Raw genomic sequence first — 53,982 nt, 5'->3', positions numbered from 1 at the left:
CGTGAATTGGACCATATTGCTGTCCTGCCTGAGCATATTTGAAATGTAACTAGTACTTTTGGGTGTCAGGGAAAATGTATGGAGTAAAAAGAACATATTTTCTTTAGGAATGTAGTGGAGTTAAAATAAAAGTCATCAGAAATATAAATAATGAAGTACAGATACCCCCAAAAAACTACTTAAGTAGTACTTTAAAGATGTATTTTTACTTAAGTACTTTCCACTGATGGAGACTACATGTTACCAGCACGTCATTTGAAGCCATAATATCCACAGCTAATATTCTGTGCGGAATATAGGCCAAACATCTTGGACTGACTAGAACCCTTATTGACTCTCCTGGCAGCTACATCAGAGCCTTCTACCACACATAGATTGATAGTTCAAAATAGGTTTACATGAACCTTTTAAAGTTCAAATATGTGGAAGAATAGCAGAACCTTGTGAGTGCATGATGTCAATACACTTTGGTGAAGTAGAACGGTAGCATTTATTCAACATCTATAACATCTATAAGAAGGACACAAGTATACAAAAATGCTATCAAAATACACAGATCTTCACACAGCTCTGATTATGTGCGGAGATGAATATGAATGGAAACACAACAAAAATGATGTATATTACCTACACTAAAAAAATCTGAAAACACAAATTGTTGGCATAAAACCAAAAATACGTCTTGTAAAAATATCTATATTTCAAAACCGTACCCTTTAAGTCATTTAGGAAATGTTCAATTACTGACTAACATACAATACATCCATAATTGTGTACCCAGGCAGACACCTTTGGTTCTTCAGCAATTTCATTCATCCCTTACCATTACACTCTATGACCTGTTGAATCATCTCAACTTCAGTCAGTGTTCAGAGAACCTGCTCCGAAACAGAAAAGATACAAAAGCAAACACGTAACAAATGACTGTAGTTTCTACACTTTATAAAACCAAAAGTGCCATTGAATAGAATTTCACGTGTTAATGTTTCGCAAATTAGTGTAAAAATCTATTGTTATTTAACTACCCTCATGAAAGTGCATGGCATTGTAAACCTAGACCTTTATGAAGCCCCCAGGGTAGTGCTGTGGTTCCTTCAAACATACATTCAGCTGTATATGATACTGACAACTTGCAATGCATCTTTTTAAACTCAAGTCTTTTTGTTATCTTGTTATCAATGTCTCCTTTATACCCCTTCATACCTGAACATGGGCTGTGTGTATAGGCTCAATGGTGTGTCCATTGTGTGTCCAAGGAAAAGAATGGAGTAACATGAAGGGGAAGGCTTGAGAGTGAACTCTTCCATGCTCCATTCATTCCATCCTCTTCAATCATCCTCCATCCCTTTGCCAGGCTGCCAGTACTTCCCCACGTCCAATAGAGGCTCGTCCTGTCCTTGTTGTGATCAGACACCAGAGGCCCCTCAAGACACCGTGTCTGGGTAAGCTGGCAGATCTGGTTGGCCAGGAATTCCGGGAGGCCCGTGTGGACCAACAGGCCCGGGCTTTCCTCTTGGGCCAGGCAGCCCGTGGAGCCCTGGGAGCCCTGCTTGGCCCTGTATTCCCAGTGGCCCTTTGGGACCTGGTATTCCATCCTTACCAATAGTACCCATGTCTCCCTTCTCGCCTCTCTCGCCACGTGGACCTGGTTGACCCAGAGAACCCTTCACCCCTTTGACACCCACTCCACCTCTGGCCCCTGTTGGTCCTGGCTCCCCCTGAGCTCCTTTAGGCCCGAAAGGGCCCTTCTCTCCCAGAGGACCACGGTTCCCTGCTGGGCCCTTGTCTCCTTTGTTTCCTGTCAGGCCAACTGGACCTTTGCCTCCTCCTTCCCCTCTGTTCCCCTTTGGACCAGGTGGGCCCGGTGCGCCTGTAAAGAGAAGAGTAGTGTTAGTGAGCACAGGTGACAGCAGTTAGGATAGAAAATGCATACAAAAAAGATAACATCTGAAATGTACTTAGAATTTCCATAACCTATCTGCAATGCCATACAAATTTCAAACATATTGGAAAGATACAGTATTTTTGACAACCGAAAACCATGAAAGCAGGTCTCACATACAAAACATCAATAGATACAGTACATACTCAAGAACCTTTCAGTTAAAGATGTTCTATACAATTCTGTCAACAAAGAGTATTGGGTATTGATTATAACTCTAAATGCAGACTCTGTCATGAAGAGGAAGACATAATGCACTTGTATTGGTACTGTCTGACAGTGAGCTTATTTTAGCTACAGTGTCAAGGCTGGCTTTCCCATCACTCCATCAAACTATATATTAACCCTTAGCTTATCATCTTTGGTGACCTCAATGTCTATAATCCTCCAATTAACAACACAATACTTCTACTAGACAAAATATTAATGTTCAAAACGTAAAGTTCTACATCTCTAACAACCAAACCTTTAAAAAAAATGTTGACACCAATTTATTCTTGAACGTACAATTGCTTGTCTAGTTAAAAATAAAATTAAAAATAAAATTAAAAAATGAACATTGTCCTCAGTTGTTATGGTTGTCTTGTCATTAATTGTATTTTTTTGTAAAAATAAATATAATCCCCTTCAATCAGTGTAGATGAAGGGGAGGAGACAGGTTTAATTGTCTCAAGGCTTAAAAATACTTCTTTAGACATGGATTGTGTGTGTGCCATTCAGATGGTAAATGGACAAGACAAAAATATGTAAGTGCCTTTGAACGGGGTATGATAGTAGGTGCCAGGAGCACCGGTTTGTGTCAAGAACTGCAATGCTGCAGCTTTTTCACAGTAAACTGTCCACCACCCAAAGGACATCCAGCCAACTTGACACAACTGTGGGAAGCATTGGAGTCAACATGGGCCAGCATCTCTGTGGAACACTTTTGACATGTTTTAAATAAAGATCTTTTAACAAAAGTGCATTTGGCAATGACATCAAAAACATCTCGGCTGTACCTTTGAGAATGGTGAAGTTCTGGATGAGCTGGGTGTGGTGCGTGTCCACTAGCTTCATCTCCTCCATGACCATGGACAGGTTCCTGGCGTCCACATCTAGACGGACGCTCAGCAGCATGTACTGCTGCCTCAGGGTGACAGCCAGGTGCATCAGTAGCAGCACCGTGTTGTTCAGGTTCTGCAGGTCCTCCGTGTGGCTACCCATCCGCGTCTGGCATGACGTGCTCTCGATGTTGATGTACTTGTACATGCTCTGCACGTGGCTCACCGTGGCGTTGATGCTGGATGAGATGGTGTCGATCTCCATCTCGATGGAGTCCATGCGAGCATCCAGGGTGATGAACCTCTCGCCCGTCCGGTTCTGGTAGTACTTGGAGTGGTATTGGAGGTCGTGCATGTTCTCCTCATGCTCGTCCATGAAGGAGGTTACATTGTCCAGCTGCATCTGCAGGTTCATAACCTGCAGGGTGAGGTCGTGCACCATCTCCGAGCTCATGCTGATCCTCTGGTGCGTGGCCGAGATCCCACTCTGGATGCTCCTCACCGTCTGAGTGGTGGTGCTTGAGTTGGACTTCAGACCGCTCAATACCCGGCTGTAGTTCTGCCAGTCCACCGTCATCTTCTGCAGGACCAATGTCTCCTCATTGGTCTTCCTCTGCAGGGCGTCCATCCACAAGGAGTTGAGGGCCACCGTGGTATTGACCTGATTCATGGTGGCCTTGAGATCGTACTGATCCTGAGACAGAGTCTTCATGCTCTCGTCCGTCTCGGTGATGACCGCCTTCCAACCGTCCACCTGGTCTAAGTAACGCTCCAGGGACTGGTTGATGAGCCTGATGGACAGGGAGTAGTTCTGCATGTCTCGGGTCATCCTGCTTCTGGCTGCCTTCAGGGTCTGCTGGGTCTGGGAGGCCTGATCCAGGACCTGCTCCTGTCCCAAGATCATTTTCTGGAGATCCTCAAACTCCCTCTTCAGCCTACTGATCTCCTCGCTGAAGTGGGCCATGTCGAAGCAGTCAGAGCAGTTTCTGGTAGTGCTGAGATCTGGGTAAGAAGCGATAACAATGTTATGATGATCAGTTCATTGATAATTTAGCCAAGATCAGAGTTAGCTATGTGCAGTGCTTTCATAAATGATGGGCCAATGGAGGCAGCTGTAGTAGGTCATTGTTGAAGTCATATCCTGAGCTCTGTCTCTTCAGGGAGTTGACACAGCACAGGAGGCAGGCCATTAAGCTTGAAGAGCAGATCCTTATTTGCTCAGACTTCATACTCAATCACCCATACAGTTACACTCAATGGGTGACATATTTTAAACAGAGACAACTCTTTTGGCAAAATACATATTTTGGAAATCTGCAGAAATGTCCAGTATGCTCTATTAGTCATTGTTTACTTCTTGACTTTTCTGTCAGCAGCCACATTGGGAGGCGCTGCTTGCACAGCACATGTTGTCACATGATTAATAACGCTCTCTCACCTTGTATACTTTCCTGGACCTTAGTAATCTTCTTATGATAAAAGGATTCCTCTTCTGATAAGTTGTCGACCTTCCTAAATACTGATAAGACAAAGATCGTTATGTAAATTAGACTTTCAAAATAATGAGAATGGAGGTTCCTATCTATGTAGGTATTGATACAGACTTAATACATGTGTTAAGACTAAGACCCAAATGAAGTTAGATTGACAACACCACTCCATTGATAAAGAACCTTGCCCCCGAAACATGCCAGCACTCAGCAATACACATCATTGAATGGAATTAAGATGCCGTCCTGAACCTTGTTTTACAATAACAACAACACAGTTTGTTTCCATTACAAAGTACAGCACAAATAATGGAAATGGTTTGTACAGCAGGTTACTTCCCAGTCAACTATAATTCCCAGAAGAACAACAACCGTGCTTAAAGCACACTTTTAAGGACTCCTTGTTGCATATCATTTCCTAATCCTTGACTCTGGGGATTAATAACAGTTGTGTCATCGTCTGTTTTTTGCTCACAAGCGATTCCATATGTCCTCTACATACCACCTGTTATAGTGCATTAGGTCTCAGGGACGTTGATTTTACACAGCCTCTTACCAGTAATTGGCATTCTCCTGGTGTACTGGTGGACTTGAACTTATTATAATCATGTCTGCTAGTTAGAGAGAGGTTGGTTAGGTTCTACTGTGAGTTTTTTGTTGTTATATAACACAAATTCTTGGGGACTCTGAACAATGCAAAACAGATGTGCTGCACGATAAGGACATTTCTACATTTATAGGTCCATGTTTTTGTTCTCGCTCAATGTTTGGGGAGTTTTAACCAAACACAATTTTGGACATTTCACAATTAATGTTTACAGTGCTTTCTTCTTGTTTTGTTTTGCCTCAGTATTGCTGTGCTCTGCGTTGACATGAACTCAAGCAGACCCTGCTCCAGCCAATAAAATACGGTGCCACGGTGGTGTTGGAATCCCAGCCCTCTGTATCAGTGCTCTTGGAATTACACAAGAGCCCTAAGGGAGCTCTGGGCTGCTGTGAAAAGGAGATGTAGCGTTTTGAATCTCAATAATATTTTTGCCTAAATGCAAGTAACATCTGTAAGCACTTAAAACATTGTCAGACAGGTAAGAAATGGCAAATCAGATTGAAGTTGTATGTTCATTCGATCCTTGTTGGAAATTAAATGGCCCTTATATTTTAAAGAAAAAACCCTCAAGGCTTGAACCAAATCTCCCTCTCAGCTGTTAGTGTACAACATGGAGCACAAGTCAAGCATGACTAAAGAGAACAGATTCTTATTGTGTAGGAATGCCGGATGATGTGGAGCTTGAAGTGATGCACACATAATACCTGCAGGAACTCCACGTCCCGGCCTTAAATGGCTAATTCAACCATCTGGATTTAATACAGCTTTCTTAGCTTAGTTATTATACTGAACAAAAATGTAAATACAACATATAAAGTGTTGGTCCCATGTTTCATGGGCTGAAATAAAAGATCCCAAAAATATGCACAGAAAGCTTATTTCTCTCAAATTTCGTGCACAAATTTGTTTAAATCCCTGTTAGTGAGCATTTCTCCTTTGCCAAGATAATCCATCCTCCTGGCATGTGTGGCATATCAAGAAGCTGATTAAACGGCATGATCATTACACAAGTGCACTTTGTGCTGGAGACAATAAAAGGCCACTCTAAAATGTTGTCACACAACACAATGCCACAGATGTCACAGAAGTTTTGAGGCATGCTGACTGCAGGAATATCCACCAGAGATGTGGCTGGAGAATTTAATGTTAATTTCTCTACCATAAGCCACCTCCAATGTTGTTTTAGAGTATTTGGCATCACGTCCAACCGGCTTCACAACCGCAGACCACGTGTAACCATGCCAGCCCAGTACCTCCATATCCAGCTTCTTCACCTCCGGTATCGTCTATGACCAGCCACCCGGACAGCTGATGAAACTGTTGGTTTGCACAACCAAAGTATTTCTGCAGAAACTATCAGAAACCGTCTTAGGGAAGCTCATCTGCGTGCTCGTCATCCTCACTAGGGTCTTGACCTGACTGCAGTTTGGCATCATAACTTACTTCATTTGGCAAATGCTCACCTTCAATGGCATGCTGGAGAAGTGTGCCCTTCACGGATGAATTCCAGTTTCAACTGTACTGGTGGGTGAGTGGTTTGCTGATGCCAATGTTGTGAACAGAGTTCCCCATGGTGGTGGTGGGGTTATGGTATGGGCGGGCGGGCAGGCAGGCATAAGCTACAGATAACGAACACAATTTCATTTTATCGATGGCAATTTGAATGCACAGAGATACCGTAACGAGATCCTGAGGCTCATTGTCGGGCCATTCATCTGCCGCTATCACCTCATGTTTCAGCCCGATAATGCATGGCACCATGTCGCAAGGATCTTTACACAATTCCTGGAAGCTGAAAATGGCCCAGTTCTTCCATGGCCTGACATGTCACCCATTGAGCATGTTTGAGATACTCTGGATCGACAGTGTGTTCCAGTTCCCGCCAATATTCAGCAACTTCACACAGCCATTGAAGAGGACAGGGACAGCATTCCACAGGCCACAATCAACAGCCTGATCAACTCTATGTGAAGGTGATGTGTCGCGCTGCATGAGTCAAATGGTGACCAGATACTGACTGGTTTTCTGATCCACACCCCTATGTTTTCTTTTTTTCAACAGATGCATATCTGTATTCCCAGTCATGTGAAATCCATAGATTAGGGCCTAATGCATTTATTTAAATTGATTGATTTCCTTATATGAATTCAGAAAAATCTTTGAAATTGTTGCATGTTGCATTTATATTTTTGTTCAGTATATATAGCAAACCCAACCAAAGTCGGTGGTGTAAAAGTGGGCCCAACGGGGCAGGAATCAAGGAAGCTTTTCCAAGTTCTCTCAGTGTGATTCAACTACTATTACGGACATATTATTCCAGGGATTAAAAACATGAATACACATTTTCCTGTATCCTAGTGGCCTTGCAATCATAATCCTATAAAAAGCACAACGTGGGAAACAATAACTATTCATATTTGTACAATTACAAGCTATTAACAGACTCATAAATGTCCCTGGCATGGAGGATAACCAAGAGCACTGTACTGGAACGGTGGTGTGATATCATAGTTACTCACCTAGTGATGCCAGCACTGCCACTGCTATGATCAGGAAGACAAAGAACCCGTAGAGCACTTTGACGGCCAGCTGCAGAGAATATGTCTTCTGGCATTTCACACAGCCACCTCTGGTTCTTCCTGCAATCAGAAGCATGGGGCTCTAGTCTCTCTTACATAACATCAGCTGGTTAGAGGGCAGAGAGGAAGGGAAATACCTGTCTTAACCCTGACACTGTGTGGATTGTGCATGACTAATTACTGAACTAGCGTCTGGTTTTGGTCAGCAGAGCTGCTGAAGTTGTGTGGAGAAGGACTAAGGAGGGATATCTGAAACAGATGTACAATGCACGCATATAAACAAAGCAGTGATCACAAGTGTACTGTATGAAGACACACGCAGATCTTTACACAGATCTTTACACAAACAAGGTACACACATAGCCCAATGTGCACACAATACGCCCTAGATGGATATTCTGCCGTTATTGTTCAAAGTGTTGCTGTTGTTAGGGGACTTTGTCGTAGATTTATGACTAACATCAAAACAATACTCAAAACCACCCCATAAAAAGAGAGTGCCATTTCGATTGCCCCAAATAAGTCTTGCTTGCCTAGCCACATAACAAGGCACATAAACAAAAATGCATAGCAATAAAATGTCCGTGTGTGGTAGAATTTGGGCCATGTTTCTCACCTCGAAAGGAAGGCATCTCTTCCTCCTCCCCAGTAAGATCATCCTCTGACAAGCAGAGAAGAAAAATGAGTCACTGTTATGGAAATGCCTGATACCATCACACACCTCAGCTCATGCCAGCATTCATTCACTTTTTACTTAAACACAGCTTCCTACTGGGCTCCTTAACCCTCTCCTTAATCCAACTACTTCCACCATACAGGCATGCAATAGTACAGTAGGCCTACTAGATTTTCCAAAGCCAGGATATCAACAAACAGATTTGTCACACCATTCTGGCCCAGGACTAGAGGATAGTTCAGGAAACTGACATGCATGTTTATCCTCACCTTTAAAGAGCTGGTTCTCGTATCCAGAATAGCTTTCTGGAAAACAGATGGAGAGACTTGAAATGCATGTTCACAGATTAAGGTTAATAGTCTATAACTTGAAGCTTTCTTGGGGGAACAACTCACACATTTTATTACAGTGCTCAAAAATGGCTAAATACGAGGCGAAATTGAATACGCCCCCGCAGCCACCTCTACCATCCAAGACACAAAACATTCAACTCGGGGCTCAATATGAGCGTGAGATCATACTTGGCTGCCATCTTATAAAAACATAATTATGCGAATTGAAAGGTAAGTATGTAGGAGCTGTCAGATAAAGGGCCCCATAGCAGCACAATATGATACACCAGAGTGAGGCTTGTGTGTGTTGCTAGCTGGGCTGGATGTAGTGGCGTCACCCATTTCCACTTCAATGTGGTAGAGGGGCCAGTGGGACACATCAGACTGATGCCAAAGAGAAGTGTCAAGCCAAGACCTGAATTTGGATTTAATTTGTGTTTAAATGGCTTCTTGCTGGGCACAAATGAACTGGTAATGCTGACATAATAGAGCTATAACGTTACTGTATCTCATTTGCTGTACCACAGTGCATACCTGTAAACTGGACCTTCAATTGATTAATGATAATCTGAAGGATTACTGAGGTTTGTAGCCTAAAACTGCTCATACCATTAGAGTCCACAGCTCTCTTACTGAGGTACAAGAGCCCCAAAAGTAAAGAACATCACTCAGTTGAGTCTCTGTTCAGTGTTTTTCGTCACTGTCTTTTTCCCTTAATATTAAATTCAGCTGATGATGCTGTATTTTTCCAGCTCTGGAGATTTCATCTCTGCTGTGCTGTGCTGTGCTGTGCTTTGTGTGCAGTGTGAGAGGAATGCAGTGAACTCTGAGGTGAGGGTGTTTATGTGTGCTGCCTGCTAGAGCAGCTGAAGTCAGGCCAGATGAAGAGGCTGAGTCTGAAATGCAGAGATGTGTGGACCAGTGAAAGAGAGCGAGAATGGGTCTGGAATGGGCCCAGCTGCCTGCTGCAGGCCTCAGACTTCACATTTCCCTGTCAGCCATACAGATGGCTCTAAGCTAAACCTGGGCCTCCACTGCTCTCCCGGCTCTGCCAACGGAGGAAAGGATTCGGCCGTCCTGCCCTCCCTGTCTAAAGCCCCGCATTACCGTCGTTGGAAAACATGACCCTCAAGTCAATCAGGAACTCTAGCTCTCCAACCTACACAGAGGAGAGCAGACCACTGCCTGCCTGCGAGGCCACGGAAGCACTTCACCAGCATAATCACCAGACGTGTTTTTAAGATAGAACCAGGCACGCAGTTGAGGGCACTATTGGTCAGTGGTCATTAGAATGGAAAGCGTTGAAAGTTATTTAAATGTGGTTGGTTTTACGTGTATGTAGAGCCAGCGTTCCATTGCAAATATGAGCACAGGTGCATTTGGAGGAAAAATCATCATGAATGGAGTGTCCTCTCCAAAAACTTTGTAATACAATAACATATATGCTGGGGGAGGGACATTTCTGAATAGTGTCTCCAGCAGGTATGTCCATCAGATCTTCTTACTAAGGTCGGTCATTCTTGCAATGCTAAGCTAAGAACCCAAATAGCCACATTGAATGTGCATAAACATCAAACTTACTCCACTGAAAATAGAATCATCCCTACCTATCATTAGTTTTTCAAAATAGATCATTTGGAATGTGTATTTGATTATATGTTCTCTGTTTTAACAGTGTATACTGTATATAAAGCAGTGACCATGTAACCAACCCTCTGTCTACTGTAGTACTTGCCAAATATACCTCTCAGGTTCTGTGCTATAGTTCTTGAACTGTGGTAATGCGTTAAAACCTCTAATGAACTGAAAGTAATGAAAATAATCTTTATTAGGTTTAAATAACCATCCCAATACTTCAGGCATGCCTCAGCTACAACTATGGAGACAATTGAATTTCAACAGCCGACAAACTTGTAAGCGGTGAGAAATTGACACAGCGATGTATGGAGAGGATTAGAGATGAAAAACATTCAGAATGTTTCAGTTCTAAGGCAATCGTTTTGACTCGAAGAAGGAGGAAGCAATAAGGTTCATTTGTCTCACGGCCAGATGTCTTACAGTACGTAGCCACCCACATGTTGAGCTCTGTCAAAACACCTCGGCAAGAACATTAGAGGCAGTGACTGCGTTACATACTGTAGTCCTTATCGGTGCTTCTCAAAATATAGTTGATTATTTGTAACCACATGCACATGAATACCCACGTAGTAGGTGTAAGGGTAAGTTTGACAAGCTGGCTAATAATCGAGTTGTCACATGTTAGGCTAAATAGTCAAATTATTTAACACTGTAACCTAAGAAAGAAAGGGTCTGGAAGAGAGGTCCATACAAAACTGCTGATAAGGCAAGGCCAATGTTCACTGCCTAATGATGGTCAAATGATGACACCCTAGGGAGAGGAACTGGAGTCAGTAAAGTGGGTTCTGTTTCCACAATAGGACAGCCACTTAGTTGGCTGACCCATATCTAATGATGCTATGACTGTATAATAGTCTATAGTCTAACCTGACACCTCCATCAGCATGACATGGCCCAATGTTTCTATTCCCAGTGCATTTGTTCTGCATATTAAATCCTCACCAATGTGCATGTGAAATACACAGTGAACAAAGAGAAGGTTATTGGTCTTTCAGTCTGTCCTCCCACGCACATTGTTGTTGTGAACTTTAGGCCACACTGAGCAAGAACATGACACCAGTCAATTCCCTGCAAGTCTACAAACCTCAGGATTTGTCAATCCTTGTGGTTACCTTACTGTGTTCCTTCTTAGGTTTACATTCGGCAGTGGATTTCTGAACTCTACACTTACAGCAATCTCTTCATATCAACCTAGAATATGTAACCCTGAGCTTGGATTCCACACACATTTAGATGTGGCGCAGGGAATATCCAGATTTGTTTGACTACTGAGTACAAGCTTTGGCTCAAAAGGTTATGTTGTCCTGTCTTTTAACAGAGGCAACGGGCAATCCATCCTCCGCATGAACAAATGCCAAGACTGAAAACAAATTCTATAGTGTACTGGTTGAAATGTCCCCTTGAATGGAGTTCACTTAAAGCTTTTAACATGAATACCTAAAACCCTAAACCCAAGAGACACGAGATGGGGTTGCTCCAGAACCAAAGGGGCCTCAACTAATAAAGACAAGTGCCTTCACAAGCCACTGTTGACAGCCAACTGTTTTAGATGAACATACAAGGGAATGCGTGGTTCCTTTCAAAGCAATGAAATGCCTGGAATGTGTTGATCCAAATGGTCTTGCTCCAAGTTATGGAGAAATGATCACAAACACCCCCCTTTACTGTGGTTCATCTGTACTGGAGTGAGAGAGTTGACTAGAAATCAAATTATACTATAAACATGCCCTCGTTTTCTCCAGGAAAACGCTTTGGACATCTCATGATAGAAACAGACTAGTAATACTAACAACGGTCTTGTTCTGTAGTCTAATGAACTTCTCTCTTGCAATCGCAGTAGTTTTCTATAATAACAACCTTTCATTGTCATGTGCCAAATAATTCTGACTGAATGTTTATGTCGAAGGAATACATTTGTCTTTCCAGATTAGAGGTGCTGTGTTAAATAGTCCTATTCATATACTTGTATGGCAGTCTGTGTCTCCAGTCAGAGTTCTTTCTACTTTACTGTACTATATGAGCCAACCACACACCTGCTGCTTCCACTACAGAGGTGCCTCCATCCTGGTTTACATTAGGAATGTTAGACTGCATGTTTTGAGCTCTAATTGAGCACGCTCCTAACAAGACAAGAGGAGACCTCCTACCTGTGTGTTCCCCTGTAAATACCTCAACACTTAATAAGACCTTCAAAGCTAAAGCCATGTCGCTACTCTCCAATTCTCCAAGAGGACTCCTCAGATTTCTCAGCCTCTTCAAAGCTCCTTAAGAGTCTTATTTCGTGCATTGTTGACAAAAGTTAGTATTCACATGTTATCCTTTCAATAGGGCTCCAATAAGATCTTTAAAAGAAGCCCAAAAGCAAATGTGCGGCTGCTGTAAATGGAGAGCTTTTGAAAAGGGTGGATGTTCCACATCATTCTCACTGGATCCTGAGGTACTGGTCTTAAAAGCAAGCTGTCTGCACATTTGTGTGCAACTGGTGCACTTTCAAGTCTCCAACATAATATATTATATTCCTCCACAGCAGGCAGTAGTCTGAAGTCTAATACAGCATCAACAGAGAATAATCAAAAGCCACTTTACCTTTCATGGTGATTCTTCAAGGCAGCTTTGGTGAGGATGTGAAGAAGTTGTTGCCCGGACAACAGCCTCTGACTGTCCTAGTCTCTCTTCTCTGCAGAAAAAGTCTCCTCCTGGACAAGTAACAATAGGACTTACCTGTTCATTTACAACTGCTATATATCCAGCCAGACGTTTCTCTAAACAACTAGAGTAGGAATTCTTCAAGCATGGGCTCTCTCTCTTACCAGCAACTTCTCACTTGAACTGCAGCTCACATACATAAAACAGTCTAGCTCTATTAGTGCATGGAGACTACCCGGCTACATGCTACAGTTAGTCTGCTTAAAGGCAGCTGCTCCTCCTGCCTCTCTCCGTCAGAGCCAGAAGAAACTAATACCTTGGACAGTAACCATCTGCAGCTTGGGGAAACATGACTAGGAGAGAGGGAGGGACGGAGAGAGGGAGAGAGATGGAAGGGGGACTGTGAGAGGGGAAGAAGAGGCAGGGGAGGAGGGTGCACAGATAGTCCGTTCTGCAGCTCAAGCTAATTGCTAACAAATGTTTTAACATGGAGGAATGGGCACCTTTACTGCCTATGGCCTCCCTCCGCTGTTCAAAATGAAATACTTTTCTCCATGTCTGACATGTCAGGGGTAATTCATGTCCAGAAGAAAAGAGGCAAACCTCAAGTCATTTCAGAAACCATGTCGTTGAATGGTTATAGACCACTTTAGAAGATAAACATCAGCTTAATTTACTTATAATACAATGTATCCCTCAATTTGTCATGGAGTGAGATGATCTGTCAGTAGACTTATAACGGCACATTGGATTTTCAACCCAGCCTTACTTATTTACATCGAATACAAACCCTTACCGTTTATCCTGATTATGAGGGAGGAAAGTACATTTGCTAAAATTAAATCACCAACAGTCCTCTTTGATCATTGTGCAGGGACATTGCATATTATTTTGGAATTTAAATGGAATAGTTTCTCAGTATGCAGTTTCCTAATTAATAACAAATACCACCTAATTTCCCTCCATATGGGTGCATTATTAGCCATGGGTCATGCAATGCCAACTATTGTATCAATTATTCCCAACAATGATATCATGATGCTATAATGTTAGCAGGATGAACTCTTGCACCAGACCAGAGGAAGAGCAGATGCTTCTCTGTGAACCATATGGGCAGTAGTCACATCAACAGTCACCAGGATACGGATGACTGAGGAAGTACAGAGAGGATCTGGACAGGGCAGGAGGACTTTATCCCATCACTAAACAATTTTAAGATTATTACTCTAGCTAAATGAGCTAATTTCTCGCTCTCCTCTAATTGAACCTTTTAGTTGGCTCCTTCTCTCCTGGTACCTCAGGGCCCATACAGAGTCAATGATCTAGTTGCTCTAATGGAGTCCATCTATACATTCCAACAGAAACCCTTTCATTGCTTTTGTCCACTTTGGTCCAATCTCAACAGATTTTTGTGATTGTTTTAGTCTTATTCTGCTCTACTGATGTTTTTCAATATGCAGTGAGTACAAAATGTTGTGACCTTGGATGGGAATCATTACCAGCCAGTAAATCAATGGATGGATAAGCATTGCAAGATGCTCAGATAATCCTTCGTTTGGAAAAGTTTCTGAAAGCAATTTGTTTCTTAAGAAATGGATTCCAGCTTGATTTGATAAAGCTCCATCTTTAGAACATGAGCTGAGGGAGATTTCAGAAAGAGAAAGCGTGCGAGAGCGACAGAGACAGTTGCATGATTAAAGACCACGGACGTGTTTTTCCTTCAATCGCATAAGCACAAGGTAAGAGGTTGTCCTTTCCCGCTGTTAAATGGCCTTTTGGCTTGGAGAGCGGACATAATATTATAATCACTAGGATGATCTAACAATATGCATGATGTTAGCCCCTATGCAAACAGCTTCAATCAGTATTCATTTAAACGTTTTCATCAGGTTATTTATCAATTTAAATAGAACATCCCCTCTGTAGTTGAGATGAATAAACCAATGTGTTTTAAATGTATTTGCATTGCTGTTACTGGGGCAGCCATTTTGTAAATAGCCTACATTCCAGTTTAATGAGTTTATTCTTAGAGGCCCTATGTTTCAATCCATAACAGATTAAATCAACATAAAACTGCTATCAAATAAATAGCCTGGCCACTGATTAATGGGAAGTTCATGACTGGTTTGATTTGTCAGTGATGCAGAGAGAGGCCATATTGGCTAGAGTTTAGAGGCCGCTATTTTTAACACGTTTGTGTATACTTACATACAGATGTTGAGGCCTGAATGTTTCTAATAGCAGATGTAATTCAGCTGTTTGGAAGGATATCTATTAACCCTATCAGTCCCGAGACCCCAGCAAAAAAATCAGACTTTCATTTATATTTACAGCCCTTATATTTAGCCTCACGGTTAAGTGTGTTACCATTTGATTTTCAGGACAACAAGTAGAACACTTTGACATAAACAGTTGCATTCATGAGTTTTATTGGTAATAAGGAAAAAGCTAAGCAAAATCCTGTTAAAAATGAATTTATGTGAATGATGTATGTACAGAAATGGTTTGCTCACTGGGAAATGAATATCCAACAAGTCAGTGACAACTGTGTGGAGTTGGTGACTGCAACTTTGTGAGCTTATTACAGTATTATAGACACTATGTCCTGGGGTTTCCTATGATCTTCTATGTAAGAGAACCCCTTACCTGCTAACGACTCTTTTGAGCATCATATAGAAACACGTTACATGTGCGTGAGGTTTGTAGCTCAAACCATTCGGACTTCGGGATCCGCCCTTGTATCACTAGCTCAGCCCCCTGTTAATCACACAGACTAAAGCAGAAGAAATACACAAAGTCAAAAACGTGCAGGCGTCACGGTGGGACTATAGCAGTTAATGATGTTCCTAAAGGTCAGAACGCTATCACCTTTAGGTTTAAGACCAACTACTGAAGTTATGTAATTGTAATTGTCCCTAGAATTTCTAAGCAAACAGCTGGAGGCAGGGCTTTCTCCTATAGAGCTCCATTTTTATGGAATGGTCTGCCTACCCATGTAAGAGACGCAAACTCGGTCTCAACCTTTAAGTCTTTACTGAAGACTCATCTCTTCAGTGGGTCATATGATTGAGTGTAGTCTGGCCCAGGAGTGGGAAGGTGAACGGAAAGGCTCTGGAGCAACCAACTGACTCTGCCTGGCCGGTTCCCCTCTTTCCACTGGGATTCTCTGCCTCTAACCCTATTACAGGGGTTGAGTCACTGGCTTACTGGGGCTCTTTCATATCGTCCCTGGGAGGGGTGCCCCCCCTCTCCCCTTGGGTTGTGCCGTGGCGGAGATCTTTGTGGGCTATACTCGGCCTTGTCTCAGGATGGTAAGTTGGTGGTTGAAGATATCCCTCTAGTGGTGTGGGGGCTGTGCTTTGGCAAAGTGGGTGGGATTATATCCTTCCTGTTTGGCCCTGTCCGGGGGTGTCCTCGGATGGGGCCACAGTGTCTCCTGACCCCTCCTGTCTCAGCCTCCAGTATTTATGCTGCAGTAGTTTATGTGTCGGGGGGCTAGGGTCAGTTTGTTATATCTGGAGTACTTCTCCTGTCCTATTCGGTGTCCTGTGTGAATTGAAGTGTGCTCTCTCTAATTCTCTCTTTCTTTCTCTCTCTCGGAGGACCTGAGCCCTAGGACCATGCCTCGGGACTACCTGACATGACTCCTTGCTGTCCCCAGTCCACCTGGCCGTGCTGCTGCTCCAGTTTAAACTGTTCTGCCTTATTATTATTGGACCATGCTGGTCATTTATGAACATTTGAACATCTTGGCAATGTTCTGTTATAATCTCCAACCGGCACAGCCAGAAGAGGACTGGCCATTCCTCTCTAGGTTTCTTCCTAGGTTTTGGCCTTTCTAGGGAGTCATTCCTAGCCACCGTACTTCTACACCTGCATTGCTTGCTGTTTGGGGTTTTAGGCTGGGTTTCTGTACAGCACTTTGAGATATCAGCTGATGTACGAAGGGCTATATAAATACATTTGATTTGATGTAATGTAAACTACTGAGTGGCGCAGAGGTCTAAGGCACTGAATCACAGTGCTTGAAACGTCACTACAGACACCCTGGTTCGAATCCAGGCTGTATCACAATCGGCCGTGATAGGCCCAGCATCGTCCACGTTTGGCCGGTGTAGGCAGTCATGGTAAATAACAATAAAGGTTATAAAAATACACTATGGAGGAAACTGTAAATGTGGGACATTGACATGATGTTATGCAGTAGTACTGTAGGATACATTACAAACGCAGTAGTACTGTAGGATACATTAAACGCAGTAGTACTGTAGGATACATTAACAAACGCAGTAGTACTGTAGGATACATTAAACGCAGTAGTACTGTAGGATACATTAAACGCAGTAGTACTGTAGGATACATTACAAACGCAGTAGTACTGTAGGATACATTAACAAACGCAGTAGTACTGTAGGATACATTACAAACGCAGTAGTACTGTAGGATACATTAAACGCAGTAGTACTGTAGGATACATTACAAACGCAGTAGTACTGTAGGATACATTACAAACGCAGTAGTACTGTAGGATACATTACAAACGCAGTAGTACTGTAGGATACATTACAAACGCAGTAGTACTGTAGGATACATTACAAACGCAGTAGTACTGTAGGATACATTACAAACGCAGTAGTACTGTAGGATACATTACAAACGCAGTAGTACTGTAGGATACATTACAAAAGCAGTAGCTGGTAACACAATATTGAGCTAAACTGAGGACATGTGGATCTAAAGACTAAGTGTGAATATCAAGTAAGAGTTGTGATTAATGAAAGGTGCATAATTACTTCAAGAATGACACTTTGATCTCAATGCCAAACTTCAGAGACTGCCGAAACAAATGGCCCATGCAGTCAATTGTAATGGGGCAACATGAGGGACTAGGCAATAACCCACCTGATTTAAATGCCTTGGCAGATAAAACACAACAGCGAGAGAAACAGATGTCTATTCCATGTTGGTTCAACGTAATTTCTTAAAATGACATGGAAACAACGTTGATTCAACAAGTGTGTGCCCAGTGGGTTTCATCTTCTAAAACTTAACACCATGCCACATAACCTATGCCAAGAGCATTATTCAAGTTTGTTTATATATTATCTCACTTCTATGCTTAAAACTGTTGTGTTAAGTTCATACCCACATTCAAAATATAAAAGAATCTATATAAAACGAGACAAATTGAGGTCTTGTTGCTAGGACACTCCAGCTGTAATGTCCTGGACAACTGAACTTTTACCTTTCCTCTTATTTGAAACCACAAATCAGCCCTTGGAGACTGCCGACACAGTGCCAAAGTATGAGTGTGTACAGTGCCTTCAGAAAGTACCCCTTCACTTTTTCCACATTTTGTTATGATACAGCCTTATTCTAAAATTGATTCAATAAAAATATCAATATACACACATTAAGCCATAATGACTTTGCAAAAACAGGTTTAGATATTTTTGCTAATTTATTTTTAAAAAAATAAAAAAATATCACATTTACATAAGTATTCAGACCCTATACTCAGTACTTTGTTGAAGCACCTTTGGCAGCGATTACAACATTGAGTCTTGAGTATGACGCTACAAGCTTGGCACACCTGTATTTGGGGAGTTTCTCCTATTCCTCTCTGCAGATCCTCTAAAACTCTGTCAGGTTGGATGGGGAGCGTCGCTGCACAGCTATTTTCAGGTCTCTCCAGAGATGTTCGGTCGGGTTCAAGTCCAGGCTCTGGCTGGGCCACTCAAGGACATTCAGAGGCTTGACCCGAAGCCACTCCTGCGTTGTCTTGGCTGTGTCCTTAGGGTTGTTGTCCTGCTGGAAGGTGAACCTTCGCTCCAGTCTGAGGTCCTGAGCACTCTGGAACAGGTTTTCATCAAGGATCTCTCTGTACTTTGCTCTGTCCATCTTTGCCTCGATCCTGAATAGTCTCCCAGTCTCTGCCGCAGAAAAACACCCCCACAGCATGATGCTGCCACCACCATGCTTCACCGTAGGGATGGTGGCAGGTTTCCTTCCTCCAGACGTGAGGCTTGACATTCAGGCCAAGAGAATCTTGTTTCTTATGGTCTGAGAGTCTTTAGGTGCCTTTTGGCAAACTCCAAGCAGGCTGTGTCTATTACTGAAGAGTGGCTTCCGCCTGACCACTCTACCATAAAGGCCTGATTGGTGATGTTCTGCAGAGACAGTTGTCCTTCTGGAAGGTTATCCCATTTCCACAGAGGAACTCTAGAGCTCTGTCAGTGTGACTATCGGGTTCTTGGTCACCTCCCTGACGATGGACCTTCTCCCCCGATTGCTCAGTTTGGCCAGGCGGTCAGCTCTAGGAAGTGTCTTGGTGGTTCCAAACCTCTTCTATTTAAGAATGATGAAGGCCACTGTGTTCTTGGGGACCTTCAATGCTGCAGACATTTTTTGGTACCCTTCCCCCAGATCTGTGCCTCGACACAATCCTGTCTCGGAGCTCTACGGACAATTCCAACAACCTCATGTCTTGGTTTTTGCTCTGACATGCACTGTCAACTGTGGGACCTTACATAGAGAGGTGTGTGCCTTTCCAAATCATGTCCAATCAATTGAATTTACCACAGGTGGACTCCAAATTGTAGAAACATCTCAAGGATGATCAATGGAAACAGGATACATTTGAGATCAATTTCGAGTCTGAGTACTTATGTAAATAAGGTACTTATGTTTTTTATTTTAAATACATTTGCAAAAATTTCTAAAAACCTGGTTTTGCTTTGTCACGATGGGGTATTGTGTGTAGATTTCGGAATTATTTTGTATTTATTTAATCAATTTTCTGAATAAGGTTGTAAAGTAACAAAATGTGGAAAAAGTCAAGGGGTCTGAATACTTTCCGAAGGCACAGCAAATATCACCCTAGTAGTTATTCAACATTAGGGCCCAGAACTTGTTATTCTCTGTGTGTTTTGGATGGGATGCAGCCAGGAATATAGTTTAGCCTTTTCTTCCTTTAGATAATTTCAATTCTGAATGAGCTTATGTAATGATCATGCGTCACAGGAAAAAATAAAGCATAGTCATAACTGCAGACATCTGGTCACTGGCCTGACCGTAGAGCTCAGCTTGGCAACAGAACAATTAGGGCATGAAGTAACAGATTTAAATCTGCAGGGCTCATTAACCAACCCTTTTATAACCTTCCAGAAGCAGCAGGTTCCCACTCGGAACACAACATTCTTGTAAATACCTGTGTTTGGTCGAGCGTTTGTGTGAGCCTGGAGCCTGGGACTGTTGTGTTTGAGCCAAGTGTGGGGATATGCTTTGAAATAGAGCTACAGGGTGTTACAGTAAATGTGTGCTCTTGTTTGGCTGATGCCAATATGTTTTGAATGGGACTCATTTTGCACTATCCTTTTGTGTGTGTATACTGATGCACCCAAGTTAATCAGTTGTTCAGCCCTGAGTCATGGGGATGAGTGTTAATGTAAAGAGCAATCATCTTTAAAGTACCCTCCCCCAAACATGTTTACTGACCCACACAGCACACACAATCCTCCCTCTATTTGGTTTGTCTCCCAGCAGCCATGCAGAGAGAAGCTAGAGGGGGTTAGTGACACACAGTGCAACACTGCCCACTTCTGGCTGCTTCATGGCTCAGCTCCGAGCTATGGCCGGAAATTACACAACTTCTGGAAAAGTCCAAAGCCACAGGGCATTATATGGGAGTGAATCACAGTGCCAACATCACCACTAGGTCATGTATAAATACCTAGCAGCGGACAGCCCCACTGCGCTTCATCCACTCTGAAGAGGCAAGATCCACAGGGAGGTGAGTGGTCCTCTGCTGCCTGTGAGAACAATTGTGTCTCGTGTTTCAGAGTACCAGCCCTGTGCGCAGATATCTTTTGCTGCATATTAAGATAGGTTTATTGTTGGAATGCTGGATTGCTCTTACCATTTCTACCTGGGGATCAAGCTTTTATTGTTGTTTATTATTATCAACTCTTGACCTTGCAGAAATGTTGCAGTGATGGGACTGTATTTCCTGATTCTTACTCATGGGTGACCTCTAGTATCAACACTGCTATTTCTGCCTGGGAATGACCCAGATATGTACTAACAATATCAAAACATTTTAAGGTTGCAAGCTTTATTCAACACATTTGCTATAAAGAATGTACACATTTTGATAATTTAGTTCAACATCTTTTGCTCAAAGGCACAAATTCACTCTTGAGTTATGGAGAGTTGTTATTGGGTTGATATTCTAGCTGCGCAGGGCAAGTTTGAGTGAGATGGACAGAGTAGACAGTAATCAAGTCTGGACGCTGCAGTTCTCTGACCCCATGTTTTCCCCTATTAGGAGGGTATTAAAATGTGCAAATCCATTCTAATACAGGACTCAGTCCATCTGCGTGATAGATCAGAATTCTGTGTTCTACTTTTGAGTTCTATAAATAGAGTTCTGTTTTGTCCTGCAAGTACTTTTAGAGCAATTTATGAGTAGGAAGTTGTTAACTATTGTTATTGACTTGTTTTTCTCCCATTATTATTGTATTTTAGAACAACGTCCATTTTCTAGGGTTTGCAGGCTGACAAAACAATCTGTCCCAGATCCATTTGTTAGAGGCAGCTCTCCTCCCACTCCATGGGAGAAGCTTCAGTAAAGACCCTCTGGAGAGGCCATTCAGTGGTCCTCAGAAAGGAAACTCAAGTGTCTCTGCAGACACCAGCTGGAATCAGAAATATTATTAGAATAAAGAATTCAGAGGGACTTCATGGTTCTTACATAACCAAGCTAGGTGTTTTAGTTTGGCAAAGACTCATCCTCTCTAAGTGTTTTCTTAATCTATATCAGTGGCGCAGTGGTCTAAGGCACTGCAGTCCCTGGATCGAATCCAGGCTGTATCACATCTGGCCATGGTTGGGAGTCCCATAGGGCGGCGCACAATTGGCCCAGCGTCGTCCGAGTTTGGCCGGGGTAGGCCGTCATTAAATAAGAATCTGTTCTTAACTGACTTGCCTGGTTAAATTAAGGTTAAATAACAAAAACAAATGCTGTTTGGAGTCTGATCATATGTGATGATGCCTCATTTGAGACATCCTTTATCCAGCCAGACCAGTATAATGTGTAAGTCTACAGTCCTCAGACGGAAAATGTCAATAATATTTTCCAGAATTTTATCCACCCAGACCTGTAAAACAAAAAAGGCTACTAACAGTCATGTGACTGAACATGTCAACATTATGACCTCCTTCAATGGTGACATTTCCACATCTGGTGCAAAAATTGGACAGACGTGTCATTATTTCTCCAAATTAAGATTACTTTTTTTGTTTCTCAATGATTCAGTGTTTTCTTGTATATTGCACAGTGAGTGTTAAATACACAAGGGATTATAGGGCTGCCTGGAATATTCACAGAGATTAGTGGAGAAGGATTTGTGTTTGTACTTTCCTTCTGTTGGATTGGAACAGAAACAAACGTTTATCTGTCAGATAAATGTCTCCTAATCCTCACATTGTATCCATGTCTACAGGGCTTTAAGAGTCTAATGTCTATACTTATATTAACAAAATTAGAAAAGTATCAAATGTGACAAAGGTATATGATGTAATGCAGATTAAACACACTGCATCCTTTGGATAAAATTTGCTAATGTCAGAATGTTCTCGTGGTATCCAATTAGTACTGTTACTGTCTTGTCTCATCACTGCAACTCCCGTACGGACTCGGGAGAGGCGAAGGTCGAGAGCCATGTGTCCTCCGAAACACAACCCGACCAAGTTGCACTGCTTCTTGACACAATGCACATCCAACCCGGATGCCAACCACACCAATGTGTCGGAGGAAACACCGTTACACCTAGCGACCTGGTCAGAGGGCACTGCGCCCGGCCCGCCACAGGAGTCGCTAGTGCGCGATGAGACAAAGATTTCCCTTCCGGTCAAACCCTCCCTAACACTGGACGACGCTGGGCCAATTGTGCGTCGCCCCATGAGCTTCCTGGTTGCGGTCGGCTGCGGCAGAGCCTGGGCTTGAACCCAGAATCTCTGGTGGCACTTAGACCACTGCGCCACCTGGGAGGTTGCTGTGTCACACTTAGGGTTGCAAAGGGAAGGTATATTACTGGAAACTACCAGAAATGTGGTATCTTTCAAGTATTTTATGTAATCTATTACAAGATATCTAGTGGCCTTCTGGGTACTTCAGATTTTTACAGGAGTCTAATTATCTCTTGCCCTCTGTGTGACCTTATCACATGTAAAATATATGAAATAATTAAATAAGATGATATTCAAATGAAAAAATGTAATGACAAAGCTGTAAAACATTACCATCAACGTAGTGAATACCATTGGTTTTTAATATGAGGGTTTCAGCATGAAATATCCTTTATATTGAATTAAATATTATATTATTTTACACACTTAGTTATTTTATTTTACAACTTTTGCTGTCCATGTTTTTTAATCAAATGATGAAAAAAGTCAATAGTTGGAAGAGTTGCAACTATGGACTTGCCATTGTAGGTTAGATGTTTTTTTTCATTAGTCAGTCAATTTTCTCTTGAACCATATGTTGTATCTACTAGAAACTCATGAACAATATGGACACAGATGTAAAAACGTATACTATATATACATACTTTTTAAATGATTCAAGTATAAATGACCAAAGTTACGATAGATTGCCATAGATTCTCTCTTAATTACCAAAATTACTGAAAATTCCGGTAACTTTGCAACCCTAGTCACACTATTATCATTATTAGATGTGAAACATTACCCTCTAGTGGATATAATCAACATCACAACAACACCAAGGTCAGATGTGAACTATGAGGTCATTTTGCAGTGCTTTTCATGAGGTGTAATCATTACATCCAAAATACCCTCAGCCCCAAGTAGCTTCCATAGACATCCCCTCCCCATAAATGTATTAGATTTAGGTTTGTCAGTGATATTGTATCATGTCTGTTTTTCAGGTTTGTACTGCATCAGTCGCTTGATATATGAGAAAAAGTGATGATGAAAGTCATTGGGTCAATAGTGGGCCTTGCCCTGCTCCTGGTCTCTGCTCAGTGTCTACTGCCTCCATCCAAGGACGATCTAAGCCGTAAGTCACCTGAGAACTAAATATTTTTTAAATACCGGTAAATTGTATGATGCGGGATGTTCTGTCCATTGGAGTCACTTTGGAGATTTATTTTTAAGCAACGATTCTTATTGGCAGAGATTTCTCTCCTCGGAATGAAGTACCTGGACAAGCAGATAGAAAATGCTATCAGTGGGGTGAAGGAGATGAAGACAGTGATGGAGAGGTCTGGAGAGGACCATGAGAAGTTCCTGAGTGCCCTGGAGAAAACTACACAGCAAAAAGAGGTACAGTGTATTTGAGCATCATACTGTACATGTTGAGCTTGGTCACTATATTGGCCCCCCAAAAAAGTCAGTGATCAACTTGTACATTTTGTATGCAATTCATCACCGTATACAGTTTCCTGGGTGATTACAGTAGTTCCCAGTGTAACAGTATAATTTTAAACCGTCCCCTCGCCCATACCCGGGCGTGAACCAGGGACCTTCTGCACACATCAACAACAGTCACCCTCGAAGCATCGTTACCCATCGCTCCACAAAAGCCGCGGCCCTTGCGGAGCAAGGGGAACTACTACTTCAAGGTCTCAGAGCAAGTGACGTAACCGATTGAAACGCTATTTAGCGCACACCGCTAACTAAGCTAGCCGTTTCACATCCGTTACACCAGCCACTGACCCTGTTTCTGTGCTTGTTTGTCAGGATGCTCTGAAGGCAGCTCAGGAGATGGAGACGAAGCTGAGTGAGGAGCAGGAGGTGTGTAACGGCACCATGCAGTCTCTGTGGGAGGAGTGCAAGCCCTGCCTGAAGAACACCTGCATCAAGTACTACTCCAGGACCTGCAGCAGTGGCGCTGGACTAGTCGGCAGACAGGTATGGCCTCAACTACACTACTCAACTATTATCAATCAATCTCCACATTGGTTTGCAATTGTAACTCAAATATGTTTTGTGAGAAAGACTTACACAGGGGCATGAAGTACAAAAGCACATGATCAATGTGCTTAAGCTATTGTTACACAATCCTTTCAAATAAAATAGGTTACTATTGCACTAGCCGCTTTCTCCTGTTTTCTCTCAGCTGGAAGAGGTTCTGAACAGGACCTCTCCATTCTCCATCTGGATCAACGGGGAGAACATGGATGTTCTGGAGCGAGAGGACCAGGAGCAGAGCTGGAGGTTCCAGAATCTGGAGGAGCGCTACTCCAACGTGGCCGATGGGGTGGACAGCATCTTCACTGACAGCATGAGGGTGTTTGACCACATGCGCTCCCTCAACCTTCCCATGTTCCCCAGCCCCTACCGCATGCCCAGCATCTGGGGTCAGGGTGAGAGGGCCAATGAGAGAGCAAAGGCGGGCGAGGTGCATTCCCGTGTGGTCAGGTCCCCTCTGAAGGACCCAGACTTCCACGGGTTCCACAACATGTTCGCTCCCATGATGGACATGGCCTGGAATATCTTTGGCTCCATGGGGCCTTTCATGGATGCAGATGCTAACTTTGACATCAATCCCTCAGAGGGTATGCCTCAGTCCTAATTAAACAACTGTTATTAGACCATAATATGATGTGAAGAGTCACATAAAATTACCTTTGGGTCTTTTTTTCCACAGAGGGGAGTGTGAATGAGGATGTTGTTGTGACAAAGCCTTCCGGTATGACCTGCAGAGAGATACGTCGCAATTCTGCTGGCTGCATTAAACTGCGAGGAGAGTGTGAAAAATGTGTAGCGATCCAGGATATTGGTAAAGCCCTTCAGATTTGTCTTTTCTCTTTTGCAACATTCACATAACATAACCCAAGTGCTTCATAACTCAGAGGTCAGAACAGGTCTGAACAAAAGCAAGCAGGATTATCCTTGGCACTGACATCACAGGGAGTAGCATTGATCATGCACTGGCTTGTACATCTACATTTTCAAGTCTCTATGATACCACAAAGCCAGGCCTTGGCTGAGTCAAGTATAATAAGTTGCTATTACATCACACCAGAAGTTGCTGACATAGGGCTGAAGGGATAACAGCAACCCTGTTGACTTTATAGTTGTGTATTACATGAATTGATGTTCTCGCAACTTCCGGCGCCGACAGAGATGGCCGCCTCGCTTCGCGTTCCTAGGAAACTATGCAGTTTTTTGTTTTTTTACGTGTTATTTCTTACATTAGTACCCCAGGTCATCTTAGGTTTCATTACATACAGTCGAGAAGAACTACTGAATATAAGATCAGCGTCAACTCACCATCAGTACGACCAAGAATATGTTTTCCGCGACGCAGATCCTGTGTTCTGCCTTACAAACAGGTCAACGGAATTGATTCCATGCAGCGACCCCAAAAAAAAACGACTTCGTAAAAGAGGGAAACGTAGCGGTCTTCTGGTCAGACTCCGGTCACGGGCACATTGCGCACCACTCCCTAGCATTCTTCTTGCCAATGTCCAGTCTCTTGACAACAAGGTTGATGAAATCCGAGCAAGGGTAGCATTCCAGAGGGACATCAGAGACTGTAACGTCCTCTGCTTCACGGAAACATGGCTCACTGGGAAGACGCTATCCGGGGCGGTGCAGCCAACGGGTTTCTCCACGCATCGCGCCGACAGAAACAAACATCTTTCTGGTAAGAAGAGTGGCGGGGGCGTATGCCTCATGACTAACGAGACATGGTGTGATGAAAGAAACATACAGGAACTCAAATCCTTCTGTTCACCTGATTTAGAATTCCTCACAATCAAATGTAGACCGCATTATCTACCAAGAGAATTCTCTTCGATTATAATCACAGCCGTATATATCCCCCCCCCAAGCAGACACATCGATGGCTCTGAACAAACTTTATTTAACTCTTTGCAAACTGGAAACCATTTATCCGGAGGCTGCATTCATTGTAGCTGGGGATTTTAACAAAGCTAATCTCAAAACAAGACTCCCATTTTATCAGCATGTCGATTGCGCAACCAGGGGTGGTAAAACCTTGGATCATTGTTACTCTAACTTCCGCGACGCATATAAGGCTCTGCCCCGACCCCCTTTCGGAAAAGCTGACCACGACTCCATTTTGTTGATCCCTGCCTACAGACAGAAACTTAAACAAGAGGCTCCCACGCTGAGGTCTGTCCAACGCTGGTCCGACCAAGCTGACTCCACACTCCAAGACTGCTTCCATCACGTGGACTGGGACATGTTTCCTATTGCGTCAGATAAAAATATTGACGAATACGCTGATTCGGTGTGCGAGTTCATTAGAACGTGCGTTGAAGATGTCGTTCCCATAGCAACGATAAAAACATTCCCTAATCAGAAACCGTGGATTGATGGCAGCATTCGCGTGGAACTGAAAGCGCGAACCACTGCTTTTAATCAGGGCAAGGTGTCTGGTAACATGACCGAATACAAACAGTGCAGCTATTCCCTCCGCAAGGCTATTAAACAAGCTAAGCGTCAGTACAGAGACAAAGTAGAATCTCAATTCAACGGCTCAGACACAAGAGGCATGTGGCAGGGTCTACAGTCAATCACGGACTACAAGAAGAAACCCAGCCCAGTCATGGACCAGGATGTCTTGCTCCCAGGCAGACTAAATAACTTTTTTGCCCGCTTTGAGGACAATACAGGGCCACTGACACGGCCTGCAACGAAAACATGCCGTCTCTCCTTCACTGCAGCCGAGGTGAGTAAGACATTTAAACGTGTTAACTCTCGCAAGGCTGCAGGCCCAGACGGCATCCCCAGCCGCGCCCTCAGAGCATGCGCAGACCAGCTGGCCGGTGTGTTTACGGACATATTCAATCAATCCCTATACCAGTCTGCTGTTCCCACATGCTTCAAGAGGGCCACCATTGTTCCTGTTCCCAAGAAAGCTAAGGTAACTGAGCTAAACGACTACCGCCCCGTAGCACTCACTTCCGTCATCATGAAGTGCTTTGAGAGACTAGTCAAGGACCATATCACCTCCACCCTACCTGATACCCTAGACCCACTCCAATTTGCTTACCGCCCAAATAGGTCCCCAGACGATGCAATCTCAACCACACTGCACACTGCCCTAACTCACCTGGACAAGAGGAATACCTATGTGAGAATGCTGTTCATCGACTACAGCTCGGCATTCAACACCATAGTACCCTCCAAACTCGTCATCAAGCTCGAGACCCTGGGTCTCGACCCCGCCCTGTGCAACTGGGTACTGGACTTCCTGACGGGCCGCCCCCAGGTGGTGAGGGTAGGCAACAACATCTCCTCCGCGCTGATCCTCAACATGGGGCCCCACAAGGGTGCGTTCTGAGCTCTCTCCTGTACTCCCTGTTCACCCACGACTGCGTGGCCACGCACGCTCCAACTCAATCATCAAGTTTGCGGACGACACAACAGTGGTAGGCTTGATTACCAACAACGACGAGACGGCCTACAGGGAGGAGGTGAGGGCCCTCGGAGTGTGGTGTCAGGAAAATAACCTCACACTCAACGTCAACAAAACTAAGGAGATGATTGTGGACTTCAGGAAACAGCAGAGGGAACACCCCCCTATCCACATCGATGGAACAGTAGTGGAGAGGGTGGCAAGTTTTAAGTTCCTCGGCATACACATCACAGACAAACTGAATTGGTCCACTCACACTGACAGCATCGTGAAGAAGGCGCAGCAGCGTCTCTTCAACCTCAGGAGGCTGAAGAAATTCGGCTTGTCACCAAAAGTACTCACAAACTTCTACAGATGCACAATCGAGAGCATCCTAGCGGGCTGTATCACCGCCTGGTACGGCAACTGCTCCTCCCTCAACCGTAAGGCTCTCCAGAGGGTAGTGAGGTCTGCACAACGCATCACCGGGGGCAAACTACCTGCCCTCCAGGACACCTACACCACCCGATGTTACAGGAAGGCCATAAAGATCATCAAGGACATCAACCACCTGAGACACTGCCTGTTCACCCCGCTATCATCCAGAAGGCGAGGTCAGTACAGGTGCATCAAAGCTGGGACCGAGAGACTGAAAAACAGCTTCTATCTCAAGGCCATCAGACTGTTAAACAGCCACCACTAACATTGAGTGGCTGCTGCCAACACACTGTCATTGACACTGACCCAACTCCAGCCACTTTAATAATGGGAATTGATGGGAAATGATGTAAATATATCACTAGCCACTTTAAACAATGCTACCTTATATAATGTTACTTACCCTACATTATTCATCTCATATGCATACGTATATACTGTACTCTATATCATCGACTGCATCCTTATGTAATACATGTATCACTAGCCACTTTAATTATGCCACTTTGTTTACTTTGTCTACATACTCATCTCATATGTATATACTGTACTCGATACCATCTACTGTATGCTGCCCTGTACCATCACTCATTCATATATCCTTATGTACATATTCTTTATCCCCTTACACTGTGTATAAGACAGTAGTTTTGGAATTGTTAGTTAGATTACTTGTTGGTTATCACTGCATTGTCGGAACTAGAAGCACAAGCATTTCGCTACACTCGCATTAACATCTGCTAACCATGTGTATGTGACAAATAAAATTTGATTTGATTTGATTTGATCCAGACTGCTCTGGGAAGAAGCCTCTGACTGGTCCTCTGAAGGAGGAGCTGGAGCAGGCCCTGGCCATGGCTGAGAAGTTCACCCAGGAGTACAACAAGCAGCTGAGGAGGTTTGAGGAGAAGATGTCTAACACATCCAGCCTGCTGGACCTGTTCAGCAAGCAGTTTGGCTGGGTGTCTGCCCTGGCCAACAATACCAACACCAAGGATGGAATCTTCAAGATTGAAACAGTGAGACTCCATTGTCTGCATGGGGTTTCTATTACTAAACTATTTCTTTCTATCATGGTCTTATGAATAGACGTACAGTTGAAGTCAGAAGTTTACATACACCTTAGTCAAATACATTTAAACTCAGTTTTTCACAATTCCTGACATTTAATCCTAGTAAAAAATCCCTGTTTTAGGTCAGTTAGGATCACCACTTTTATTTTAAGAATGTCAAATGTCAGAATAATAGTAGAGATAATTATTTATTTCAGCTTTCATTTCTTTCATCACATTTCCAGTGGGTCAGAAGTTTACATACACTCATTTAGTATTTGGTGGCATTGCCTTTAAATTGTTTAACTTGGGTCAAACGTTTCAGGTAGCCTTCCACAATAAGTTGGGTGCATTTTGGCCCATTCCTCATGACAGAGCTGGTGTAACCGAGTCAGGTTTGTAGGCCTCCTTGCTCACACACGCTTTTTCATTTATGCCCACAAATTTTCTATAGGATTGAGGTCAGGGCTTTGTGATGGCCACTCCAATACCTTGACTTGGTTGTCCTTAAGCCATTTTGCCACAACTTTGGAAGTATGCATAGAGTCACTGTCCATTTGGAAGACCCATAGATGATGCCATCTATTTTGTGAAGTGCACCAGTCTCTCCTGCAGCAAAGCACCCCCACAACATGATGCTGCCACCCCCGTGCTTCACGGTTGGGATGGTGCTCTTCGGCTTGCACGCCTCCCCCTTTTTCCTCCAAACATAACGATGGTCATTATGGCCAAACAGTTCTATTTTTGTTTCATCAGACCAGAGGACATTTTTCCAAAAAGTACGATCTTTGTTCCCATGTGCAGCTGCAAACCATAGTCGCTTTTTCATGGTGGATTTGAAGCAGTGGCTTCTTCCTTGCTGAGCTGCCTTTCAGGTTATGTTGATATAGGACTAGTTTTACTGTGGATATAGATACTTTTGTACCCGTTTCCTCCAGCATCTTCACAAGGTCCTTTGCTGTTGTTCTGGGATTGATTTGCACTTTTCGCACCAAAGTATGTTCATCTCTAGGAGACAGAACGCGTCTCCTTCCTGAGCAGTATGACGGCTGCGTGGTCCCATGGTGTTAATACTCGCATACTATTGTTTGTACAGATGTACCTTCAGGTGTTTGGAAATTTCTCCCATGAATGAACCAGACTTGTGGAGGTCTGCAAGTTATTTTCTGAGGTCTTGGTTGATTCTTTAGATTTTTCCCATGTCGTCAAGCGAAGAGGCACTGAGTTTGAAGGTAGGCCTTGAAATACATCCACAGGTTCTAAAGCCATGACATAATTTTCTGGAATTTTCCAAGCTGTTTAAAGGCACAGTCAACTTAGTGTATGTAAACTTCTGACCCGGAATTGTGATACAGTGAATTATAAGTGAAATAATCTGTCTAAATAATTGTTGGAAAAATTACTTGTGTCATGCACGAAGTAGATGTCCTAATCGACTTGCCAAAACTATAGTTTGTTAACAAGAAATTTGTGGAGTGGTTGAAAAATAATAACTCCAACCTAAGTCTATGTAAACGTCTGACTTCAACTGTATGTTGAAATGTCTTAATCTCTTCCAAGGTCATGTCCAAGGACACGGAGGACCCTGAGAAACCAGGGGACACCAACGTGTCTGTGCAGCTGTTTAACACCCCTGCCATGACCTTCAGTGTGCCTGGAGACATTACCTGGAACGACCCGAAGTTCTCAGAGGTGGTGGCACAGGAGGCCCTTGACCGCTACAAACAGACAACAGTGTGAGTACTGCTCTATTACTGGACAAATAATATTGCAAATCAAACCATGCTTTATTTATTGTTCAACTGCACCATGTGACAATGACAAGAAATGTATTTTAACTTACTTTATTCCCTTTCCAGAGTGGTGAAGTAGACATCTGGAGGGCACCAATGTTCAGGACAATTTCACAAGTCAACTATAAGAGAAGAGAATAGAAGTGAAAGCTACGTCCTCATCATTGTTGATATTACAAGTTATTGTATTCCTATGTTCTGTGTAACTAGAGTTCATCCTGCTATAAAAAAAACCTAACTAGAAATGGTGCACCAAGTCCTGTTGTCTTGAGGAGAAAGAAGAATATAGTACTAATGTTACCCTTTGAGTAAATCTTGCTCACTGATCCTTGTTTCAAGTGAATTGCAACTTTTTATTTTGTACTTTGTGCTCTTCTGTCTGCATCATTTCCAATCCCCCATATTTTTTTGTAAATATATACAGTGGGGCAAGAAAGTATTTAGTCAGCCACCAATTGTGCAAGTTCTCCCACTTAAAAAGATGAGAGGCCTGTAATTTTCATCATCGATACACTTCAACTATGACAGACAAAACGAGAAGAAAAAAATCCAGAAAATCACATTGTAGGATTTTTAATACATTTATTTGCAAATTATGGTGGAAAATTCTGTCATAGTTGAAGTGTACCTATGATGACAATTTGCTCAATTGGTGGCTGACTAAATACTTTTTTGCCCCACTGTATATACACACACACAGTACTCGTCAAAAGTTAGGACACGCCTACTCCTTCCAGTTTTTTTCTCTCCTTTTTACCATTTCCTACATTCACTGTAGAATAGTGAAGACATCAAAACTATGATATAACACATAGGGAATCATGTAGTAAAAACAAAAAAAGAAGAGTTAAATCAAAATATATTTTATATTTGAGATTCTTCAAAGTAGCCACCCTTTGCCTTGACATATTTTCTCCTAACCCTACCACCTCTCTCCTAATTTGAGTAAACGAATGGACACCACTTAGGCATCTACTTCCAGCTTATACACTACATACCTTTTGCTTGAGAAATGTTACACCAGGGGAGAAATAACTTGTATGTCAGACTGGAATACATAAATTGATAGTGTTAAAAATGTAGCAATATACACATTTGTAAGTTCTTCCTTGAGTCAAATCATCAATAAAATAAATTAGACCTGGTAAAAAGGCAGTTAAAATATTGTGCAGTTTTTATTTTGTGTAAAAATCACACAGCTGCTAGTTCATTCTGCAGAGATACATCCATGCAGTTAAACATCTATGATCACACAGCCATAATATAAGCAATTAAATAGAATATTTGCTGTTAGTCAGCAATTAATGCAAATGTACATATGAGATCAAAAGGTGTGTATCATATACAATATACAACATACCCCTTATACAGTACATCAACCTGAACAGCAGGGAAAAGAAGGCTCAACTTGGTTCAATACAGGGAGAATAGATTACAGTGGAAACCTGAACGCCAGGAGTAAGGCTTTTGAAGACAGGTTAAGAAATTAAGAAAACACAAGAAGTTCCAGAAAAACAAAAAGACAGTTATACAAGGTGTAGGTACCAACACAAATGTCAGACTAGGTAAGATACCGTATACAGGTAGAAATCAAGTGGTTTGTATTTAAGCACTGTCTTCATACTAGATAAGAGCATGAACAACATGCGGGGGGTGGACAACAACAAAAAACTGGGTAAAAGTGCAGTCGTTTCATTCTGGTCTCGCTTCCATAGTTGGTTATCATATCTCACAGGGAACCTTGTGTTTGGGGCAGGACTGATTCAATTTATGTACCGTAAGGGGCACAGGCAGCGTCAGCATGAGCAACTACAGAGCCAGGAGCAAAAACAAAAATGTGGTCTGTCATCTGGGGGTCAATCACTTCACATAGTAACACAGCTCATTTTGTTACAGATTAAATTGCAGAAGACTAGTGGAAGAAAAGAAAATACATACACACTCATTTCATCATGCCGTTTATGTAACCATTGCGTGCCCAAATAAATCCAAACACACACCATACATACAGCACACATGTATACAGAGACGCACATGGACAGAATAGCCCTCCGCGTAGCGGGATGCTGTAATAAACTGGAACATGAATTCATTCCTGTCACATGATCAGTCCAAAGCGCTTCAGGATAGAGAGTCATCTCCTGCAGACTCCTCACAATGCCTTCACTGACATGATTATCTGTCCTCGACAGGTCCCTGGAGACCAGGCCCACACACAGCACAGGCAGACCCCAGAGTGCTCCTCTACTGGACACTTGTCATCATGGGGAAGAATGAGGGAGGGAACTCGGCCTTCAGTACCCCATGACTCAAGTTCCAGTTCAGTGCCTGTCAGTCTGGCCCCGGGGCCTGTGATATAGTATAAGGGATTGACGTCCAGAATAATCTTTGCTATTTCTTTGATAAATAAAAGTGCCAATATTTGTAACATTCCTATCCCAGCCCCTTTGGAAAGACTGTTCTGTCTGATGAGGGCGAGTCAGGGTGTGTTGTTGCAAACCGACCGTCAGTCCGACCGACAGGCGGTCAGTCAGCCCGTCAGTCAGACTGACCGACCGTCCGTCCATCCGACAGACAGACCGTCGGTCAGTCCATCTGGTTCCCACAGAAGAGACAGCAGAATGCAGAGGGAATGGACAGTGGAGATAACATGTGCATCACACAAAAGGCCCCTTCAGGTCTCTCCTATCTTCTCTCATGGACTTGTCCTCCTCACACACACAGGTTACAAATGGGAAAATGGTCTGAGCTGTTCCAGTTGAACCTCCAAAGATATCCTCTCTTCTAGTAAATCCTATGAATTAAAAACAACAAGATAAACAATCCTCAAACGAGGACTAAAGTTTAACCTTGTTAAAGGCTTGGATTTCGTGAAGATAACATTTTCCAAAATAAGCATCAGGTTCATTTTAGTAACAGAATAGCTAGCTAGCATGCATGTATTATTGTAATCACTCCTATACCTTTAGCTGTTGCTGTAATTCACTGTTGAGTCTGGCCAAAACTGTGTTGGTTTCCTTGTTTCTTCTGATAGAGGCTTGAATTGCTTTTTTATCCTTACCAACAGACCTGTAAAAAGTATTCAAGAGAGTTTTAAGTTTGTTGCTGATGTTAACTACGGAATCTAATGTATAATCAACAACCACAGACCAGTCACTATTCAGATTTACTATGTGCCCGATGTCACAAGAAGGCCAAAAAGATAATCAAGGACAACAACCACCTGAGCCACTGCCTGTTCACCCTGCTATCATCCAGAAGGCGAGGTCAGTACAGGTGCATCAAAGCAGGGAACGAGAGACTGAAAGACAGCTTCTATCTCAAGGCCATCAGACTGTTAAACAGCCACCACTAGCATTGAGTGGCTGCTGCCAACATACTGACTCATCTTCAGCCACTAATAATGTAAAAATTGATGAAAAATGTATCACTAGCCACTTTAAACAATGCCACTTCATATGTTTACATACCCTACATTACTCATCTCATATGTATATACTGTACTCTATACCATCTACTGCATCTTGCCTATGCCGTTCTATACCATCACTCATTCATATATTATTTTATGTACATATTATTATTCATTCCTTTACACTTGTGTGCATAAGGTAAGTGTTGTGAAATTGTTAGGTTCGATTACTAGTTGGATATTACTGCATTGTCGGAACTAGAAGCACAAGCATTTCGCTACACTCGCATTACCATCTGCTAACCATGTGTATGTGACAAATAACATTTGATTTGAGATTCCTTTGAAACCCCTGTTCCTACCTGGGAATGGATGGCAGTGTAGCTAGAACAGTGGCTATGACGTTAGACTTCGGGGGGAGGGCTTCATCCTGGAGTTCGTCCTCGGATTTCAGTCTCCGGCGGACAGGTTTGGGTGGGGGGGCCATGATGGACCCTTTGGCCTGACAGGAAAAAAACAAACCTACTGTATAAATCATCTGAACAAATGAGGACATTTAGGCCCCCAGTATTGGCATCATGGTCTCAGTAAGTCCACTACTTACAGAGTTCACAGTAGCTGCAGCTCTCTCTTCCTGGTTGTCAATCTTCACAGTTCTCAAAGGCCCAGCCCCTTCTGTAGACTTCTCTACCTATGAACAGAGCACACACAGTCTCAGTCTCTTTTCTTATAACAGAGCACAGCTGATAGAGTATAATACAGAACCTGTTCTGTCTGACTCACTGGCAGACTCTCTGGGTGCTTCTCCCCGTCGTCACTGGGCTGATCTGAGGCAGCGAACGCCTGGAACTGACTGAAGTCAGCGAAGTTGGGCTGCTCTGGGATCTGCTGGGGCGAGGTAGTGGAGTGAGCTGCCAGGCCCTCATCTGAGCGATGCCCACTATGAGGACCAGAGGTCTGGGGACAAAGGGAATAGGATAGACAGAGTTCAGAATTACCCCTGCATATTGAAATCTGAACACAACCTTGAACTGGAGAGTACATGGTCAATGACTGTAGTCTGTGTAGAGTGAATAGAGCGTATGGACAAGAAAAGACAAAGGGAAGAGATTTCAGCATTTCAATGTGTATATTTCCTATTAAAAAAAAGACTACCCAGAGGTGGCAACATCTCTTCTGCTATGAGATTGACTTTCTTCTGTCTGTATTGGCTTTCTACCTGTGTGGGTAGCGGCCTAGGAGGTATGGCTGGAGGACAGGCCACGACTCCAGATTGCTGGGGCCCTGTGGGGTGAGCGGCAAAGTTTCTGTTCATGTCTAGCGAGGAGGAGCGGGAGTGGGAGGCGTTGGGCCTGGGAGGGGGTGGTGGTGGGGCAGCCGCCACCTTTAGACCTTCAGGAGAGGTCCCAGAATTAGACCTACAACCCAGACAACACGGGTAGTGAGCTTACTGTTCAAAAGCGCTTCAATAAACAAAGCATCTATTATCTCTAGACATTGAGACTAACTTACCTTTGTCTTGTTACAACACTTGTAATTGGGTCTTGATCTGAAGTATATGAATCTGAACTGCTATAACCATCACCTTTAGTAAAGAACATGAGTATTCTGTTTAACCAATCCTCAAGGAAATGCCATATAATTATGGTCACATGACATTTTCTACAATAGATTTACCTACAAACTGCAATAGTCCTAAGTTCCTTATGATAATGGAACATCCCTTGACACTTACCAGAGTTAGCTGTTACAAACTTCATAGAGGTGGCAAGCTTAGTTTCTTCAGAGAGCTCAGGTGGTTTAGCCATCAGGGGACTGGTAGGATGTGTGTGGTCTGCAGGAATGAGAAAGAAAAACAGTAAATTCCATCAACAGTATATATATATATATATATTTTAAACAGTTCTTAAGAGAAAAAGGTACAGTGCATCCCTTCACCACTCCCAGCCAAATAAGTGAGAGTTGCTAGTTGATGGAGTCTCAAAAGTGAACACTGCTTTAGAGGACAGAGCTCAGTGTATGTTTAAGCACTGTTATCATATGGGGAAACCATCTTACCACTTCCGGTTCTCTTCAGTTCCATCTCTTGCATATGGATCTTGCTTGGGGTCATGCGGATGGGAACAGGGTGGACAATAGCTGTATCCTGTAAGAACAAAGGTTTCTTGTTTGATCATTAGCTCACAATAATAATGCCTGGAATCTATCCAATGCCTGGAATCTATCCATTCCCTTTCTGACTGTAAAGAGACCTCCTTTCATACTGTCAGAACAGTTTATAAGGTTAGAAAAGGCTTACAGTGGGGCAAAAAAGTATTTAGTCAGCCACCAATTGTGCAAGTTCTCCCACTTAAAAAGATGAGAGGCCTGTAATTTTCATCATAGGTACACTTCAACTATGACGGACAAAATAAGAAAAGAAAATCCAGAAAATCACATTGTAGGATTTTTAATGAATTTATTTGCAAATTATGGTGGAAAATAAGTATTTGGTCACCTACAAACAAGCAAGATTTCTGGCTCTCACAGACCTGTAACTTCTTCTTTAAGAGGCCCCTCTGTCCTCCACTTGTTACCTGTATTAATGGCACCTGTTTGAACTTGTTATCAGTATGAAAGACACCTGTCTACAACCTCAAACAGTCACACTCCAAACTCTACTATGGTCAAGACCAAAGAACTGTCAAAGGACACCAGAAACAAAATTGTAGACCTGCACCAGGCTGGGAAGACTGAATCTGCAATAGGTAAGCAGCTTGGTTTGAAGAAATCAACTGTGGGAGCTATTATTAGGAAATGGAAGACATACAAGACCACTGATAATCTCCCTCGATCTGGGGCTCCACGCAAGATCTCACCCCGTGGGGTCAAAATGATCACAAGAACGGTGAGCAAAAATCCCAGAACCAAACGGGGGGACCTAGTGAATGACCTGCAGAGAGCTGGGACCAAAGTAACAAAGCCTACCATCAGTAACACACTACGCCGCCAGGGACTCAAATCCTGCAGTGCCAGACGTACTGGCATAAGCAGGGGGACACATGTCCAGGCCCGCCTGAAGTTTGCTAGAGAGCATTTGGATGATCCAGAAGAAGATTGGGAGAATGTCATATGGTCAGATGAAACCAAAATATAACTTTTTGGTAAAAACTCAACTCGTTGTGTTTGGAGGACAAAGAATGCTTTGGGGCTGTTTTTCTGCAAAGGGACCAGGACGATTGATCCGTGAAAAGGAAAGAATGAATGGGGCCATGTATCGTGAGATTGAGTGAAAACCTCCTTCCATCAGCAAGGGCATTGAAGATGAAATGTGGCTGGGTCTTTCAGCATGACAATGATCCCAAACACACCGCTTGGGCAACAAAGGAGTGGCTTCGTAAGAAGCATTTCAAGGTCCTGGAGTGGCCTAGCCAGTCTCCAGATCTCAACCCCATAGAAAATCTTTGGAGGGAGTTGAAAGTCTGTGTTGCCCAGCAACAGCCCCAAAACATCACTGCTCTAGAGGAGATCTGCATGGAGGAATGGGCCAAAATACCAGCAACAGTGTGTGAAAACCTTGTGAAGACTTACAGAAAACGTTTGACCTCTGTCATTGCCAACAATGGGTATATAACAAAGTATTGAGATAAACTTTTGTTATTGACCAAATACTTATTTTCCACCATAATTTGCAAATAAATTAATTTAAAAAATCCTACAATGTGATTTTCTGGATATTTTTTCCTTCTCATTTTGTCTGTCATAGTTGAAGTGTACCTATGATGAAAATTACAGGCCTCATCTTTTTAAGTGGGAGAACATGCACAATTGGTGGCTGACTAAATACTTTTTTGCCCCACTGTATATGCGTGGCAATTATGCAGATTTAAGAAACCAGAAGATATGGGAAAGATATTTCATACTGCTATAATTGATCAAATAGCCCGGACATTGACTTGACTAGTTAAATAAAGGTCAAAATAAATAAATATATTGTAGAACCCAATATATCATATTTTTAATATGGGACAGAAAGTTGAGTATCCAATAAGCTAAGCAAGCAAAATCACATTGACACCTCCGTTGTGGCAGATTCAGCAGAATTAAGTACATGCACTCTAAGAGAGAGATCAAGGGGCCAAGGGTTAATATTATCATTAATACAGAAACAGGAAAACTAGGTGATTGACTTACAGGGTCAGCTGGTGCAATGTTAGAATCAAATTGGGTCAGAGTTTGTGAGCTGGAGGAGCGTTCACTAAAAGTCTCCCACTGCTAGAGACAAGAGCAGAAGTACATCAGCACCACAGGCATCTCAATGGATTGTCACACACAGGATGATTCCAGACCCAGTTACAAACCCCACTGCTCTCCCACAGGAGGGGTGATGAACTACATTTATCATCACATATCATCCATTAGTAATAGTGAGGAGGGGGTGGATATTGGCAAGAAACTGGTTAGTGATAACTAGATAAACAGAAATGGAGCAAACTGACTTTGGGACTGATAAGAATATCAACAATTGCAGCTTTCTGACAAAACATATACAGTATGTAAATTAGTAAGTACTAAGTGGTGTTTCTCAGAAATGGATAAGAAAGGTTCTGAATCAGGAAAGTCCTGCAAGAGGATAGGTACTAACACCTCACAATGGAAAGGACCTTATCGATCATTTCATTGAGAAGGCATTTACAAAATGCTGGAAAGGTACAAGTTCAATAATGTCCTTTTCTACAGTGATAACATGGGGTGGTGCTGTGTCCAACCTCGTTGCCCTGGTTGAGATCAGGCCAGGTCTGGTTGAGTGAGGGCATGGGGGACTTGTTTGGGGTCACCTCGACGGGGGAGCCCGAGTAGCCGACGTCAGGGGCCTGGTCTGGAACCTCTAGAACATGGAACATTTATACCATCAGGATGACTGTTCCATTCAAACACACTTATTTCTTTCCATGTTTCATAAATCAACTGTCTGCAGCAGATGGTCCCCGGGGCAGATTTTGACAGATTCAGAATATGTATCAGTAGGAGAGTACGAGCTATTACCTGCTGAGTCATCCAAGTCAATAAGCTTTGGCATAAGACTCTCTGGCAGCTTTTCGGGAAGGTCATAGCCATTTTTCCGAGCAACAACAAGATGAAATGCAGCACAGAACTCATCCAGTGTCAACGCCCCGTCTTTATCAAAATCCGAAAGCTCCCTGTAATGCAAAGAATGTGAGAATATTTATTTAAACCCACTCATGCATTGCAATCTCCTGGAATCCCTTGTGAATTCACCAACTGGTAGCCAAATTCATTAATTGAAGAGGAGTTACCGAAGGTTATATTTTCCATTCTTTGATATAGCTTCCTAGATTAAAACTGAAGCAGGTAGCTCATATGTTATCATTAGATATGGGGACCAACTAAAGCCAATAGCACACATTCTAATAACTTACCAAATGTGGGACAGTTCAAGAATAGGTAGCTTTGATTTAGTGAAAAACTCTTTTGCGGCAGAACCTGTAATATAGACACAGGGGGAAAGTCAGTTAGTGATAGGCCAATCATTGTAGTGTAACAGCCAGAGTCCCTGTTACCTTTAAATGGGAACAAGTGTAAAAGGTGGTCTCAAACTAGGGTTGCAAAATGTCCTTAAATTCCCTGGTTTGTCAGAAATCCTGGTGGAAGATTCCTGATGTTCTGCTCATTCCAAGAATCCTCCATCCAGGTTTAATGGAAAACCTGGACATTTTTGGAAAGTTACAACCCTATTCCAGATAAAGATCACTCTACTTACCAGGAATGAAACCGTTGAGGTCGGGCTGGATGGTCTTGAACTGATTGATGTAATACTGCCTCTGCTCGTCCGTGATTTTCCAGGGGTCGTCATAACCGCTACTGGACTGTCTTTGGATTTCATTGGCTGTAGTAACAGACGCAACTGTTCGTATGGAAGAGTTCTCCTAAAGGCAGCCAAGTGAAACATTTAGAGGAAAATAACAGATTGAAACAATCCTTTGGAAGAGCTGTGATAGTACTAATAAGTAATGAATACACAGACTGTGGGACGATGGGAAATAAACAGAAGAGTATCTGCAAGTGTTTGTTTTCAAATACCTCAACCCACTTACAATGAATCTTGCGCATTTGGACACAGAACTGTTCCTGATTTATTGCAGTGAAATATGTATTTTTATGAAGGGGAAACTGAAGCCATCAAAAAAGAGCATATAGTGAAGTAGGCTAGACAAGAAGTTAAGATAAAGCTCCATCTCTGCCTTTAAGTGAGAAAGATGACAGGTCCATGGAAGCATTTGCTGCACTACCTGGACCGGCGAGAGATGCATTGGTGGCATTTTGCTGGAGGAGGGGGGATAAGTATCTTTCAAACTGACCCAGCTTTCCTGAACGGGGGGAGGTGAGTGAGCAGACCACATCCCATCACCTAACACCACAGGTCCTATGGAGAGAGGATAGTTACACAGCCTCAGACAGTGCCATTAGATTACACAAAGATTGTTCTAGCAACAGTAGAGAGCATACTCAAGAACTGTTGAAGGACTGGACTACAGAGAGACCGTGCGGTGAAGAAGTATTTGCCCCATTTTTTGATTGTCTCTATTTTTTGCATGAAGTGCTCATTTCACGTCGTGCCACAACATCTCAATTGGGATTAGGTCTGGACTTTGACTAGGCTATTCCAAAACTTCAAATTTGTGGCTTTTTAACAATTTTCATGTTTATTTTAATTATTCAACTAGGCAAGTCAGTTAAGAACAAATTCTTATTTACAATGACGGCCTACCAAAAGGCCTCCTCCGGGGACAGGGGCTGGGATTTAAAATATATATATATATAAATATATGACAAAACACACATCACGACAAGAGAGACAACACAACACTACATAAAGAGAGACCTAAGACAACAACATAGCAAGACAGCAACACAGAATGGTAGCAACACAACATGGTAGCACCACAAAACATGGTACAAACACTGGGCACAGACAACAGCACAAAGGGCAAGAAGGTAGAGGTGTGTTTTGGATCATTGTCTTGCTACATGACCCAGTTGTGCTTCAGCTTCAGACGGGTGGCCTGACATTCTCCTGTAGAATTACCTGATAGAAGGAACCGTGAATTCTGCTCTATTAAGTCAAGTCGTCTAGGTCCTGAGGTAGCAAAGCATCCCCAAACCATCAAACTACCACCACGCTTGACCGTTGGTATGAGGTTCTTACTGTGGAATGCAGGGTTTGGTTTTCACCAGACATAAAATGGGACCCATCTCATCCAAAACGTTGACTCGTGTTTGCCAAAAAGCACCGAGATGATCATCAAGACTCTTGGAAGAGTGTTCTATGGACAGATGAGTCAAAAGTATAACTTTTTGGACGACTTTGCTCATGAAATAACTATATCATTTGTTATTTATTCACTCAGGTTCCCTTTATCTAATATTATGTGTTGGTTGGAGATCTAATAATATTTAGTATAAAAAAATATGCAAAAGTAGCTACAATTAGAAAAGGGGCAAATACTTTTTCACAGCATTGTATGACATCAACATCCTCGTCAGGAAACAAACCAGTTCTGTTTATTGGCTGAACCTCTCATTTATTTAAGACATGCAAAAGTTACAGGATGGTGAACGTCAATAAGACGCATTATTGGACATCTCCATCGCCAGATTGTCATCTTCGCAGAGGATACAGTTTGCAGAGTAGAGTGTGTACCTGATTGTGCTTCTCTGAAAGGTGTCCAGACAGCACCTGCCACCACCACAGGAGGTCTCTCTACGTTCCCCCCGCTTGCCTGCCGTTTGTGCTTTCTCCAGGCATGAGGCGAGGTGGGAGGGGACTGGTGGGGAGATACCACTGGGGATGTGGTGTCGGGCTGCAGAGGGGTAGATAACATTAGATAAAACTTATGTCTATCAAAGTTAGATCTGTCTCAGTTTCTTAAAAAAAGGATAATACAAATTGGTTTGTATCAAATAAATGTTGATTTCCTTGCCTTTTCCAACATGTAGGCTATATTAAACTTTCACCACTATCAAAATACCAGCTCTTATTGAGCATGATATCTAAACTACTTCTCCAGGCGGGAAGAATTATTATGACTGACCTGTGGTTCTACTGTGGGCACACAGGGCTGGATGACCTCGTGGGCAGACACCTTCTTGACCTGCCCTCGGCCAGGGGGTCGTGGAATCACACCCTGGTAAGGCCCCTGGTTCTCCAAGTCGGGGTACATGGCTGTGTGTCTGGCCTCCTGCTCATTTTTGGCCACAACAAAGCGAGGCAGAGGCAAGTCCTTGACTGTGGATGAAAAACACTGCTAGATAACAGCACTACCTCAAATCCCCTCCAGCTAGTTGTCTTGACAAGTCAGTTGTTGTAGTCTAGCATGGCTTATCACAACAAAAGTGTTGATATTGAAAACCAGATCAAGTTAAGTATTACAAGATTGACAACGTGTGTGTGTGTGTGTGTATATATATATCTCAAAGGTCCTTTACAAAGCTTGATGTAGTCATATGACAATTCTAGTTGTTTTTCTTTGTTGAGTTAATGTGTGTGTGTTTTTATGTCTTTTTGTAGTTTGTCAGGGTAATTGCTTGTGTGTGGGAGTGATTCTTTTGTTAGTTTTTTCTTGGTTTGTTTGCTTTTGTGTGTCCACCAAACTGGGGTAGTGGGCTAAAAGGGTGGGGTGTTCTCTGGGAGGTGTGGAGGGTAGTCTGGGGGACCATGAACCTTTACCTCCCACTTTCCTATTGTGGTTTGAAAAGAAAGACCAAACACAGGACAAAAAAAAAGGTGGCGGCTAAAAAAGACGGGGAAAAAACCTGATGTTCATGTTCTGAAGGGCAAATTGGAGTCTTTTCCTCCAATCTCACTGGCCCAGCCACCCATTTGGGTTGTGCAATTTCCTGTTGACTTAAGTCTCTATTCTTCTCTTGTATCTTAACCCTACAGGGATGCCTTTATTTCCTGCAAATGCTCACCAATGCGCTCTCTGAACCATCCATATATTTGCATCCTGTTGCTTATTAATAGACAGATATGAGACTTGGGTGAGTCTCCCAAGTGATGCACATATCCTCCATGTTTTGACAGAATACTACACATTTAAAAACAGCTCATCTCTAGGGAGCAAATTCAGTTCAATACCAAAACATACACTTATTTGTATTTTAGGCCCATGTGTTAGGGCTGTGACGATAGCAGTATTGCGATATTTGGTCATTAATGATGTTTGTTTCCAACTTTGTGTCTGTTTTCCTAAATAAGTTAAATCTGCTTTGTGTTTTGTTATATTGTCACGATAATAACGAGTATGGCGATATTGGTATTGTCTCGGCCCTACTGTGTGTCCATTGATTCAAATGGGAAACCTAGTCAGTTGCACAACTGAATGCAACTAACCCAACCCCTCTGAATCAGGGAAGAAGTTGGTAAGTGTAGGCTATCCTTATTCCATCTTTGAAGTTATGCAATCAGCTCTCCTGTTGCAACGTTTGAAGTCAAATAAATGCCATTGTATAGTCATGTGTTCTTTACTACTGTCCCTTCAATATCAGCAGGTTGATTTTAAATATAACCAGACCGAAGGCAAACAAAGATTTAAACATTGTCCGGTGCTATACCCTGCCTCATATTTTAGGAGTCCATTTCTAATAGTTGGAGAATTCTAGACATGTTTACTCACCAGAATTGAGGCTCTCTACCCGGAGAGGCAGTCCAGACTGGGCTACAGCGATGAGTTTCAGTGCAATGTAAAACTGGCTCCTTCCAAAATGGCCCAGGCGAGTGGCTCCACAGAGCTCTGTTATCTGAGACAACAAAATATTACCAACATCAGTCTGTAGAGTGATACAAACTCATTCTGTTAATGCACTACTGTTTTGTGCCAAAATGTTATAATGGGGAGAATGCTGCAGTCTCTCGCAGAGAAAGTTCCAAGGACATTGCTTCCTAACACAGGAAGACAGTTGTTGCTTTGCGTGCTTACTGAGCAATGTGACTTGTGTCTGCACAAAATGGTCTGTAATGTCTAAAAGGAACATGCACTATCTGAATATGGAGAGGTGTACACCTTTAGCTTTGCAGTGCTATAGGGTAAGACCAACGTTGGTAAAAGAAAAAAATGATGCTACCAGCCTAGGCCTAGTGAGTCAGCATCATTTCAATGTGAAATAGGCGGTCAAACTGACAGACCCAGGACACATTTCACATCTCAGATTTATGGATCATGTATAAAGCCTATTCTTCAGTACACTAAACAACCATAGCAGAAACTATTAGTCTTGTGTTTCTGCAGGAGGAAGAAATCATGGCCCCAAAAAATAGCAAGTTAATTATGTACACCAGGACAAATGGCAGAGGAATTAGACTGAGCCGGTCAATAACTGACACTTCGAATGAAAGACAGCCCAGAAATCCTTCAACCGTGACAGTAATGTTGATGTCAGCCCAGAAATTGATAATAGCACGAATATACAAAGAAATAGGCAAGCTGAACAGAACTACGTTCAAGTAACTCAGTCTGTGCTACAACGCACATTCTACTGACTTTACATCTTGGATTTGATAAATCATTCAAATGAGCACTTTGACCTTTGGATAGGTCATTATCAACAAACCATCACAATAAAGGTGCAGCACAAATGAAATGTGTATATCAAGAGGTGATGATATTAAAACCAAATAGTTATAACATTTATTTAACAATCCCTTGTAAACGACACATAGCTGGGCTCCTGAGTGGCGCAGCGGTCTATGGCATTGCATCTCAGTGCTTGAGGCGTCACTACAGACATCCTGGTTCAAATCCAGGCTGTGATTGGGAGTCCCAAAGGGCGGCACACAATTGGCCAAGTGTCATCTGGGTTTGGCCGGTGTAGGCAGTCACTGACCTGTCTAGTTAAAGGTACATGCATATATATATTAAACGGACACAATCTCATATATATATATATATACACACACACACAATTGTCGTTAATAGCAAAAGGTGGGGGTCGCATTACCCCCCAGCAGCCAAATCGATCGATCGCTCTGCACAGTATTATGTTTTATTGATAACGACCTATATAATCAAGGTAATACAAATAAGATTGTGTCCGTTTAATATGGACAATATTATTGTAAACTTTGTATCCAGTCATCAACTAAGTATCAACTGCACAAGGAAGGAAGCGGGCTGTTAGGTAGCTAATAATTAAAATTGTAAGACTATCAAGCAGAAAGATAGCTAGAAAAACATTAGAAATAAATATGGTGCTGAAAGAACATGTCTATTAACATCAGTTTGCCCATGTAGGTAATGGAATGCTAGCAACTTGCTAACTTCCTCTGGGTAGCATACTTGGTTAGCAGTTAGCAAAGTGAAAAGGGGCTTTGCAACTGGCTAACGTTAGAAGGTGTCTTGTCACGTTCACCAGTCAACAAGCACGCCACATACAATACATCTCTATCACACTTCACTTCATACATTAGCTAGCTTACCTGCAGGACAACCTCACTGGGTAGCTGGGCCGCCCGGAAAAGATCAAGAACTTTGCCGTTGGAAGCCACTTTCTTGGTGTTGTCCGTATCGCAATAAACGAACAAATCAGAGTAATACTTCTGCTCCACATCAGTTAACGTTAAACTTTCCATTATGGCATCAAAAGTACGCGATCAGCAGACTAATTTTGTTATCCTTGTGATTACTGGACTCAACAAGGCGAGAGGAGCGACGTTGCTGGTCAGCTTTGCTAGTTTCTCAGCTTAGCTAAATACTACTGTAGTTAGCTAGCTATGGCAAGAAGGATTGATTTTTTTTGTATTTCACCTTCGTGAATGTCCTCAGAAACTTGCCTAGTAGCAATATTACGTGCCGACTAAATAGAACAATGATTTATTTCGGATAATTATGAATTTATCAATCAATAAAATGTGAGTAAATAATGACTGACGTTGCTACCAACGTTAGCTAAACAAGCTAGCTATATGATATTAGCAGGTAGCTTAACTAACAACGTTAGCCTGAAGTCAGCAGTGCCAGTAGTCAACTTCCGAGACTGGACGTCGCTATTGAACAGTAAATCAACCAGAATTCGAGTTCTTCCGGTTCTATTCCGTTACCGTATGTTGTTTCAATCAATTTAAAATATTTCTTAATTATGTTAGAAGTAAAGTTTCAGGGTCTTTTGGCTCTTTCCTCCATCAGCCAGAGCCGCCATTCCTATACCCCGTGATGTCATCGTACAGACCGTGAGAGTCAGCGCGTGTCTGCAAAGCAGGGGGGACTAACCGTGTCCCGGATGAAGGATGTCAACCATAGAAATATAATGAATAGAACGGATCTCCCCATTCAATTCAATGGCCTTTTGTCATTTGACAAAGTCCGTCCTTAGCCCTCTCTTTCCCGTCCTCTCTTCTCCATAACCCGGAAACCGATAAGTGTTGAGTGGTCGAGGAGTTGTTCCAATTCGTTTGTAGGCAAACGGAAGACGGTCCTCCCCTCCTCGATAGCCTCCTTTTGGTGAGGAAGCAGAAGTGTATCCTTCTCAGAACAATTTTGAAATCTGCCACACCCCCTTTGAATCAGTTATTGTTTTATCAAAGGAATGCACTCAAACATGTGTTCCTTATCATGTATTTTAAAAATGTCCTGCACAACTAGCTACATTTGTTTTAATCACTTTATACATCTATTTTGCGTTTTCACCCAAGTTTTGGAGAAGGAGAGTCTCATTTCATACAAGTACATTTAAGTCCACTTTCCCCTCTCCTGGCTGCTTAATGTGCTTAATTCCTGCGTCCTATCTCCAAGGTAATCGAGGTGAGGCAGTGAGGAGAGGGAAAGTGGACAAAAAATTAGATTGCATTTGGATTACTGTTACAGTGCTATTTGGGTTATTAATTGGATTTGTTCGGACATTTCTTAATTTCTTTCTTTTTACATTGTGTGTATTGTTTTGTATTGCTATGTTTTACTACACTGTTGGAGCGAGAAACACACATTTCGCTGCACCTGCGATAATGTCTGCAAATCTGTGTACGCTACCTGTTGGGTTCTGCTTTTCTTTTCTTAGTCAACCTTGTTATTTTTATTTGTGTTCTTGAACATAGCCATGTTTCTTTGTGTTCTGGAACATAGCCCTGTCTTTCATTTTTGTTGATTGATTTCACCTGTGTTCGGTCTCATCAGTTCCCTATTTAGTTCAGTTCTTTCTGTTTGTATGATTGTGAGGTTTTGTTTGTTTTTGACCATTGCCTGCGACCATGATTCCTGCCTTTTGCATCAGACTGTGGCCCTCAGTTCACCTCACTTGTATGGAAATAATTAATGGAACACCTGGGGATCATGGTCAGTCTCCCCTCTGGGTACTGTCCTCAAGCTAATAGGCAGGTGGAGCAAGTTAATTAGGAAGTGGGCAGTTTCCTGATGTATTACTATCAGGACCGGTGGGGGAGTGGGTGTTTTTTTTTTTAACCTTGGGCGGAGTACGTGCAGCATTCCCTCTGCCACTCCTCCACTAACCTCACCCCAACACGCACTTGAAAGGCGTATCAGCCGGCCCTGGCACCTTGGCATCCCAGCCTGACTGAGGTCCCTGCGGTGGACGAGTGGTTTCGGCGCGCTGAGGAGACCAGGAACGCTGCGCACACTCGTCTCCAGGGGGCTGTGTGTTGGCACAAGAAACAGGCTGACCGCCACTGCAACGAGGCGCCTGTTTTCTCTCCAGGCGACCAGGTCTGGCTCTCCACCTTTAACCTGCCCCTCCGCCTACCCTGCTGGAAGCTAAGTCTTTGGTTTGTGTGTCTGTTTTTAAAGTCCTGAGGAGAGTTAATGAGGTAACGTACCATTTGCAACTCCCTGTTGACTTTTCATGTCTCTCCTCAGGCTAGTGGTGTCTGGTCCCCTCGCTGAGGCTGAACCCTGTGACGCCCTGCCTCCTCTGGACATCAAGGGAGGTCCGTCATACTTGGTCAGTGAAGTCCTGGATTCAAGGCGACAGGTGGGGCGTCTCCAGTACCTCATCGACTGGGAGCGGTACGGCCCAGAGGAGTGGCGACGTGTTCCTGCGGTGGACATCCTGGACGCTTCACTGACCAGGGTTTTTCACCATTGGCGCCCTGACTGACCCACACCTTGTCCCTGAGGCCGGTACTCAGGTCTGTCTTGTCTCATTACGCACACCTGGTTCCCCCAGATTTAGTGTGCCCTCTTCCCCATTGTGTTTTTTTTTCTCCATTGATGTTGAGTACCTTTGCTCTGTTGTATTGTGCACTTGTTGTGTTAAATGGAGACATAAAACCCCTTATTACGTATTCCTGTGCCTGTCTCCTCCCTGTTATTGTTGATGGCCTTCATGAGAGAATTACTTTGGGGGATTGTATAGATTACATTTTTGATTAATTTAGTTACACTTAACTGGTTAGACCAATAGACTTATAAAGAGGGGTTCCTGCAGATTCATTAAGAGTGTGATTCGATGTGACAGTTATTGATGTTTGTCACCATAAGCACAAAGCCAGTATAAATTCCTGACAATAGTCTAAATGAATTGAAGAACGCGTCAGCTTTTGCCAGGATTTTACTCAAGCAATTTTACATCTAGGTAACGTGTTTGGTGCAGTATTTCTCAAGTAAAAAAATGTCTTGTGTAGACGATGCTTGGCAGGTCCGTTTCACTGTTTCCATCACTTTTGTGTGTAAAGTACGTCGGATAACATTTCATGACAGGCCTGATGGAAACATTTCGGAGGAACTTTCAAAATGTTGACAAAATATGCAAGAAGTTGGGATAATTGTCTAAAATAAATCATGTAAGGGCTGTCGGTGGAACGCTTGGTTATATCAATACCCTTATTTTTTTATGCAGTGTATCTGCGGTCAACTGGTATTTTGGATGCAGAATAACTGCAGTGTACTTGTTGCAGATAAAAGGCTGTGCGTGATGTAGTGCACGCACATTTGCAGTTAAATTCAGTTTGGAAACGCCACTGGTGGGGAAATGCTCATAGTCTTTATGCAGATGTTAGAATATTCGCATGAAATCTGAAATGTCACCAATTGGATGGAAACCTCGCTAATAGCGATGTTCCTATTAACTTATGTGATTTTGTTTTTTCACGACAATTTAATTTCGCATAGAAAATACAATTTCCTGCTAGGGTGCATTTCCAATGAGAACGATCTTGTGTCGATAAAAACATTACCGATTTAGGCAACTTGTGTAATAAATCAGTGCTGTATGCCCTCCCACCTATCTGTTTCATGTCTCATGTAGCCTTATTTGCCACATTATAATTAACGTGCCAATGTATTGACACGGTCCGTGACATTGTAAAACTTGCCAACCAGAAAAGAAAAGTGACGCAATTCAGGCATTCTTGAAAGAGAAACTAAATGTTTGAGTTGCAAGCAGTAGACATTTCCAATGCAATGTGGAGTGGATCTTTATAGTTACGCGGTGACGTCACGTCTACCTTACAAATTATTCGGCAATCATCCTCTATTCGAAAAATCCACCCTTTGAATAGATAAAAATAGCTGTTTCCATTAACTTGTCAAGTGATTTTTTTATTTTAAATTTTTTTTTTTTTTTTTTTATGTTGACATTTAGAAAGTTTCCATAGAAAATAGACGCAATAATTGCCTGCTAGGGTGAGTTACCTGGACGCAAAAGCCAGCATGGATAGTATGCAATTTAATATTTGCCATATTCTAATTATGAGTTTCCGTCATTTGTCGCAATAACAAAACTGACAAAAGAGAAATCCACCCCTGTCAAACGGCTAACATTTTAGTCGATCTTTAGAAAAATTGTCCTATATATCTGCGGTTTCCACACCTAATGGTGTAGCGACGTCGCTTTAGTCAAATAAACCTGGGTTAATGGAAAACTGCCTACTGTTGTCGATCTTTCGAAATGTTTATCTTCCGTTTCCATTACACATGTAATCATTTTTTGTTGCGACATTGCTTTTGTCGAATAAACTTGCGTCAATGGAAACTTAGTTAGTGCCGGGTGTATTCTGCGGATAGAGCGCAATCACCGCAGCTGTTTATTCCGCAGCTGTTTATCTGGTATGCGTGGGCATTGTTCAAATCAAAACCCAACCATCAAGTAAGTCCTGACGAACTCTTAATGAAATATCACAAAACCCAGTTTAGATTATATTGACTTCATGACAAATTAACCTACTTGCACTTTCTAGTCAATTTTTGCACTGGAATAAATGTTTCTGACAAACATCGCTGTCACATGCCGTTCAACGAAATAAGTTGGTTCTCGAGTTCAGGTCTGCTTTATTAATGCAGATGCAAATTACTGATGTATTTAATCAAACATCACACGAAGCTACTAGTGGTGCTCAAATTAATTCTGAAAGGGTTTTTGAGATGGGCTATTATCAATCTCTGTCAGTGTCTAGCAATCTTTACCCTGGCCTTAGTCCTCTTTTTTTTATTTTTTAGAGTGAACACATTTATTGCCCCTCAACAACAGAAGCATATAATGTGTTAGTCAGTGATGTACTATCACCAGTAGAATGTCAGAGGCTGTGGTTGACCAGGCCTGAGAGGTTCATTAGGTGCAGTTAAGGAGTATTTGGGGCAACCTAGGACTTTATAAACTTATTGTTTCTCTTGAGGATGATAAGAGGAAACTAACCAAGAACAAATCAAAATAAAATGTTATTGGTTCCATACACATGGTTAGCAGATGTTAATGCGAGTAGCGACATGCTTGTGCTTCTAGTTCCGACAGTGCAGTAATATCTAAGTAATCTACCAAATGCACACAAATCTTAGTAAGAATAAGAATGGAATAAGAATATGTACATATAAATGGATGAGCGATGACTGAGGGGCATAGGCACGATGGTATAGAATACCGTATATACATATGAGATGAGTAATGCAAGGTATGTAAACATTATTAAAGTGACTAGTGATCCATTTTATTAAAGTGGCCAATGATTTTGAGTCTGTAGGCAGCAGCCTCACTGTATCAGTGATGCCTGTTTATAGTGATTGCTGTATAACAGTCTGATGGCCTTGAGATCGAAGCTGTTTTTCAGTCTCTCGGTCCCAGCTTTGATGCACCTGTACTGACCTCGCTTTCTAGATGGTAGCGGGGTGAACAGGCAGTGGCTCGGTGGTTGTTGTCCTTGATCTTTTTGGCCTTCCTGTGACATCTGGTGCTGTAGGTGTCCTGGAGAGGAGGTGGTTTGACCTCGGTGATGCATTGTGCAGACCGCACCACTCTGGAGAGCCTTGTGGTTGTGTGCGGCGCAGTTGCCGTACCAGGCGGCGATACAACCCAACAGGATGCTCTCAATTATGCATCTGTAAAGGTTTGTGAAGGTTTTAGGTGACAAGCCAAATTTCTTCAGCCTCCTGAGGTTGCATTACCCTCAAAGCAGGCAAAGGTGTTTAATTTATCTGGAAGCAAGCTGTCTGTGTCCATGACGTGACTGTTCTTTTTGTAGTCTGTAATTGCCTGTAGACCCTGCCACATGCGTCTGTCGTTGAATTGCGACTCCACTTTGTCCCTATACTGTTTGATTGCCTTGCGGAGGGAATAACTACACTGTTTATATTCGGCCATATTCCCAGTCATCTTTCTAAGGTTAAATTCAGTGGTTTGCGCTTTCAGTTTTGCACGAATACTGCCATGTATCCATGATTTCTGGTTAGGGTAAGTTTTTTATTTTTTTTTATTTTTTTAAATTTGTCAAAATGGGTACAACATCTCCAATGCCCTTCCTTATAAACTCACTCACGAATCAGCGTATAAATCAATATTATTATCTTAGGCTGCCTGGAACATTTCCCAGTCCGTGTGATCAAAACAATTTTGAAATGTGGATTCAGATTGGTCGGGCCAGCGTTGAATAGTTCTAGTCACAGGTATATCCTGTTTGAGTTTCTGCCTGTAGGACGGTAGGAGCAAAATGGAGTCGTGGTTGGAGTTGCCGAAGAGAGGGCCTTGTATGCATCACAGAAGTTAAGAGTAGCAGTGATCCAGTGTATTGCACGCACAAGTTCTACAGACAATATGCTGATAGAATTTAGATAGCCTTGTTCTCAAATTTGCTTTGTTAAAATCTCAAGCTACAATAAATGCAGCCTCCGGATATATGGTTTCCAGTTTGTATAGAGTCCAGTGAAGTTCCTTGACGGCTGTCGTGGTATCGGCTTGAGGAGGGATATGCACTGCTGTGATAATAACCAACGAGAATTGGAGGATAATACAGTTGGCATTTGATTGTAAGAAACTTGAGGTCAGGTGAACAAAATTACTTTAGTTCCTGTATGTTATGATTACACCGTGAGTTGTTAATCATGAAGCATACACCCCCGCCCTCCTCCTACCCAGAGATGTTTATTTCTGTCGGCGCGACAAAGAATCCCGGTGGCTGTACCGACTCGGACAACATATCCCGAGAGCCATGTTTCCGTGACACTGAGAATGTTACAATCCCAGATATCTCTCTGGAAAGCAACCTTTGCTCTAATTTAGTCTACCTTGTAATCTAGAGACCGGACATTGGCGAGTATTATACTCGAAAGCAGTGGGTGGTGTGCACGCCTTCAAAGTCTGACCAGGAGGCCGCTCCGTCTACCTCTTCGGCGGCGATGTTGTTTTTGGTCGGCCTCTGGAATCAGATCCAATGTCCTTGGGTGGTGGTGCCAACAAAGGATCCGCTTCGGGAAAGTCGTATTCCTGGTCGTAATGTTGGTAAGTTGACATCGCTCTGATATCCAATAGTTATTTCCAGCTGTATGTAATAACATTTAAGATTCTCTGGGCTAACAGTGTAAGAAATAATATATAAAAAACAAAATCTGCATAGTTTCTTAGGGACTAGAAGCAAGGCAACCATCTCTGTCGGCGCCATCATGCTAAACAAGGCATGTGCTATCTGGGATTCTTGGGATGTCCCAACTCTGACTTTAACCTATTTGAA

The 53,982-nt window shown here is 42.7% G+C and overlaps 3 protein-coding genes and 1 long non-coding RNA gene across 6 annotated transcripts; 2 read left to right on the top strand and 2 right to left on the bottom strand.

Annotated features, from left to right (window-relative positions):
* Positions 1-466: 466 nt before the first annotated feature.
* On the bottom strand, positions 467-13,319 carry LOC118398653 (scavenger receptor class A member 3-like). Its single transcript, XM_035794205.2, has 7 exons — positions 12,891-13,319; positions 8,604-8,639; positions 8,275-8,319; positions 7,599-7,718; positions 4,421-4,501; positions 2,941-3,984; positions 467-1,870 (listed from the first exon to the last, which is right to left on the bottom strand). Exons 1-7 carry the CDS (start codon positions 12,895-12,897, stop codon positions 1,425-1,427), a joined length of 1,779 nt encoding a protein of 592 aa, XP_035650098.1. The 5' UTR covers positions 12,898-13,319; the 3' UTR covers positions 467-1,424.
* A 7,258-nt stretch (positions 13,320-20,577) lies between these two features.
* On the top strand, positions 20,578-31,973 carry LOC118398652 (clusterin-like). Its single transcript, XM_035794204.2, has 9 exons — positions 20,578-20,742; positions 23,903-24,033; positions 24,151-24,299; positions 24,717-24,887; positions 25,096-25,534; positions 25,627-25,758; positions 29,578-29,804; positions 31,398-31,573; positions 31,697-31,973. Exons 2-9 carry the CDS (start codon positions 23,943-23,945, stop codon positions 31,707-31,709), a joined length of 1,398 nt encoding a protein of 465 aa, XP_035650097.1. The 5' UTR covers positions 20,578-20,742; positions 23,903-23,942; the 3' UTR covers positions 31,710-31,973.
* An 813-nt stretch (positions 31,974-32,786) lies between these two features.
* Positions 32,787-47,426, bottom strand: LOC118398651 (ralBP1-associated Eps domain-containing protein 1-like). Of its 3 annotated transcripts, none has more exons than XM_035794201.2 (19): positions 46,519-47,426; positions 44,720-44,843; positions 43,136-43,329; positions 42,745-42,904; positions 41,333-41,466; positions 40,804-40,969; positions 40,463-40,526; positions 40,068-40,222; positions 39,791-39,909; positions 39,216-39,296; positions 37,101-37,188; positions 36,778-36,876; positions 36,555-36,627; positions 36,262-36,460; positions 35,826-35,999; positions 35,647-35,733; positions 35,405-35,544; positions 34,594-34,699; positions 32,787-34,424 (listed from the first exon to the last, which is right to left on the bottom strand). In XM_035794201.2, the coding sequence occupies exons 1-19, from the start codon at positions 46,669-46,671 to the stop codon at positions 34,356-34,358; spliced, it is 2,385 nt and encodes a 794-aa protein (XP_035650094.1). In that variant the 5' UTR covers positions 46,672-47,426; the 3' UTR covers positions 32,787-34,355. The 3 variants fall into 3 exon arrangements, with proteins under 3 accessions (XP_035650094.1, XP_035650095.1, XP_035650096.1); XM_035794202.2 differs by having other exon boundaries at positions 41,402-41,466; XM_035794203.2 differs by lacking the exon at positions 39,216-39,296.
* A 280-nt stretch (positions 47,427-47,706) lies between these two features.
* On the top strand, positions 47,707-49,332 carry LOC118397810 (uncharacterized). Its single transcript, XR_004828504.2, has 2 exons — positions 47,707-48,813; positions 48,905-49,332. It is a non-coding gene; the product is annotated as an uncharacterized LOC118397810 (long non-coding RNA).
* Positions 49,333-53,982: the final 4,650 nt, after the last annotated feature.

The sequence above is a fragment of the Oncorhynchus keta genome, chromosome 19 (assembly GCF_023373465.1).
Source record: "Oncorhynchus keta strain PuntledgeMale-10-30-2019 chromosome 19, Oket_V2, whole genome shotgun sequence".
In the NCBI taxonomy this organism is placed as follows: domain Eukaryota; kingdom Metazoa; phylum Chordata; class Actinopteri; order Salmoniformes; family Salmonidae; genus Oncorhynchus; species Oncorhynchus keta.
The sequence above is the reverse complement of the archived record's forward strand: the minus strand, read 5'-3'. Positions and strand labels throughout refer to the sequence as shown.

Excerpts from the sequence above, each read along its gene's own strand:
- LOC118398653 (XM_035794205.2), bottom strand. Across the intron at positions 8,320-8,603 it reads CGAGAACCAGCTCTTTAAAG|AGGATGATCTTACTGGGGAG; the intron begins GTGAGGATAAAC and ends TCTGCTTGTCAG. Across the intron at positions 4,502-7,598 it reads GGCAGTGCTGGCATCACTAG|TATTTAGGAAGGTCGACAAC; the intron begins GTGAGTAACTAT and ends TTGTCTTATCAG.
- LOC118398652 (XM_035794204.2), top strand. The coding sequence starts at position 23,943 with ATGATGAAAGTCATTGGGTCAATAGTGGGCCTTGCCCTGCTCCTGGTC. Across the intron at positions 25,759-29,577 it reads TGTAGCGATCCAGGATATTG|ACTGCTCTGGGAAGAAGCCT; the intron begins GTAAAGCCCTTC and ends GATTTGATCCAG. Across the intron at positions 29,805-31,397 it reads GAATCTTCAAGATTGAAACA|GTCATGTCCAAGGACACGGA; the intron begins GTGAGACTCCAT and ends ATCTCTTCCAAG.
- LOC118398651 (XM_035794201.2), bottom strand. The coding sequence starts at position 46,671 with ATGGAAAGTTTAACGTTAACTGATGTGGAGCAGAAGTATTACTCTGAT. Across the intron at positions 40,527-40,803 it reads CCTCAACGGTTTCATTCCTG|GTTCTGCCGCAAAAGAGTTT; the intron begins GTAAGTAGAGTG and ends TCTATATTACAG. Across the intron at positions 35,545-35,646 it reads CTGCAGCTACTGTGAACTCT|GCCAAAGGGTCCATCATGGC; the intron begins GTAAGTAGTGGA and ends TTTTCCTGTCAG.